We start from the raw sequence: 72,089 nt of genomic DNA on the forward strand, positions 1-72,089 counted from the left end.
TTGTTCCACAAGTCATTAAACAACATGACTTATTTGTTCATCTTCCCCCATTTGTGTAACACCGTAAAAATTCAAACAATTTTTCGCATTTTAAAAACCATATAATTTCATTCACACCCACATTTTAAAACATTGTATCATCATTATCTCAATACAAAACCCCAAGATCAAAACATATGAACTCCAATGTGCGTGTGTACGAGTAATGCCGGCACCTTCCCGCGATCATCACTGGTACCTGAAACACCACACATAACACTGTAAGCATAAATGCTTAGTGAGTTCCCCAAAATACCACATAAACACATATCAGCCACTCAAGGTTGTAACTCTGTTGACCCTCTGGTCGAATATCTCTGTGGGACCCTCTTGGTCCCATAACTCTGTGGACCCGCTGGTCCTAACTCTGTAACTCTGAATCATGCATGTCACATATCACAATAAATCACAACACATAATATCATGCAAATACACCGGCATATAACTCTAGAATACTCTGTCACATAACTCTGTTACCACACTAGGTAAAGTATAATGAGAAGACTCACCTCAGATGTCTCGGTATATCTCTGACTCGGTAGAAATATGGTCTAGCCCCCGCCTAATCACACAAAGCAAATATTCTCATAAATACAACTCTCGGGACTAGACTCAACCCTCTCTAGGTGAAAGACCAATTTACCCCTCAATTAGCTCAAAGGCCACATTGTTGACCAAACCCTAAAAGTCAATAAAAGTCAGCGGTCAAACTTTGACTCGACTCGTTGAGTGCACTTGGGAGACTCGGCGAGTCTACACGTGTCTACTAACTCTTTTAGTCCCGTTTAGCACATCGAGTTTCTCCCCTTACTCGACGAGTCACACCTGGCATGAATCACGGGGCCACCCCGACTCAACTCGTCGAGTCTCAAGAAAAACTCGGCGAGTTCCGCCTTGAACTCCATTCCCTTAACTCTCTTTGACTCACTGAGTTGTTTCCCAACTCGGCAAGTCTACTCACTGAGTGATTTACGGGAAACCCTCATCCTACTCGCCGAGTCTGATCTTTGGACTCGGCGAGTTCATGCCATGCACAAACTCCATAGACCTCATGAGGTCAGATCTTTTTCATCAATCCATAGATCTGACCTTCCCAAGCATGATAATCACGTAAAGTTCAGACCTTGACACTCATATAACATCTAAACGGTCTAACTTGGTGATTTAGCCCCAAAAATAACAATCTAAGCTCATGGCTCCCAAAATAACTCATAAAGCTCCAAGGGTTAAGGTCTCTGGACCTCTTTGGGTCCAGATCCAAAGCATAAACTCGAGAAGGGACCAATTGCTCCACATATACATCCTCTAAAGGGGTTAGAAAACCCTAACTCTAAAAATCAACACAAAATCTGAAGAAGGTCCGAATAAATACATCAATATGAAGTCTATGAACTTTGAAGTCACCAAAATCGCACCTCCTTCAGCCTCCTCTTGCCTTGGTCACCTCTTTCTTGCAAATACACCAACAAAAAGATCAAGAATTGCCTCTCCTTCCTCACAAACGCTCTAGGTCTCTTAGGGTTTCTCTCTTGGGTTTGGTAGCCGCAAATGACGGCCCTAAGGGCCTTTAAATAGGTCCCAAACTCAGGAAATTAGGGTTTCATTAAACGGCGTGGACTCGCCGAGTCCACTCATGAACTCGCCGAGTCCAGTTGTGAACCCGGATAAGAATCTGCGACCATACTCGGCGAGTCTAAGCACCAACTCGCCGAGTCCCCTCTCAACCTCCAAAAATAAAAGGAATAATTAATATACCTGGGAATCCGAGTGTTACAATTCTCCCCCACTAGAATTAGACTTCGCCTTCGAAGTCTAACTCTGCAAACAACTATGGATGCTGCTCCCGCATTTCACGCTTCGGCTCCCAAGTCAACTCCAACCCTTTCCGATGCTGCCACTGGACCTGCACCAGAGGCACCTCTTTGTTCCTCAAAACCTTGATCTTCCGATCCCTAATCGCCACCAGTCTCTCAATATAGTTCAGGATCGCATCCACCTGAATATCTTCTAATGGCACCACTGCCGACTCATCGGTTATACACTTTCTCAGCTGCGACACGTGTAAAGTGTCATGGATCTGACCCAACTCTACAGGTAACTCCAAACAGTAGGCTACCCTACCTACCCTCGCGATCACCCTGAAAGGACCGATATATCGGGGTCCCAACTTGCCTCTCTTCCTGAATCAAATCACTCCTTTCCAAGGAGAGACCTTCAGGAGCACAGAGTCGCCAACCTGAAACTCGAGCTCGGACCGGTGCCTGTTCGCACAACTCTTCTGACGACTCTAAGCGGTCAACAACCTCTGTCTAACCTGTTGAATCTGCTCTGTCGTCTGAAGCACGATCTCAGTACTACCCATCACACAGTGCCCTACCTCTCCCCAACAAATGGGGGTCCGACACCTCCTCCCATACAACAGCTCAAAGGGTGGCATACCAATGCTCGAATGATGGCTGTTGTTGTAGGAAAACTCTTCCAAGGGCAAGTACGTGTCCGAACTCCCGCCGAAATCCAACACACATGCTCGGAGCATGTCCTCGAGCGTCTGAATCGTCCGCTCACTCTGCCCATTAGTCTGTGGGTGGTATGCGATACTAAAATGCAGTCTCGTACCCAATTCCTTATGAAACTTCTCCTAGAATCTGGAATTGAAACGTACATCTCGATCTGAGACAATCGAGATCGGCACTCCATGTCGCGATACCACCTCTCTCACGTACATCTCTGCCAACCTCTCCCCGGAAGAGCTCTCAATAATAGCAAGGAAATGAGCGCTCTTCGTCAACCTATCCACGATCACCCAAATTGCATCGACACCTCTCGCAGTCCTTGGCAATTTGGTGATGAAATCCATGGTAATATGTTCCCATTTCCACTCGGGAATCTCTAACGGCTGCAGCTTACCATGTGGATGCTGGTGCTCGGCCTTAACTCTGCGACAGGTCAAGCATCTCTCAACAAACCATGCGACATCCCTCTTCATACTGGGCCACCAATACTCCCTCTTCAGGTCCAAATACATCTTAGTGGCCCCGGGATGGATCGAAAATTTCGATCGATGAGCCTCTTCCATCAAAATGGTACGCGTCCCGCCTACAAACGGTACCCATATCCGACCCTAAAATGTCATAAGCCCCCGGCTATCGATAACGAATTTCGATACCAGCCCGACAACTCGCTATCTCTTCTGGCTTTCTGGCCTCACGGCCTCAGCCTGGGCCCCACGAATAGCGTCCAACACCGGAGTCATCACTGTCAATCTCAAACAAACATCTCGCATCGAGGCGCCTTCTGCCCTACGACTTAGTGCATCGGCTACAACATTAGCCTTGCCCGGGTGGTACAGGATCTCACAATCGTAATCCTTCACCACATCCAACCATCTCCTATGGCGCATATTCAGGTTGGGCTGATCCATTAGATACTTCAGGCTCTTGTGGTCCGTGTATATGGTACACCGAACCCCATACAAATAGTGACGCCAGATCTTGAGGGCGAACACCACCGCCCCCAACTCCAGATTGTGGGTGGGATACCTTGTCTCATGAGGCTTCAGCTGCCTCGATGCGTATGCTATCACATGACCCCTCTGCATAAGCACCGCTCCCAACCTAGATATCGACGCATCACAATACACTACGAAATCCTCCATCCCCTCCGGAAGGGCTAACACCGGAGCTTCGCATAATCTCTGGCGAAGTGTCTCGAAGGAGGCCTGCTGCTCTGGACCCCATGAAAAAGAAACACCCTTCCGGGTCAACCTAGTAAGTGGCACGACGATCTTGGAGAAATCCCTGATAAATCTCCGATAATAACCAGCCAACCCTAGCAAACTCCTGATCTCGGTAGGTGACCTTGGCACCTCCCAACTCATCACTGCCTCAATCTTGGCCGGGTCGACCAATATCCCTTTCTGGTTCACGAGGTGCCCTAGGAACCGGACCTCTCGCAACCAAAAATCACACTTGGAGAATTTTGCATAAAGCCTCTCCGATCTCATGACCCCGAGGATCTCCCTCAAATGCTCCTAATGCTGCTCTCTGGATCTCGAATACACCAATATGTCGTCGATGAACACGATCACCGAGCGATCCAATATCGGCCTGCACACTCTGTTCATGAGATCCATGAACACCGCTGGTGCGTTGGTGAGTCTGAAAGGCATCACCACGAACTCGTAATGCCCATAACGAGTCCTGAATGCTATCTTCTGGACGTCCTCATCTCACACCCTCTCCTGATGATACCCAGACCTCAAATCGATCTTGGAGAACCAAGATGCTCCCTGTAACTGATCGAACAAATTGTCGATCCTCGGCAATGGGTAACGGTTCTTGACCATTAGCTTGTTCAACTCCCAGTAATCAATGCACATCCGGTGTGAACCATCCTTCTTCTTGACAAAAAGGATAGGCGCTCCCCATGGCGAACTGCTCGGCCGAATAAACCCCTTCCCCAGCAGCTCCTGGAGCTGCAAGGATAACTCCTGCGGCGCAAGGCGATAAGGCGCAGCCCCCGGAACCAAATTGATACTGAACTCTACCTGCCTCTCCGGAGGCACACCCGACAAATCCTCTGGAAATACATCCGGAAACTCACGCACGATCGGGACCTCATCAACTGTCCTCGGCCTCTCTGAAACAACCCTCGCATCCATCACATATGCTACAAATCCCCTACAGCCCTGCTGTAGACTCTGCCTCGCTCTAGCGGCCGAACAAAATGCTGACCCATAAGGTGTACCCTCGCCATATACCGTAAGAACTCCCCCACTAGGGTCTCTTATGGTCATCAGCTGTATATCGCAGTCGATAACCGCTCCCACTCTGCTCAACCAGTCCATGCCCATGATGACACAGACATCCCTCATCACAATAGGAACCAAATCAATTGGTAACTCGATGCCGAAAATCTCAAGTACACATCCTCAGATTATCTCAGCGGCATACACTGTCCTCTCGTCAGCTATGGAAACCCTCAGAGGTCGACTCAACGCCTCTCGACTAATACTGATGTGCTGACTAAAAGCCAAAGATACAAAAGACGGACTCGCACCCGAGTCAAATAACACCAAGGCAGGTACATAATTCACATGAAAAGTACCTATGCATAACATAAAATAAACACTATATCCCAACATCAAAATAAATACAAGAAAGGATACATACCAGCCACAACGTCGGGCGCAATGCGAACCTCCTCCACAGTCAGCTGAAAGGCTCTCCCTCGTGCCTTCGGTACCTCGGCCTTCACTGGCCAGCTCTCAGTAGCTCTGATAGCAGCAGGGGCAGATCCCTGAGGTGTCCCTCGCAACTGTGGACACTATGCCTTGCGGTGTCCGGTCTGGTTACAGTGGAAACACACTGCAAACCCCTTGGGGGCAATCCTTGGCCATATGCGCCTCCTTTCCACATTTGTAGCAAGATCCCGCTCTGCACACCCCATCGTGGCTATTGCTGCACTTACCACAAGTGCGGCCCTTCTGACCCCCAGATCTCGAATCAGCGGGCTTGGCCCGCTTAGCTGCCGGCTGAGACTGCGCCGGTCGCCGATCCCTCCCTTGAGACTCAGCCTCCTCCCTAGCCTGAGTCTCCAGCTCTATCTCCCTCTTCCGGGCATTTGCCTGAAGCTCAGCAAATGTCCGGTACGTCGAGTTCGCCACGAACTCCTGTATATACCTCCTCAAAATGCTCAGATATCGGCTCATACGTGCATGCTCGGAGGACACTTGCTCTGGGTAGAACATCTCCCGCTCGTGGAACATCCTCGTAATCACTGTGACATACTCAGTACCCTGCTTGAGGGTCAAAAACTCATGGGCCAAATGCTCCCTTTCCACCTGGGGAACGTACTCGTCTCGAAACATAGCAGTGAACCTCTCCCAGGTCACTGCAGCAAGCTCAGCAAACGTATAATGCGTCGTCACAAACTTCCACCAGTCCTTCGCTCCCAAGCGAAGCTGGTTCAGCGCGAACCGGAATCTCAAATGCTCAGGAGATGAGCAAGTAAAGAAACACCCCTCAATGTCTGAAATACACCTCATCGATGCAATCGGGTCCTGGGTCCCATCAAACTCCAGTGGTTTTGTGTTGCTGAACTCCCGGAACAGCAACGCATCACCACCCTGCGGTCTAGCCGCAACTACAACTGCAGTGGCCGCAACAACAACAGCATCAGAAAGAGCAGCGTATCTCTCGCCAAATGTCTCTATCAGGGTGGTCTTGATAGACCCGAACATCTCTAGAATCTCATTGCGGATGGCATCAGCCACCTCATCATGGATCATCTGGCGGAGCTCCTCGTCGCTCACACTCCCTCCACTAGTCCCTGGTCTGTGGCGCGTTCCCACCATGATACCTCTCTGAAATACAACACAAAATATCAAAGAATCACTCGAGCATGCACACACTCGATACCCCCAATCCTACTTGGTTCCTGGTACCCTAAGGATTCTTACTTGGGTTGCGCACTGGCTAGGTGCCTTTGGTAGTATGGGCCCAATACTACCGACCACACCGACTCAGCATTCATTCCAAGTCCTCCTCCCAGAGTCCCAAATTTCCAAGCACTCTACTCTCTTAATCATGTGCTACTCACAAGCAGATATCTCATAAGCACCTCGCTACTATCTAAACACTCTCAAACATTTCTAGCAGCATAATCCCCTAGACTAAGGCATCATATATCAGGCCACTCTAGTCCTAATAAGAATACCTATACTACACTAGCATGCATATCATAATTCTTCATAACATAACATAACATATCTGATAGCACTTATTGTAAGGGTATTTTGGGAAATCACCGTTTGGGCGCTGGCTGATCGTACAAACGACTCTGCTCTGTTTGTCTCAAAACTCTTTTTACTCTTTTCAAAAATTTTACTTTATTATCAAAATTCTTCTCAAATCCTCATTTTGAGTTCAGATACGCCCGAAGATGCATCCGAATCCCTCAAACCAAGGCTCTGATACCAACTTGTAACACCGTAAAAATTCAAACAATTTTTTGCATTTTAAAAATCATATAATTTCATTCACATCCACATTTTAAAACATTGTATCATCATTATCTCAATACAAAACCCCAAGATCAAAACATATGAACTCCAATGTGTGTGTGTACGAGTCATGCCGGCGCCTTCCCGCGATCATCACTGGTACCTGAAACACCACACATAACACTGTAAGCATAAATGCTTAGTGAGTTCCCCAAAATACCACATAAACACATATCAGCCACTCAAGGCTGTAACTCTGTTGACCCTCTGGTTGAATATCTCTGTGGGACCCTCTTGGTCCCATAACTCTGTGGACCCACTGGTCCTAACTCTGTAAACTCTGAATCATGCATATCACATATCACAATAAATCACAACAAACAATATCATGCAAATACACTGACATATAACTCTAGAATACTCTGTTACATAACTCTATTACCACACTAGGTAAAGTATAGTGAGAAGACTCACCTCAGATGTCTCGGTAGAAATATGGTTTAGCCTTCGCCTAATCACACAAAGCAAATATTCTCATAAATACAACTCTCGGGACTAGACTCAACCCTCTCTAGGTGAAAGACCAATTTACCCCTCAATCAGCTCAAAGGCCACATTGTTGACCAAACCCCAAAAGTCAACAAAAGTCAGCGGTCAAACTTTGACTCGACTCGTCGAGTGCACTTGGGAGACTCGGCGAGTCTACATGTGTCTACTAACTCTTTTAGTCCCGTTTGGCACGTCGAGTTTCTCCCCTTACTCGACGAGTCACACCTGGCATGAATCGCGGGGCCACCCCGACTCAACTCGCCGAGTCTCAAGAACAACTCGACGAGTTCCGCCTTGAACTCCATTCCCATAACTCTCTCTGACTCACTGAGTTGTTTCCCAACTCGACAAGTCTACTCACTGAGTGATTTACGGGAAACCCTCATCCTACTCGCCGAGTCTGATCTTTGGACTCGGCGAGTTCATGCCATGCACAAACTCCATAGACCTCCTAAGGTCAGATCTTTTTCATCAATCCATAGATCTGACCTTCCCAAGCATGATAATCACGTAAAGTTCAGACCTTGACACTCATATAACATCTAAAAGGTCTAACTTGGTGATTTAGCCCCAAAAATAACATTCTAAGCTCATGACTCCCAAAATAACTCATAAAGCTCCAAGGGTTAAGGTCTCTGGATCTCTTTGGGTCCAGATCCAAAGCATAAAATCGAGAAGGGACCAATTGCTCCACATATCCATCCTCTAAAGGGGTTAGAAAACCCTAACTCTAAGAATCAACACCAAATTTGAAGAAAGTCCAAATAAATACATCAATATGAAGTCTATGAACTCTGAAGTCACCAAAATCGCACCACCTTCAGCCTCCTCTTGCCTTGGTCACATCTTTCTTGTAAATACACCAACAAAAAGATCAAGAATGGCCTCTCCTTCCTCACAAACGCTCTAGGCTTCTTAGGGTTTCTCTCTGGGGTTTGGTAGCCGCAAATGACGGCCCTAAGGTCCTTTAAATAGGTCCCAAACTCATGAAATTAGGGTTTCATTAAACAACATGGACTCGCCGAGTCCACTCATGAACTCGCCGAGTCCAGCTGTGAACCCGGATAAGAATCCGCGACCATACTCGGCGAGTCTAAGCACCAACTCGCCGAGTCCCCTCTCAACCTCCAAAAATAAAAGGAATAATTAATATACCTGGGAATTCGGGTGTTACAATTTGGAGTACACTTGATGTTTTGAGCAGTATTCTCCACGGCTCATTCCTTTATGGAACCCGTGTAAAACGCGAATCTAAAAGCGGTCATGCTTTTGGTCTTTTCCAACCGTCACATCTTCTGAAATATCGATCCAAGATTGTGCCAATCCAAAGGTTCCCAACATCTAGCCTCCACCTTCTCTTTTCTTTTAGTTGCTGCTCGAGTGGGCTGAGTCTCTATAACGAATTTCGGTTCAGAATCAGAAACGACCGTTTCTGTTTGTGTTTGTGTTTGTTGAACAAACTCGAGTTGAGATAAAAAATCAAATGGATTAAAATCCGGGTCGGGTTGTGGTAGTGGTGGTGTTTGTGGTTGTGGTTCCGCTGTTCGTTGTGGAAAATACGGAAACATACCGTCGTAGTGGTAATACGGAGGTGAGAAAATCGGTTGATCAAATTAAGGTAGTGGAGTGTTGGTATTTTCTGACTGGTGTTTTTCTTTGCTGGGTCGTTTGGAAGATGACATTTTAAAAAAAATAGAGAAAAGGAGTAGAGATATGATAAAAAGTTGTGTAAAAATGTTGTGTAGAATGGTAATATATATATATATATATATATATATATATATATATATATATATATATATATATATATATATATATATATATATATATATATATATGTAGTAATGTTTAAAAAAAAGAAATTAACCACAAAGACCATTCAACGGTCAAAAAGCCAGTCAACACCCAAGGACCAATCAAAATTCGCGGTATTCCCTAGCCGAACTGCAGCCAAGACCACATCAGACCGCGGTTTGGAGGCGGTGTTCCATGTCTATGTGGCACAAAGTGCGGTCTGGGACCGCACCCACACCGTGTAGCCTTATATATATATATATATATATATATATATATATATATATATATATATATATATATATATAACCTATGATTATTGTGAGAATGTGAGACCAAATATGGTCCAATCATTTGAAAAGAGATTTATAGTAATTTTATTAATTAAATTAATTATTGTACAAAAATAAATACATTTAATTTTGGAAACTTGATTAATAACGTTGATTTAAAATCCATAACTTTATGAATTAATCTTTATCAACCCGCGTGCCATCACAATCATCGGCTATGGCTTTCATTTTCATCACCAGAAACGCAAAAAACATACTTGACGGGGGAAGAGTTTGTTCTCGTTTCTTCGTCTTCATCATATCGATGTTCTCGTTTCTTCATCTATGGGGTGGAATTAAAAATTAATGTCGTTATATTATAATAAAAAATCTAGTTTCTGGTATTTTATGTTTATATATTCAATTTACATTTTTGATAACAACTTCTTGATTTCATAAGTTTTTGATTTCATGTGTTAGTCTAAAATTATTGTTTTTTATTAATTTTTTGTCATGATAATAAAATCTTCAAATTTATTTTGTAGTTGTTTGAAGTGAACCGGAGTACCTATAATTCATTGATTAAAAGGAAGGGCTATTGTTATATTCTTTTAGAATACATACTTTGATATTCTTTAAGAATGGGTACTCTATTTTTGCGATAAATAATAAAATGATGTGGTTACTGATGAATAATGAAAAATTTTATTTCTGAACATTCTAGGAGAATTTTTTTAATTTTGTTTCAAAGTAGCCATGAATCTTAAAGAATATATAACATTGATAAGATTCTTAAGCAGTGCAATAATATGTGCATTGAACATAGATTTTCATATTCTTTATAAATGAATGACTAAAACCAATGTATTATGTATGAAAAGAGTATTATTTAATAATGAAAAACTAAAACCTCCGTATATTCTTAAGAATGAAAGGCTTCAATAAAAAAGGACCAATTTTTGTAATAATCAAAGTTTTATATGAAAAGAAACAATGGTTAAGCTAAAAGGAAAACCAAAAAGAAAAAATTAAAACAAAACTAGTGAAGTATCCCCGCGTTGCGGGGTTGGATCGACATTCCACTATTTTCAAGAATGTTGCAAGTATTAAAATAGAGACAGAGAAAAACCATTGAAGGAAAGGCATCGAAAACAAATATAAAGGCATGGAAAAACCATAAAAAACAAAGACAATTTCTTCACGAATGATAACAGATTCTTTAAGAATATATTAGATATTATAATTTTTTGTATGTTTTTCAAAAAAGATGACATATTCTTAAAGAATGTAGAGTTTTGTATATTCTTTTAAAATGTTGTATATATTATTCTTTTATGTTACAAAAATAGTTCTTATTTTTTAAATATATATTATTGATTGTATCTCAATATATATTTTTAAAGAATGATATTTTATTGTCTTATAAATAAGGTGTATTATTTAAGAATGTTACTTCTCAAAAAAAATTATTTTTTAAGGTGGAAAGAATAAAAACACCACTAAATAAAAACATATTCTTTAAGAATGAAAGAATCAAAAAAATGTGTTCATATGTTTTGAATAAACACGTATTCTCAAAAAATCTGATTTAGTTTAAATGTATTTAATAAAATATGACATTTGATTTGATTTTTATTAATTAATTTTAATTAGTTACCTAAAATATATATAATTCTTATTTCTCTCTATTTATAAAATGTCATATTTCATCTTATAATTAATAAGTGTAATTATATAATACATGCTACTCCATGTTAATAGCATGTATCCTAAGATTACTTCTCTTTATTATTTTGAATCTAATGGTCAGAATCACACAATACTTATGATTCACATTTGATCCTAACCCTATATATCTTTATAGTAATATATATATATATATATATATATATATATATATATATATATATATATATATATATATATATATATATATATTACTATAAAGATTCATTAACTGTTAAGTTAAAAGAATAGAAAATGTAACATTTTTTTATTCTATAATATTATTATAAAAAACCTTCACTTAACTTAAGAGATAAATTTATATAAAGAGTAAATATAATTGTATGAAAAAAAAATATTAAAATGTTATTTTTTTAAACTTGTCGCTAAACCTAAAATATATAATTAATATCAAAACAATGAAGCTACTAAACTCCAGCGTTATTAGGAAAAAGACAAAAAAAAATGTGTTATAACGTGTTATGGTGGTAACGGGGAGCAACACACAGACTAATAACGCCTGATAACGGGCAAAGAAAGGCGGTGTTCACATGTTATAACACCCAATAACGCCCCTTGGAGCGTTGCTCATACCCACCTCTCTAATAAATTTTATAATAATCAAAGTTTTATATGAAAAGAAAAATGGTTAAGCTAAAAGGAAAACCAAAAAGAAAAAATTAAAACAAAACTAGTGAAGTATCCCCGCGTTGCGGGGTTGGATCGGCATTCCACTATTTCCGAAACAAAGCAAAGTACAATGCTATAGCATATAATCCAAGCTATTTATTGGTTGTACATCATTGAAGGAAATGGCTAATCTAAAATGAACATGCAAAATGATATATACAGAAAGCTGGTAAAGAAGTAGAGAGCATCCACTGTCAGTCTAATTTATAGTGCAAGGAGGAGAAGAAAAAAAAACAATATGTATCTTGTCTTTTGACCTAACAGAGCAGCCAAAGCAACCAAAGTCTGATATCTTCAGTCTTCCCTAAAACTATCATATTGCTGAAGTAATCGAAGATGATACTAATTAACGACTTCAACTGTTATTACAACCCATCATTTGATTATAATCTGAGAGTAAAAAATAGGTGTAGATTACATGGAAGTTCAGCAAATGAGACTAAAAAAACATAAATTTATATGAGATAATAAAATTCAACTTAACTGACAACTATCACAAGCAATTTATGGAAGAAACCAAGAAATCACAGCCATGATCGAGCGGCACACCAGAAGCAGGTTTCAAATAACCTTCTGTAAGCACGAAGAACAATCAGAAGACATTACTGTATTTTTTTTCGACATATCAAAAGATTAAAAAAAAGATAAACAGGCGAGATACACTTTGCTGTGTCTATAGACAAATAACATAGAATCAGTGAAAACTATGCATACCAGTTGATCCTCGTGGCCTTTAAAGCCTTACAGTTTAAGTTTTTTATTTTGAAACCACAACTATCATTTGAAATATGATTCAGGTCAGTAAACCACCAGTTTTGGTTCAAAATAATAATGATCAGGCACAACCTATACACTTCTCGCAACCAGGTCATAAGGTGATGTGTGTGCAAAATGGTCATTTGCTCCCATCCAAACAGTTTTTTCAGTCAAAAAAATGCTCTTTGTGTATAATGCACTTACTTCAGACAGTGAAGTAGCCTAATAGATGAGTCATAAAAAGAAAAAAAGAAGAAACATACCCTTAATTTGAGTCCTCATTAAGTCCATTAAGTCAAAAAGAAAGCAGAAAACTGTAATTGAAAGTATAGCCTAAAAAAGGAAAAAAAATTACCAGATTTTGTACGAATGGGCATGCGTTGATGAAAATCTCTTGACAACTCTTCTTCAGACCATTTAACCCAAGTTGAAATATCTTCAACCTCACCATTTCCTTCAATTTCACCATTATTACCATCCAACTTCATCAAAGGCTGAGTATCATCTTTCTCTTTCTCTTCCACATCATCATCATCATCAACTTCTCTCTCCATTCCCACATCATCAACCCCTATATTTTCTTCATTTTCATGATTTTCTTTTACCTCATGCCACCCTGTCCAACCCCCTTAAGCAACAATATCAAAAGACTCCATCATTTTAGCAATTTAATCTGTTAAAGTTTCTAAAAGTAGAACTGTTACCTATATCTGCAGCATCACAACCACCAATTCTATCAGGCTTGAAAGGAACAGATGAAAAAAACATAGGTTACAAATCAGATCTGGAAAGTTAAAAACAATATAAGAAAACTGGAAAGTTACAAATCAGACTCTTAACTGTAAATGAATTTTTCAGACTAAGGCAAAAAGAGAAGGAATCACCTTGTACATTTTCATCTTATACCCGTTTGCAGAGACAGTTGAGAGAGAAATTATTCCCATCTGCAGTTAAAAAAATCAGAAAGTATGAAGATCATCTTAAAGCAAACGTCAAAATTCGGAGGTAAGAAAAAGACTGAATAGTTATTTCGACAACACAGTTGAAAAAGAACCAAGTAGAATCCATTAAGACTGTGACTTGCTTTAACAAGAATGGTCAATTTTGATACAATATGGAATTTGTGTAAGCGGATGCTTGATGTCTTTCTTTTTTATTATGCATGTATCAGTATAGATGCCTTTGGTGATTTCATCAGCAGATGCATACATGGATTGGGTTACAAAGATTCATAAAGCAAGACAAATTCTAGTAAGTATTACAACTCAATATATAGTAGATGGAATCCTAACGCCCATACAATAGATAAATAGGCCATGGAATATCGGGAATACTAACAAACACCTGGCGTGCATCGTATATGGCAAAACAGAGCAAAAATCAAAGCAGGTGGAAACACACATAGGGCAAACTTTATTGACCTTAAGTTTATTGTTGCCTGCATCACTTATTGTACAGTGGATTTAAACGGAGGATCCAAGAGAATTCCACACATCCGATAATTAGGTTAAATTAAAAGCATAAGATTGAAAATTACCTCAAGAGAAGATTTCGTAGCGTGTACTATAAACCTCCTGCAACCTCATCCGGAAGTTGATGTGCAAAAACGAAGCGAAATCAAGTAAAGATAAGAGAAATCGAATATGAAACATGGAAAATCCAGACCAGTGGTGCACACAAATCAAAACATAAATCATGGAAAAGAAGTGTGAATAAGTGAGATCAGAGAGGGAAGAAACACATGGAAGATGCAGTGTTTTGGAAAGGCTTATAACCACAGTCGATGGAGCAGAAAGCAGAATCCGATAAGGGGAAGGAGTCGATGGCCTTCAATTGTATGAGTGACGGTGAACGAAAGGGTTTTTTAGAGCTAGGTTTCTAGAGAACATCGCCATAGCGTATCCTGGTGTTCGCCTCTCTCGTAAGCGATCTGTCATCCATTGATAGAGGGAACACATGTAAGGATTAAAGTTGAGTGATCTGGGCAGATTTAATTTAGCAATTTTGGGTGTCTCTATCGGTAGGTGAAGTGAAGTGGATGTCAGTTTGGAAAGATCAATTCAAATAGTGGCGGTGGAGAAGATCGTTGCCTTGCTTGGTCGGAGTGGAGGCTATGTTTCTGCAATGGAAATAGAAATCGATGACAGTCGGTGAGGCAATGAACCATGGGACGAAGCGCTTACGCCTGGGTTGTGAAGATCGGTCAGATGCTTCTGTAACTGTTGGGTGTCAATTGTTAAGAACAAATGATGCATATGAGAGAACACGAAGACTGAAGGCAAAATATGGGAAGGTGTAGACATTTGAGGCGGTGAATTGTTACGTGGATTAATTACAATAATGAAAGTGGCGGTGGTAAAGGAGAAGTCGACTCGTGTAACAATATCTTTAACGGGTAAAAAAGATAGAAATGGTGTTGAAGAACAAAAACAAAACCAAAGGCAAGAAGACCATAATAGAAGGGGAAATTTTGACAAAAGAGAGCACAAAATACTGTAGCTAAGCACACACAATTTTAATATATATATATATATATATATATATATATATATATATATATATAATTATTTATGAAATTTGTCTTGTACTAGTATTCCAAACGGAAAACAAATACTACCTCCCTCCCAAATTGATAGTCCATTTTTGACTTTTGAAGTATTTTTTCTTCAACTTTGACCTTAAATATTTTTGTTTTTTATAGATAATACTTGATGCAAAATATATGAATGAATTGTATTTTAAATGTTTTTTCATTGTTATAAGTTTTATCAAATAATATATAACACAAAAAAAATATTTAAGGTCAAAGTTAAAGAAAAAAGACTTCAAATATCAAAAATGGACTATCAATTTGGGACGGAGGGAGTACGATATATTTTTATATAAATTAACAAAACTCAACAAATCACATTTAAAAAAAATATATATTACAATTTAATAAAATAAATAAATAGTTCCTTTATGCTGATTAAACAAAAAAAAATCAACCTGCAAAAAATCAATATTGAACCTAAATAAAACTAAACAGTAAAATACTTTTTAAAATCAGTTATAAAAAAAATACATTTTCTGTGACAAATAAGTTTTTGGAAAAAGATGAAAAAAAAATAACGAATAACTTTAATAAGATGAAAAATGTTCCACATGGAATATGTAAATGAGGACGTGAGAGGAAATGTAGCTTATTTATTGGATAGCTTTATAGTTTTCATAGTCTAAAAGTAGATTGGAGTGAGCATTTATTATAAATAGTGTGGAATGTAAAAATAAAAGGCCTTCATTTATACAAGCTAAAATTAAAAAATAAACAAAGTTGTAAGGGGAATTATCAGAAAAGTCCTAATATTTTTGAAAAAGTTAAATTTTACTCCCAAATTTTATTTTTTGAACATAAAAGTTCTGATTATTTGATTTTACACGATAATATGTCATTTCCTGTTAACAGAAAAAATGATTTTTTTTGTTAAATTGAGCCAAAATAAAAAAAAAATCAAGACATTTGTGTTCAAAAAATAAAATTTAGTGCTAAATTGTAGTTTCTAAGTTTATAAAAATTTCATAGATGGTCATTTGGTTTCCTGAAATCTGAGATATAGTTTCTAAGTTTATAAAACGTCATAAATGGTCCATAAAAAGACTTATTTATCATTTTTAATATATATTATTTTATTTTTATTTAAACTTAATTTAAAAAAAATAAATAAAAACTCCACCTTAGACCCACCTATCTCTCTCTCCCTCTCGCTCTTAGAGAGAGAACAATTCATTCCTATAGGAAAAAGAAACAGTAACGGTGATGGAAAAGATGAACGATTTATACCTTAGTGTTCCGAGTTTCTTCAAGTGCCCAATATCAATGACCTAATGAGATCCCTGTTGGATTAGTTTTCTAAGTTCATAACTATAATTGGTATGTACTTGAATTGATAGCAGCATAGTCCTTTTGGGTTGCCCTCAAACCTAGCAACCGGACAAGGAAATTATGAAAGGAGAGATATTGATTTATTATAAGACTAATAAATCAATATAAATGATTTATTAATATGTTAAAAGATTAATATATTGATTAGAAATCATAATGTATAATTAATAGTTAGCCAGAAATTAATTAGAATTAATTTTGGGGTTAACTGTATTAATTATAAAGTGCAGGGACTAGTTTGCAATTATCTAATAGTTGAGTGGATGGCTCCAGAACCTCCTTGGAAGGGGGTGGACGAAATCTATAGGGGAAACCCTAATGATTTCGTACAAGGGGGCTTGGATAAGGCCTTTGGATTAGCTTAGGCCCCAAGCAAAGGAGTATTAGGGTTTTCCCTAAACCCTAGATCCCTCAGCTATATAAGGAGCCTCCCAGCTTCTAAAATCGGCGACTCGTACCTTGGAAGAAACCCTAGGCTGACTTTTGCATACCCTACCGTCTCTCTCCTTCTAGTTTCCTTCTTGCTAGTTCTTGGGTGTGATTCCATTAGAGGCATTACATTTGTGATGCTAAGCTTCCAAGAAGATCAAGATCAAGATCAAGAGGATTATCAATTGTTAGCTATAACAATTGAAAGGTATGTAATTCTTAAACCCTAGTTTGTTAATTTCGAAATTAGCCTCTCTCTCCTCTAGGGTTCTTGTTTTGCAATTCAAAGTTGTATGTTCAATAGTTAAAACATAGATCTAAAGTAGGTTGCATGTGAACTTAGGAATTGTTTTCTAGTTTATTTGTTTTACCTAAAACCCATCAGTGGTATCAGAGCCATTGTTGTTTTTAATTGAATTGCTATAATAGTTGAATTGCAAATTAGGGTTTATAGCTAGTAAACCCTAAAAAGGCCGAAATTTCGATTTCTAGGGTTTTTGGATCAAAGGGTTTTTTGAAAAACCCTAGCCTCCATGAACCCTAATCGAAATTAGGGTTAGGGTTTTGGAAACCCTAGCCTCCTCCCTTGATTTTCGAAATATGCTAGAAGAATTAGGGTTTCTTTGTTTTGGATAATAGTTGCCTTATTGGATAATTGAGAATAATAAGGAAATTATCCTATCCCCATATTTTCGAAATCTAGAAGGGATATGGATTAGGATTAAATTAATTGTTTAACTTAATTAGATAATCCTTACAAGAGTTAATTAATTAATTAAAAGTTAATTAATAGATAAATATTAAATCTAGTTATTTGGTTTATTTTAAATTTGAAATTAATGACTTACTTTTCAAAATTTATATATAAACCCTAAAGTTTTAAAAGTTTAAAAAACACCTTATATATATATATATATATATTATAATTAATAAATATTATATATGTATAAGACTATGGTCAGTCAAATTGCTAGTATGCCTCATTCACGAAGCTAATCTATAAAGGGGGTATAAGGAAACTGCCTATAAAATGGTAGTTGAATGGGTGTCCACTCTCACGCACCGCTTCCTTGATTAGTGGAGGGTCGTTAGCAGAACGGGTTTGATAGGACAACTACATCTCATTAAAAGTATAATGTTATTAAAGAAAGTACTAGAACATTATTTTACAAAATCCCAACTCTAGTTACTTTAGGAAAAATGTGAAAAGTATGCTAATCCATGAAATTGCACATTATGCTTTATTAGTCGTTAGTGGAGCGTGTGTGGTTAACCAGCACACTAAAAAGGCACTAATAAAGAGTAGTAATGGGTATCTCATAATTTTCATTTTGATGGAGCGTGTGTGGTTTACCAGAACATCAATAGTGAATGATAAAGACAATGAGGTTACCAAGCACATTTGCATGGTTATTCACATCTTGTTTGTGATCCTCGGCATCCTAGTCACAAATAGAAGAGCATAATCCGAGATTAAAACATGCCATTGAATAGTTTCAATGTATCTCAAAAGATCTAGGAGTTTCCAATACATTTAAAACTTAACCTTCTTTTTCGTTTTTCATGGTAGAAATTGGTAAATCGTTATTTACCTACCTTCAAATACTCTACAAATTGGATTACAACATCCCTCTTCCAATTTGTGGAATGTTGTGTTGGATACTAGCCTTAATATCTCCATTGGGTGTTTTATTAAGGATTCAATCGACTAACTTGATTTATCCCGTTTTGTAGATGTCTGAATCTAACCATGGTCTACCCGAATCCAAAGAAAAAGGTATTACTGCTCAAAGTGAAAGTTTGTTCCACAATGAAGGTGAAAGATCAATCCCTGCCATGTGGACTAGCTTGATTTCACTTCCTCCACCTCCCCCCGTTGTTCTCCCAAACCCACAAGACCGAAGGATTGAAAAGTTCAATATCACTAATGCCCTATTGGCAATGAAACAAGAAGATGGTAAACCCGTGTGTGCTCACGTCTTAGGGATGAAGTCACACATCGATAGGTTGGTAATGTTGGGTGCGACCTTTCCCAAGAAGTTGGCTGTGGACTGGGTTCTTCAGTCACTCCCTGAATCATATAATAAGTTCAAAAGAGAGTATTATATGATGGATCTTGACGCAACCCTCATTGACCTAACTTACATGCTTATTGCTGCTGAATCAGAAATGATTTGCCAAAGCAATTGAACATATTTGTTTGGAGAATCAACCAACCATGCTTTCAAGGACATTCCAGGAGAACCCACCTGTTTCTGCTGCCAAGAGGAGGGGCTCTGGATACAAATCTGCCCTGAGAACCTGAAGAGTCCAAGAGATGGGAGAGTCAAGGAATATGGCTCTACTTCAGGTAAAATCCACTATCTAACTCCATTAAGTTCCTATTCATTGATTCTTGATACATAATGTGATAAGATTACATTTGAATGTTTTGCAGGATCAGAGAAAATATAGGAAGCTTGATGGAAAAGCAAGATGAGTCTGATCACAAAGAAATGGATCACGATCGCATGGATTCGAAGATCAGATTTTAAGCTTAGAAAGTTATGATAGATTTGTTAGAAATATTTGATTACATAGTTTTTCAATTGATTTTGCATTGTAAGGACATGTTTTCCGCTGCTTTTATGAATAAAATAAAATTTTTGGTTTGAATAATTTTATATATCCTTGCAATGAAATATTTTTGAAAAATTGATGTTTGTGTATTGTTATCAATAATGGATTTGATTCTTAATTATGTCATTTGTGGAAATATCGAGAGTTTGCCAAATTAAGGAAGATTCTCATCGCCCAGGTTTCAGTTGGACAGAAACTTGGAGTCATGCAACTTGGTTGCGTGATGAATGAGAAACTTCATATTTGGAAATTAGACTAATTCTTTGACAAAGTGTCAAGAGAAGGACTAGGAGATCGAATACACTAGGTTGTACATTGATCAAGTCCACCACAAGAGTGATAAAGATATTCGTCATGATTTACTAAAGTTTAGTGAATATGGTTATACTTATAAGATTAAATATAATTCTGAGTTGATTGAAAGAATTTCAATCAATAGCAGAACGAATAAGAAGAATCAAGAAGGCAGGAAGATAAAAGTTTCTCTATTCTAAGAAGAAGGGAGAGTACCTTTTATTGTATTTTATGATAAGTATTAATGATTAAAAACCACATCTCAATTGATCCTCTAAGTGAGTCTTAGTGCATTTGCATGTACAAGAAGAGGAATCGAGAATTGTAGAAATGGTTAAAATCAAGAAGTCAATCATACTTCGTTCCAATATCAAGTCTTAGAGTTATATTCCAAGATTGTGAATTGAGTGACAAGTCTTAAGTAGGTTTATAACACTCATCAAATGTGGAGTTTGGAAAAAGGCATTCTTATTCTTGCACATTTGAAATTGGTAAGTTGTGCTGTCTTGGATAAGACAAAGACCAACCAATTATGTGAAGTGTTTTGTCTTGATAAGAACTACACTAACTCTTGAATATTTGTTTTGTCTAGGAAAGGTTCCTGACGAGAGAATCATATATGTCAAGAGGTCAGTGGGAGTATCAATTGTCTTGAAAAGTTTCAAAAACAAATCAAGAATAAACCGATAGTTAATCACTAGCACACGACTTGAGGTTTCTAACCTATCATGTTCACATAGTATTGTTTCTATGCCATTCCAGGTTAGTCAACTATGCATGAGAGTTCTATGAGATCTCAATGGGTTGCATAGGGGCAAGGAACCTTGATCAATGGAAAGTTCATTGAAAGGTCGGGGTGAGTTGCTAAATAACTTGGAAGCAAAGGTGGGACCCTTGATAGCAAGAAATTAAAAATGGACATGTTCGATCCATAAGAGTTTGGATTTGTCACAATTGTTGTCTTATGATTATGGTTATGACAAATTCACGTGGATATGAACACATACACCACAAAATCTGAGTGTTATAAGGTTTCTCTCAATCATGAAAATGATTGTGAGGAAACGCTTTCACTAAGAAATATTTTGAAGATAGCATTATGTAATTTGTATTTCTCAAATTCGATTATGATTACGGCATCCCTCTTCATAGTTCGAATTGTGGGAAATGGCAAATGGGTCTGAACATTTTAGACTTGTTATAGAAATGTTTACACACATATGGGTTATCTAAGGAAAGGTCTATGATTTCGAGAAGCTTAAATAAAGGCTTATCAAAGCGTCTCGATTTCAGAAATTTGAACTTTGGAAAGGAAGTCAATAAGTAATTGGTTTCTAGAAGTCCAGCTAATATCTGAATACATGTCAAAGCTAGTGGGAGCATAAATGTTATGCTAGGATAGATATAATCATCATGTTAGGGGAGCATGATTATTATTTTTTTAAGTATTGCAAGTTGGCAATATTAATTATAGAAAAACAAAAGTTTCAATTTGCAAAGTTGCATGAGTTGATAAGTTATTTTTGCTATAATTAAGGGAGAGAATATTATACTTTGTTTCAATATCTAAAGCTTATATTGAGAAATTTTAATAAATTTAGTCAAAGGATACATAGTGTGTTCTTAAATTTCGATTATGATTACGGCATCCCTCTTCGTAGTTCGAATTGTGAGAACGTGACACAAAAGATATTATGGCAGAAGATTGATAAAGTATCATATCTTTATGTAAGAATATTATGCATCGTGTCCCATACGCTTCGGGTATATGATCGATTGCAAATGCTATAATATTTGACCATTCTTAAATTTTCCAAATGTCTAGCACATTAAGAGGGAAAAAGGACTAGAATCGGTTTTGACTAAAATAATTAAACAACTATCAAAGAATGATCCAAAGTTCGATGAGGATTGGTCGCTTGTGACTAGTTAGAATTATGGTATTGGATGGACCATATGAACATTATTGTGAATAGATAAGATTCTATTAAGAATGAGTTGTCATATAGCAAATATGGAAATGTTTCCATATTGGGAGTTGGATGTTGAGAATCTATGTCTAGATTAGAAACTTTTATGCAAGAAGGATGTTCAAAGGAATGTACTTTGAATATGAGACTTTGCGTCTGTGGAATTGTCTTGTGACATTTTTTATAAGAGTACTTTGTAATTTCATTGGCCAAGTCTTGGTGACTTTTGTGCTAAGACTTTGCAAAAGGATCGTTGCATAAAATGTTAGAATCTAGCATATTCTAGTAGTAGCAAGAACCTTGTGTTCTAACACTAATAATAAGGATTGGAGATTGTGGAATGAGCATCATTGGAAAAGTTTTTCAATTGATCTATTTCACAAAGTAAGGACCATGGGAAACAAAGTGTGCATGCTTGGAGCATGGGACAATTATTGTTATAATTCAGGTGATAGGTTGATTACTCGAAACATTATACAATGAATAATGTGTGATTAATATGGTGACTAAATAGAAGGAGTTTTATTTATACTCAAAAGTTTGGGGCCATATTGGATTCGATTATTATTGTGTTTCATATTTTGCATTTTTTACTTCCCGAATAATATGATTGTTCAAACTCCACAGTCGCTCATACTTTTGGAAGTAAGTAGTGAATTAAGACTGTCATGAATTGGATTGCAGATTGTCTAAGGATAGACATAGAAATAGAATTGCTACAATGTTCATGAGTACTCAGAGAGTGAGATTTGAGTATAGGTTAAACCCACGCTCAGAGTATTACTTCATGGAATTCATCACGAGTAATACTGAGACGATAATATCTATGATCTTGAAACAGAGATATATGAGTTGTAATTTGCAAGTCGGCTATACATTGGTGATACGAAAACGTATCAGTAACTTGGTGTTATAAAACGTATTGTCATGTATGGTTTGATGAGTAAAAGATACAAGCATATGAGTCAATGTTTATTCGTTCCTTTTGCCCTAACGGGAAAAGCGATATTTGTGGGCCCCTCGATGATTTGGTGTTGACTTATGTGCTCGGCCCAGCCAGGACTAAATTGATGTGTTCAATTAGAAGTCCTATATCATCACAAATCAGAAATCGGGAAACATAGATTCTGGACAAAGAGATTGATTGTATTCCATGTCTTATGTCTAGGGATATCTAGTAGAACGAAGGGTCATGTGATCACTTATCTTAGGACATGTAACTGACCGGGTCAGAGTTCGACAACAGATTTTGGAAGGTACAATTTGCTAGTCAAATTTAGAAGTCATACTAGAAATTATAGTTACAGACTTATCCAAGTGGGAGACTGTTGGATTAGGTATCTAAGCCCATAACTATAATTGGTATGTACTTGAATTGATAGCAGCACACTCCTTTTGGGTTGCCCTCAAACCTAGCAACCGGACAAGGAAATTATGAAAGGAGAGATATTGATTTATTATAAGATTAATAAATTAATATAAATGATTTATTAATATGTTAAAAGATTAATATATTGATTAGGAATCATAATGTATAATTAATAGTTAGCCAGAAATTAATTAGAATTAATTTTGGGGTTAACTGTATTAATTATAAAGTGCAGGGACTAGTTTGCAATTATCTAATAGTTGAGTGGATGGCTCCAGAACCTCCTTGGAAGGGGGTGGACGAAATCTATAGGGGGAAACCCTAATGATTTCGTACAAGGGGGCTTGGATAAGGCCTTTGGATTAGCTTAGGCCCCAAGCAAAGGAGTATTAGAGTTTTCCCTAAACCCTAGATCCCTCAGCTATATAAGGAGCCTCCCAGCTCCTAAAATCGGCGACCCTACCTTGGAAGAAGCCCTAGGCCGAATTTTGCATACCCTACCCTCGCTCTCCTTTTAGTTTTCTTCTTGCTAGTTCTTGGGTGTGATTCCATTAGAGGCATTACATTTTTGATGCTAAGCTTCCAAGAAGATCAAGATCAAGATCAAGAGGATTATCAATTGTTGGCTATAACAATTGAAAGGTATGTAATTCTTAAACCCTAGTTTCTCTCTCCTCTAGGGTTCTTGTTTTGCAATTCAAATTTGTATGTTCAATAGTTAAAACATAGATCCAAAGTAGGTTGCATGTGAACTTAGGAATTGTTTTCTAGTTTATTTGTTTTACCCAAAACCCATCAATCCCCTGTTAGCCTCTACTCCGGCATCGCCTACGATCGGACTAACATTAACAAATGGCTTGAATCTGGCCACAATACCTGCCCGACCACCATGCAAGCCCTCAATTCCATGGATGTCATCCCAACAACAATGAATTTGAAATCGTTAAATTACCACTTTGGATATGATTCTATTTACAAGGAAGTCAAAGAACGATTAAAGGAAACCAACTCGGATGATGCTTTATTTTCACCGTTCAATTTTGTTCTTTAGAAAGGCAACTTAAATCCATAAATTAGCGCTGCTAGGGTTTTGGAATCACTCGCCCTATTCGATTACGATTCTATAAGAGAAATCACCGAACAAAAAGGCTTATTAAACGAGCTTTGTCGTCTTACCAACACGTTAACAAATCAGACTACAATTGAAGCCAAATTAACCGTTATCATCGTGATTTCCACATCCAATGTGACATCCCCTAATTTCTCGGCCAGAAAAGACTGATTTAATTTATGATTTTTAAAATAAAATCAGAGAAATCCTTTTAAAAGATGTTGCGGAATTGGTCCCCGAAACAAAACATGATAAAGGTTTAGCAAAACCTTTCTTTAAGAAATGTATAGTTTCATTTCATATCAAAACCTCAGGATGTCATGTTCCGATACAAATCAAAAGCATAAACAAGACATTATAAGCCTTTGAACAGTTATTTACAACTACTGGCCTATAATCCAAAAATCTCTCGTCGTCCTCCGACTATGCTCGGGGTCCACTACCTATAACATAAAAAGCTGAGTGGGTCAGGCTTGGGAGCCTGGTGAGCATATAGGGTTTTCAACCCACAGTAATAATAAACTTATTAAGTTCATCAATCAGCAATAACCCTAATTACCCGTTCCCGTTATCCTCACTTTACGTCCCTAAATACTTATCACAAGGGACCTAGTCTAAAGAATATCATCAGGATGGACACTACTACTAAGGGTTTTTTTTTCAGCCATATATGTCCTAAAAGTAACCATGAGGGGGATGGAGTACAACGAATGAACACTCTAGTTCATTACACCTACAGGTTGCGGGCCTGCCAGTGTTCCACTGGACTGTCTAGAAAGTCCGTGGTCGTCATCTAAACTCTGCTAGATGACTGGATCTCAAATCACATCGAGGCCTCTCATCACTTTTATTTTACCACACACCACTATCTACCCATGTTTTACCCAACATATTTGTAGCTAAAAATACATATACAATTTAAAACTTGTATAAAACATCAATTCAACAGTCACCTTAGTTAAACAATTAATATAATTACACGTAGCACGTATTTCATATAAAATACTTCATATCTAGGTGTAAGATGAAGGTGACTATACACTCACTTGATTTGATGAAAATCGGGCAGCAATTCGTTTCCTAAAACGTTCGTTTCTAATAAAACCGGGAGTTTTATTCAGAAACCGGGCTCTGCGAGGGTCGGGCTTTGAAACCAAAAAGATAATTTTTTCGGGATTCTATGGCACTTTGTGGCGTATTCCGGGTGTTTTATATAATACCGGGGCTTTGATAGAAGTTGGAATGAAAGAAATATTGAAAAAGGGGGCTAAAAATGACAAGTTTGCAAAATATACCCGGGAGGTCTCGCACCCATCTATTTTTAGGGGAGAGGCTTCTGATCCAAGGGCTGAGAAGTCTCCATGCGTTAGCAGATCCGAGAAGAGGTCACGTGGGTCGCGCATGCGAGGACCTCGCTGTCAGCCTCTGGTTGGATCGAGGTCTAGTCCGAGGCTTCGGACGTGGCACCATATGCGAGGGTCGGACACGTGAGAAGAGGGTACGAGGCAGCTCCTGATTGGCCGAGCCATCGGTCCGAGGAGAATGTGATACGTGTCCATAGGTGGCCTCGGATGACTCAGCAGTAGTTTGGACATGGCGCGTTTTGAGCGAGGGTGACGTGGCAAAAACATGACTATGCGAATTTTCTCGGTTTTTGTGCAAAAACTTCTAAAATCCATAACTTTCGCATACGAGCTCAGTTTTTGACGTTCTTTATATGCACGCGTAGGTAAAATTACGCTCTACAGCTTTTGTTTAGACTTCATCGGCTAATTTTGAATTTAATTTTTATATTATTATTTTTAAGAGACCGGGACAGGAAATCCGTTAAAAATTCATAACTTCTTCATCCGACGTCCGTTTTCGTTTGTCTTTTTACCGTTGTGCTACTATTGATGAGACCTTCGATTATCGTTTAGGCCGTGTCGTCTAAAAATCACTCGATCTAAAATTCGAGTTTTTAGCTGTCTACTGCTAAGCTGAAACTTCGAAAAATCATAACTTCCTCATACGAAGTCAGATTTGGGCGTTCTTTTTATACATACTCTCGGTTTAACGAGCACAACGACTTTCGTTTAGATCACTAAGGCTAAAAAGTAGTTTATCGAAAAACTCACTTTTTACGACATTCGGCCCCGTGCCGGTTTTGTCGCAAAACTTCGGCAGGTCATAACTTCTTCTTTATAACTCGAATTTCGGCATTCTTTATATATCCGTAATCCTTGTCATGCCCACTACAATTTTCTTAATAGATATAGACTTTTTTTAAAATTTTGTTTTTGATGCTCATTTTTATTCTTAATTAATTAAACCCAAATAATTAAGCATAAAACACATAATTCACATAATATTCACATAATTCCTTTTCATTTCTTCAAAATGAGTTACAATTGTTAACCTAGACTATAACGTCAATATTAATGCCTAGCCTAGAAACACGGGCATTACAATTCTCTCCCTTTAGGATGATTCCATCCCCGAAATCAAACATCAACAAACAAATGCGGGTAGCGACTCATCATGTCACTCTCCGTTTCCCAAGTGAGATTTGGCCCATTCGTATGTTTCCAACGCACAAGCACTAAATCGACCATCTTGCGTCGCAACTTCTTAGTCTTACGGTCAACGATTGCCTCAGGTTCTTCAATCAACCTCTTGTTTTCATCCAACCTTAATTCAGAAATGGGAATTATGTCGGGCTCATCTCCCGTAAACTTTCTCAAATAACACACATGAAAGGTGTTATGAATACCCTCCGGTTCTTCCGGTAATTCTAGCTTGTAAGCTTGATTCCCAATCTTCTGAAGAACTTTGAACGGTCCAATAAACCTTGGACTCAACTTTCCTCGTTTCCTGAATCTTATAAGTCCCTTCCACGGTGAGACTTTAAGCAAAACCGAATCCCCAACTTCGAAGGATATCAGTTGTCTTTTCTTGTCAGCATAGCTCTTTTGACGATCTTAAGCAGCTAACATCCTTTCCCTTATCACTTTCAACTTTTCAGCAATCTGATGGACTATTTCAGGTCCCATAAACTGCTTTTCCCCAGTTTCCAGCCAACATGACGGCATTCGACACTTTTCTCCATACAAAGCGTGATAAAGTGCCATCTTGATGCTCGAGTGGAAACTATTATTATAGGAAAATTCTACTAGAGGTAAGTGTTCATCCCAGTTACCTTGGAATTCTAGGGTACATGCTCTCAGCATATCCTCCAATGTTTGAATTGTTCGTTCGCTTTGACCATCAGTTTGCGGATGGTAAGTTGTACTCAAACACAACTTGGTACCCAATTCCTCTTGTAGACTCCTCCAAAACCTTGAGGTAAAACGGCTGTCACGATCAGATACAATCGTTAACAAAACACCGTGAAGCCTCACAATTTCCTTCACGTAAGAATTCACAAGTTTATCCATAGAACATTACTTGTTGGCATCTATGAAATGCGCACTCTTAGTGAAGCGATCAATAACCACCCAAATCATGTCATGACCGTTCCTTGTTCTGGGCAGTTTAGTCACGAAATCCATGGTGATGTCCTCCTATTTACCCATGGGTACGGGTAAGGGTTCTAAACTCCCATACGGTTTCTGATGTTGTGCCTTAACCCTAGCACAAGTTACACACTCGGCCACATACTTAGAAACATCGAGCTTCATCGTCGGCCACCAATAATAGGGTTTTAGATCGCTATACATTTTTGTACTGCCGGGATGAATCGAGTACATGGTCTTGTGAGCTTCTTCCATCAGAAGATCTCTTACTCCTCCCATCTTAGGTACCCAAATCCTATCTTGGAATACTGTCAACCCTTGGTTGTTTGTACCGAATACTAACGTTTTGCCCAAACGTTCTTCCTTTCGGTCATTTTTCTCTAAAGCTTCCTCTTGAGCTTTCTTTATACTTTCCACAATTGTCGAGACAACTTCAATTCTCAATGCTCTTGGCCTTTTCTTTTCAAGGTTTACCTTCCGACTGAGAGCACCAACAACAACATTTTCTTTACCAGGGTGGTAAAGTATCTCACAGTCGTAGTCCTTGAGTAACTCTAGCCAGCGTCGTTGCCTCGTGTTCAATTCCTTATGATTAAAGAGATATTTAAGACTCTTATGATCAGTGAAAATTTTGCATTTAGTACCATAAAGATAGTGCCCCCATATCTTTAAGGCGAATACTACCGCTGCCAAATCCAAATCGTGAGTGGGGTATTTCTTTTCATGCTCCTTCAATTGCCTCGATGCATACGCGATCACTTTATCCCTTTGGGTCATAACACAACCTAACCCAACTCCAGATGCATCGCTATAAACTGCGAAGTCATCAACTCCTTCAGGCAACGAAAAAATCGGTGCTTCACACAATCTCTTCTTCAACTTCTCAAAGGCTTCCTTATGCTTCTCATTCCAAGCATAAGTAGCTCCTTTGTGGGTCAAAGCTGTTAATGGAGTAGTGATCGAAGAAAAGCCTTGGATAAACCTTCGGTAATATCCAACTAATCCTAAAAAGCTTCGAATCTTCGTAAGACTTTTTGGTTGTTCCCACTTCATCACAACTTCAATCTTTGATGGTTCAACCATTATTCCTTCTTGGTTAACCATGTGACTTAAAAATTGGACTTCTTGAATCCAAAATTCACATTTGGAGAACTTTGCATACAACTTTTCCTTTTTCAAAACATCTAGCACTTCACGCAGATGCTTTTCATGCTCCTGCTTGCTTTTCGAATAAATCAAGATATCGTCTATGAATACTATCATGGATTTATCTAGGAATGGTTTACAAACCCTATTCATCAAATCCATGAAAGCTGCTGGGGCATTGGTTAGTCCGAACGACATAGCCAAAAATTCATAGTGTCCATATCTTGTTCTAAACGCAGTCTTTTCGATATCCTGCTCTCTCACCTTTAGTTGATGGTATCCCGACCTAAGATCGATCTTCGAGAAATAGCTCGAACCCTGTAACTAGTCGAACAGGTCATCGATCCTCGGCAACAGGTACTTGTTCTTTATCGTCGCTTTGTTCAGCTCTCTGTAATTGATGCACATTCTCATGCTCCCGCCTTTCTTCTTTACAAATAACACAGGGGCTCCCCAGGGCGATGAACTAGGTCGAATGGAACCTTTGTCCAATAACTCCTGAAGTTGTGTCATAAGTTCTTTCATCTCTGTTGGTGCTAATCGATATGGTGCTTTTGCTATCGGCGTCGTTCCTGGTAACAAGTCGATACAAAATTCTACTTGTTGATCAGGGGGCAATCCGGGAAGATCTTCGGGAAAGACTTCCGGATAATCACACACCACTGGAATATTATACACCTCGTTCTTTTCCTTCTTAGCATCGATCACAAACACTAGATATGATGTACATCCCTTGGCCAAACACTTTCTGGCTTTCATTAGGGAAATGATTCCAGAGTTTACTCTGCGTTTGTCTCCATGCACCATACACGACTCTTTCCTTGGCAGGTTTACTTTTTACTATCTTCTTCCTACACAATATTCTGGCATCATTGGCACTAAGCCAATCCATTCCTAAAACTATGTCGAATCCATTTAACTCGATAGGAAATAATTCCTCGTGGAACTTATTCCCATCCAAGTCAATGAGGATGTTTTTCATACGATGGCTAACAGGTACAAACTTGCCACTAGCAATATCAACTAATAAAGCATTAACTAGTCTATCTACAGGCAAAACTAGTTTTCTACCAAATTCATGCGATATAAAGGAGTAATTGGCTCCAGAATCAAACTAAACTTGGGCAGTCAATTCGTTTACGAGAAAGGTACCTGAAGCGACATCGACTTCTTCTTTTGCAGCTTCAAGTGTCATCTGAAAGGCTCTCGCCTTCGGCTTTGGTGGAAGATTGGGCTTTGTTGCATCCTTCCTCTTTGGACAGTCTTTAAAAATATGCCCTTCTTCATGACACTCAAAACATACCCTCTTGTTGGACGGACACACGTTGGCATAATGCCCAGTCTTTCCATATTTGTAGCAAGTCACCCCTCACTACATTTCCCAGAGTGCTTTTTCTTGCCTTTCTCACACCATTTCACTGCGGCTCCTCCTCCGAATTTTCTCGAACCAATCTTCGAGAACTTGTTCTTTTTATTGGAACCTGAAGTTCCTTCAAACTTTCTTTTTTCACCAACTTCTGCCTTCTCCAGACCCATTTCTCTGATCTAAATCTCAACATTCTTAGCAGTCCAGATGGTGGCTTTCAAAGTGGGTGCTTGTTTAACCATTGGACCAAAGTCCACTGGTAATCCGAGGGAAAACTTGTTGACCTGATAGAGTTCGGTTGGAACTAGATGAGGAACAAGCTTCATCTTTTCCATAAAACTAGCAGCATATTCAGTAACGCTCATCTTTCCCTTCTTCAAATTCTGGAACTCATTATTAATTTCCAGAAGATCCTGCTCTGAGTAGTATTGCAATTTCAGCTGTACCACAAAGTCTTCCCAAGACATCTTGCTAGCTTCTCCCTTGGGCATCGAATCAACTAGTAACTTCCACCAGCTCAGCACACCAGACTTTAACAGAGGAATTGCAAGCGCGGTCTTCTGTTTGTTGTTGCACTCACAACTTTCAAACATCGTCTCCATTTCGGAGATCCAATTCATGACTTCCACCGGTGTTGGACTTCCAGATAGACACAGTGGTTTAGATGCCATGAAATCTTTGTATTTGCATCCGCGTCCATCAACTCCTCCATCCTGGTTGTTTTGTCTAACTATCGGTATAGGGGCGAGGCTTCTGATCCAAGGGATGATAAGTCTCCACGCATTAGTAGATCCGAGAAGATGTCACGTGGCTTGCGCATGCGAGGGCCTCGCTGTCAGCTACTGATTGGACCGAGGTCTCGTCCGAGGCTTCGGACGTGGCACCATATGCAAGGGTCGGCCACGTGAGAAGAGGGTACGAGGCAGCTCCTGATTGGTCGAGCCTTCGGTCCGAGGAGAATGTGACACGCATCGACAGGTGGCCTCGGATGACTCAGCAGCTCGGATGACTCAGCAGTATTTTGGACATGGCGCGTTTTGAGCGAGGGTGACGTGGCAAAAACATGACTATGCGAATTTTCTCGGTTTTTGTGCAAAAACTTCTAAAATCCATAACTTTCGCATGCGAGCTCAGTTTTTGACGTTCTTTATATGCACGCGTAGGTAAAATTACGCTCAACAACTTTCGTTTATACTTCGTCGGCCAATTTTTAATTTAATTTTTATATTATTATTTTTAACAGACCGGGACAGGAAATCCGTTAAAAATTCATAACTTCTTCATCTGACGTCCGTTTTCGTCTGTCTTTTACCGTTGTGCTACTATTGACGAGACCTTCGATTATCGTTTAGGTCATGTCGGCTAAAAATCACTCAATCTAAAATTCGAGTTTTTAGCTGTCTACTGCTAAGTTGAAACTTCGAAAAATCATAACTTTCTCATACAAAGTTAGATTTGGACGTTCTTTTTATACATACTCTCGGTTTAACGAGCATTATGACTTTCGTTTAGATCACTAAGGCTAAAAAGTAGTTTATCGAAAACTCACTTTTTACGACATTCGGTCCCGTGCCGGTTTTGTTGCGAAACTTCGACAGGTCATAACTTCTTCGTTATAACTCGGATTTTGGCATTCTTTATATATCTCTAACCCTTGTCACGCCCACTATAAGTTTCTTAATAGATATCGGCTTTTTCTAAAATTTAATTTTTGACGCTCATTTTTATTCTTAATTAACTAAACCCTAATGATTAAGCATAAAGCGCATAATTCACATAATATTCACATAATTCCTTTTCATTTCTTCAAAATGAGTTACAAAGGTTAACCTAGACTATAATGTCGATATTAATGTCTAGCCTAGAAACACGGGCATTACATCCAAGCCGGCCAAAAGGGATCTCCTTCGGCAGGGGATTGTGAGAACCAGACGGATCGAGACAAATCCTGATTGGTTCTGAAAATACAGTTACAATGATAGAAAATCTGGATGTCGTCGTCGATCACAATTTTCCAACGTCAATTGAATCAAATTGTTATTATTATTATTAATTTTTTTGAGCGAGAGAGAGAGATGCCTATGGTGGAGTTTTTATTAATTTTTTTTAAATAGCTTTGTATAAAGAAAATTAAAAATATAATATAATCGGTAGATAATTCTTTTTATGTGGATGAGAAACTATTTGTTTATTTGTTAAAAGTGTTTGAAATGAGATAGACCATTTATGGTTTTTTAAACTTCAGGATTATATTCTAGATTTTGGAAAAACCACATGGATTATTTGAGGTTTTGTTAAAAACATATGTCGGTACGGACGGATATATTAACCACAAATCTTATAGGGTGTCTTTTTAGCCAACCCCATTTAATATAGTATTAATTTTCGAAGGTCTAAGGAATAGTTAAGTTCTACCAATTCAATTGTAATATCCCAAGTTCAGAAGTGCAAGTTCAGGGTTCAAAGTGTAAATAAGGATGGTCAACTCGGCGAGTCCATGGGTAGACTCGGCGAGTTGAGTCACGATTCTGGTCGCGTGTTAAGTGGCCAACTTGGCGAGTCGGTGGCTGGACTCGGCGAGTTAGTGCTGAAAAGAGAAAAACCCTAATATTCGGGATTACACCCTATTTAAAGGACTTAATGTCCTCCGTTCAGTCCCCTTAGCCCCCTTTGAAGTCCAGAAAATCCTAGATCCGTTGGTGAGAGAATTGGAGAGCATATTGGAGCTTCGAGAAGTGATAAGTGAAGAGATTTTGAAGATTTAGAGGATTGGAGCAAGGGGCTTTGCAGAGATTGGGATTATTCTTCAGTTGGAGCTTTCTTTTGAGGTAATAATTCGTTGCTTGAGCTTTTGTGCATCTAGATCTATCATTTGTGGAAGTTTTGGGAGCATATCTAGTGTTATGTTGGGTTTGGAGGATGGATATGAGGTTGCTACCTCAGATCTAGGATTGAGATGATTTAGAAGTACATAAAGTCCCTGTCCTTGAGTTGTTGGTGAAGCCTTCTTGTCCCAAACCCTAGCCTAGAGTGTTTATGGCTTAGATATCTTTGGATTCTGTGACATCCCCATTTTCATGGTCAGAAAAGACCGATTTTGTTTATGCTTTGTAAAAATCAGAGTACTTCTTTTCATAAAATGTTGCGGAATTTGTTCCCAGAAAAACATGATAAATACGTTATTAAAACATTTTCGAAGAACGTATTTTATTCAATTCAAAACATTTGGGATGTCATCGTCAATACAGAAACATAAGCATAAACATAACTTACTTTTATTTACACTAGTGATCTACATCTCTTTAATCTCTTAGTGTAATGTCACTTCATATCGACACCTGTGATATAAATAAACTGAGTGGGTCAGGTTGGGAAACCTGGTGAGTACATAGGGTTTTCAACCCACAATAATATAATTATTATGTTTAAACAATCAAGCAACTAAACCCCATTACCCATCCCCATTATATTCTCTATTCTTAAGGATCTACCCTAAGAATTAGCTTATTCCTCGTTCATTCGTTCCTAAGGATGATCCAAAGGAATTGGCACGAAGTCCATCATTGCCATGGTTTGCACAACGGGCACTAAGTCTGCATAGTTGCCAGGGTTTAGGCACTAAGTCTGCATACTCGCCAGGGTTTAGGCATCAAGTCTACATGATCACCAAGGTTTAGGCACCAAGTATGAATGGTCACCAAGGTTTAGAGTACATCGGGTGAACACATCGTTCACAACACCTACAGGTTGCGAGCCTGCTAGTGTTCCAGTGGACTGTTTAGAATAGTATGTGGTTGTCATCTATACTCTGCTGAATGACGGGGACATCGTTTGGGAAAAAGGCTTCTCACATCGTACACCCCTCACCCATACCTCATGGTCTATATCACCTCTCAACTCATCGTCCAACTCACATATCATCTATTATATCTACCCATGTTTTACCCCAACATTTTTGTAGATATAAAATACATATATAGTTTAAATCATTAAAACATGTATAAAATCTTTCATCGAGCATAGACAACAAGTAAACGGATAATATGCACACATATCATGTAGTAAATACTTCATATCTATGTGTAAGTTGAAGGGGACCATGCACTCACCTGAAAGGTGGCGACTCAGCACTCAGACAGCGCTTCGATACTCTCAAAACAATTTCCCTTCGATAAAACCTAATACCAATACCACTAGGGTTTAGTCTAACGATAACCGTGACAAATTAATAGTCTAGCTATTATTATTATTATTATAAGTGTTAAATAACACTCAATATAACTTATAATAATAGCCCAAATACTCATTATAAGTTCCTAATAATGTTACTATATTAAAACATAAGCTATACTAAAGATAGGGTAGGCATAGCTCACTTACAGCGGGTTTTCTCGAAAATCGGGCTTCAATGGAGCAGCGTTCCCGAGCCGAAAGGCTATTTTCTCGGGACTCCGGGAGCCTCGGGGCTTCCTTCGGGTGCTAGGGGGTTTACCTAGGCTTTTAGGGGGGGGGGGGGGTTAGGGGGCTAGAGAGAGAGAGTCTAGAGAGAGAAAGAATGGTTTGGAAAGGTGTGAGAATGAATGGAACCCGACACCTCTATTTATAGTGTGAAATCCTGATGGACTCACCGAGTCGGTTCACTGACTCGCCGAGTTAGTGCCACGTGTCATCATCTAATGGCTTTCCTTGGGGAGAAACCCTTGGCCCATATTCAACCATGTCACCCCTTTTGCAGCAGCACCCTGCCGACTTCTAAACCCCTGTAACTTTCACATACAAGCTCCGTTTTCGACGTTCTTTTTTTCCACGCGTAGGTAAAAACAAGATCTACAACTTTCATTTAGACTCCGTTGGCTAATTCTCGACCGATCTCAAATTTTACAGTAGGAGGCGTTTAGACTGTTAAATGACCGCGAAGAATTCGTAACTCCTTCATACGAACTCCGTTTTCGTCCATCTTTTTACCATTGAGTTCCTATTAATGAGATGTTCAACTCTCATTTAGGTTGCGTAAGCCAAAAACCGCTCGAACTAAAATTCGAGTTTCGGGTCGTGCACTGCTAAGCCGAATCTTAGAAAAATCATAACTTCTTCATACGAAGTCAGATTTGGGCGTTCTTTTTATGGATTTTCTCGGTTTAACATATTCTAAGAATTTTGTTTAGGTGGCTAAGGCTAAATCTCGCTCTATTGTAAATTCACTATTTACGCTTCCCGGTGTCGTGCCGGTTTGTCGTAAAAGCCATAACTCCTTCGTTATAACTCGGATTTCGGCGTTCTTTATATGTACGGAAACCTTGAGACATATTCTACAACTTGGTTAAGAGTATTTATTATAAATAATCTTTTGCCGAAAATTCATTTTCGACACTTATTGCCTCTAAATTGACTAGCCCAGATCTACGGGCGTTACAATTATCTCCCCCTTAGGATGATTACGTCCCGGAATCATCAACGAAACAGGATAGTATAATGACTCCGTACGTTATCTCTTCATCCTAGGTAATAATCGTAACTTCCTCATTTCTTCGAATGAGTATCTATCTCTTGGACTCCTTGACTGTAGGCGGTGCTCGATCTTGCACTTGCTTGTTAGACTTTCAATCATGACCTTCGTGTCACAACCTCATTCTTTATCATAGACTCCTTCTTCTTATTAACAAACTTAGGATAACTTAATTTGATTACTACAATTGACCGATGTGTCATATTCTAATGACCTATCATCGTATGTAGCAACGCTTAGACTCAGGTCTCTCAGAGTCAAATTCTGGAATGCAACATGCCTTCCTTCATGGTCTAATGTGATATATTAACATGTAGCATTTCTAGCTACCAACTTCTTTAACAACGAGCGCGATACTTCTATTGATCGCTTTGATTTCAATCGTTTGGTTTAAGTCAGACGCTACATCAAACTTGGTTCTCTGAACCACGTAACCTACTCATCATAGTCGGAATCAATGTGATATGACCACTAGGGTCGGGATAACAACAATCTTCTTAGTCATTACCGAAATAATGGTAACGACATAATTGAATAAAACGAAATCAATTACTAGCTTCTTGGTAACCTTGTGACTTTCCCTAATCCAAGTGTGAGTCCTGTGCTTCCGGTATTATAGGCCTCTACTACCATTCACACCTACTCATACTTGTCCCAAGTATTGTCTCGCAGTCCCCAAGTCCTAAAATCACAAAACAATTTAACACATACGAGTGTGTCCAAATAATCATAAAATTTTCCATAAACTCTACTAGGACTTCTTCCATGCGTATCTTCAATCATCAATTCTGCTTCAACTCGGTTAGTGATGGAAATTCCAGATGATAGGAAAACTTTAGGAATTACACCAATCGTTCTATCCTCCCACCAATCAAATGTGTACATTCAGATGTACCGTACTTCTCTAGACGTATTGATTTTATCAGACGTATTCTAAAGGCAAGATACCTCTCTTATGATATCTTCCGATAGGTATCATTCACTATCATAAGCCTTTTCATTTCCACTATTTACATAATTTGCTACCAGCCTTTACCATGACGTTACGTTCACGGAAGCATGCGTTCAGTGCATAAAGACGAGAATATATATAAAGAAGATTTAGACGTGTAATCCTCCTTATTACTCCGAAAAGTTACATGCCAGTTCTAATATCGTAATTAAACGTTTAGAAATCTGAACACATAAAATTTCTAGATCCGGTCAGCAACAGACCATAGATCCGAACAAATAATAACATATAAGGAATCTTTATAGCTATAATATAAAACATTTAGCACACAAAACATTTTAGGCATCTTTCCTAAAGTAAACTAGTGTTTGTGTCTAAAATATAGCAGGCACTCATCTCACAATCATCGCTTAGCATTCTAAGTTTAAGTCTAGAAATTTCCTATAAATTCCTAGTTCGCTTAAACTAATGCTCTGATACCAACTGTGACATCCCCATTTTCACGATTAGAAAAGACCGATTTTGTTTATGCTTTGTAAAAATCAGAGTACTTCTTTTCATAAAATGTTGCGGAATTTGTTCCCAGAAAAACATGATAAATACGTTATTAAAACATTTTCGAAGGAACGTATTTTATTCATTTCAAAACATTTGGGATGTCATCGTCAATACAGAAACATAAGCATAAACAGAACTTACTTTTATTTACACTAGTGATCTACATCTCTTTAATCTCTTAGTGTAATGTCACTTCATATCGACACCTGTGATATAAATAAACTGAGTGGGTTAGGTTGGGAAACCTGGTGAGTACATAGGGTTTTCAACCCACAATAATATAATTATTATGTTTAAACAATCAAGCAATTAAACCCCATTATATTCTCTATTCTTAAGGATCTACCCTAAGAATTAGCTTATTCCTCGTTCATTCGTTCCTAAGGATGATCCAAAGGAATTGGCACGAAGTCCATCATTGCCATGGTTTGCACAACGGGCACTAAGTCTGCATAGTTGCCAGGGTTTAGGCACTAAGTCTGCATACTCGCTAGGGTTTAGGCATCAAGTCTACATGATCACCAAGGTTTAGGCACCAAGTATGAATGGTCACCAAGGTTTAGAGTACATCGGGTGAACACATCGTTCACAACACCTACAGGTTGCGAGCCTGCTAGTGTTCCAGTGGACTGTTTAGAATAGTATGTGGTTGTCATCTATACTCTGCTGAATGACGGGGACATCGTTTGGGAAAAAGGCTTCTCACATCGTACACCCCTCACCCATACCTCATGGTCTATATCACCTCTCAACTCATCGTCCAACTCACATATCATCTATTATATCTACCCATGTTTTACCCCAACATTTTTGTAGATATAAAATACATATATAGTTTAAATCATTAAAACATGTATAAAATCTTTCATCGAGCATAGACAGCAAGTAAACGGACAATATGCACACATAGCACGTAGTAAATACTTCATATCTATGTGTAAGTTGAAGGGGAACATGCACTCACCTGAAAGGTGGCGACTCAACACTCAGACAGCGCTTCGATACTCTCAAAACAATTTCCCTTCGATAAAACCTAATACCAATACCACTAGGGTTTAGTCTAACGATAACCGTGACAAATTAATAGTCTAGCTATTATTATTATTATTATTATTATTATTATTATTATAAGCGTTAAATAACACTCAATATAAATTATAATAATAGCCCAAATACTCATTATAAGTTCCTAATAATGTTACTATATTAAAACATAAGCTATACTAAAGATAGGGTAGGCATAGCTCACTTACAGCGGGTTTTCTCGAAAACCAAACTTCGATGGAGCAGCGTTCCCGAGCCGAAAGGCTATTTTATCGGGACTCCGGGAGCCTCGGGGCTTCCTTCGGGTGCTAGGGGGTTTACCTAGGCTTTTTTTTGGGGGGGGGGGGGGGTTAGGGGGCTAGAGAGAGAGAGTCTAGAGAGAGAAAGAATGGTTTGGAAAGGTGTGAGAATGAATGGAACCCGACACCTCTATTTATAGTGGGAAATCCTGATGGACTCACCGAGTCGGTTCACTGACTCGCCGAGTCAGTGCCATGTGTCATCATCTGATGGCTTTCCTTGGGGAGAAAGCCTTGGCCCATATTCAGCCACGTCACCCCTTTTGCAGCAGCACCCTGCCGACTTCTAAACCCCGTAACTTTCGCATACGATCTCCGTTTTCGACATTATTTTTTTCCACGCGTAGGTAAAAACAAGATCTACAACTTTCATTTAGACTCCGTCGGCTAATTCTCGACCGATCTCAAATTTAACAGTAGGAGGCGTTTAGACTGTTAAATGACCGCGAAGAATTCGTAACTCCTTCATACGAACTCCATTTTCGTCCATCTTTTTACCGTTGAGTTCCTATTAATGAGATATTCAACTCTCATTTAGGTCGCGTAAGCCAAAAACCGCTCGAACTAAAATTCGAGTTTCGGGTCGTGCACTGTTAAGCCGAATCTTAGAAAAATAATAACTTCTTCATACAAAGTCAGATTTGGGCGTTCTTTTTATGGATTTTCTCGGTTTAACATATTCTACAAGTTTGTTTTAGGTCGCTAAGGCTAAATCTCGCTCTATCGTAAATTCACTATTTACGCTTCCTGGTGTCGTGTTGGTTTGCCGTAAAACTTCGACGGGCCATAACTCCTTCGTTATAACTCGGATTTTGGCGTTCTTTATATGTACGGAAACCTTGAGACATATTCTACAACTTGGTTAAGACTATTTATTATAAATAATCTTTTGCCGAAAAGTCGTTTTCGACACTTATTGCCTCTAAATTGACTAGCCCGGATCTACGGGCGTTACAGATTCACGTAAAGTTTGCCACTTTACGTGATTGATGGCTTGTAGAAGAGTAGATCTATGGATTGGATCCCTTGCATGACTTGGAAGGCCACTGTATGGGTCAAGAACTAAAGGTACTCGGCAAGTCACATGGGTGTACTCGGCGAGTTGTATGAACATGAGCATGGACTCGACGAGTTTTAAGAAAACCTCGGCGAGTCTGTTGAAGATTGCCTTGGACTCGGCGAGTCTGTTCTTGGACTCGGCGAGTCTGGCCATGGGACCCTAACTTTTCTGGTTAAGTCGTGAATCAGTGAGTCGAGGGACAACTCGGTGTGTTGAACAGGATGGGAGTTGAGGATTCTTAGACTCGGCGAGTCTCAGGGTGACTCGGCGAGTAGAGTCGAGGCATGGGATTTTTCAGAGCATAGGAACTCGACGAGTCATTGGGTTGACTCGGCGAGTAGAGTCGAGGCATGGGAATTTTCAGAGCATAGGAACTCGACGAGTCATCGGGTTGACTCGGCGAGTTGAGTCGTGGTATGGGGTTTCTCAGAGTATAGGGACTCAACGAGTCAGCGGGTTGACTCGACGAGTAGAGTCAGTCAGGAAGGTTGACTTTGGTTGAGGACTTTGACTTTGACCAAGGCTTGACCAGCTTGACTTCCAGGGGTATTTTGGTAATTTTTGGTATTTATTGGTTTGGTTGTTTGGTAATGATTAGTGGCGGAGTTCGTGCTGGGGGTCGGAACAGCGTAGTATTAATCCTTCAAGTCGGTAGTTGCAGGTGAGTTATCCTCACTATATCGATGAGGTCTAAGGCACCAAGGCCGGCCCCCTTTACCGGATGGAAAGCCGGATAGTTGTTGATTACTATATTGTAGAGTTATGTTACGATATGAGCATGAGATATACGTGTGACCGAAAGGTCTTATGTGCTATGGATAAGTAATTATATGATATGTGATTCGTATGAGTAGCGATGCGATATGAGTATGAGTTATATGTGCGACCGGAAGGTCTTAGTTACCATGAGAAGTATTTGCTAAGTTGATAGATGTTATGTGATTTGTATGAGTAGGATTGTGATATGAGTATGAGATATATGTATGACAGGGAGGTCTTATGAGTTACGAAGAGTATGCGATATAGGTTGTATTATGATATGTGATTTGTATATGTCATGTATGAACTATATGTATGTATGAACTGTATGTTATGGACCGGAAGGTTAATGGAGCATGGACCGGAAGGTCAATAGAGTATGGATCGGAAGGTCATTATGGGTAAGACCGGAAGGCCTACCAGGTTTGGGACGGAAGTCCCCTGAGACATTCGGATCGGAAGATCCCATAGAGTTATGGCCTAGAAAGGCGTATGTGTTGCATGTGGTATTTTGGGGGTAATTCACTAAGCTTTCGAGCTTACAGTTTCAGTGTAATGTTTCAGGTAACTCAGGAGATCATGGCAAGGAAAAGGCGTGATTGTACCGCTCCTCAAATTTTATGTTGATGTTCTGGGATGCTCTAATAATAAATGAAATGAAAACCTTTTTGTAATGATTTTATGAATATGGGTTGATTTTGAAAAGTTTAAATTTACTGTAAATTTTTACGGTGTTACAAGTTGGTATCAGAGCCTTGGTTTGAGTGAATTGGAGGAAAATTCGTGTGAATCCAGTCTCAAATCAAGGAAAGTTTTCAAAAAGAGATTTAAAATGGTTTTCAAAATAAGTAAAGGAGGATGCGGAGGTACGATCAGCGAGAGCCAGTAAGTAGACCCCAAAATACCATGCAAGTTATTTGATTATGTGATATGTTAAAACAGCATGCTAGTACTAGGCTAGGGATCTTCAGGAATTGCATGATAGAGTTTCCCGATTTATGATGCCTGCTAGCCTAGGATTCCTTCCGTATGAGAATTTCAGTGTTCCTCTAGGGGTGAGGGTTGATTGCTTGTTATGTATGTTCAGCACTAGGGTGTTATGTTGATACTTGATATAACTATGGGTAGGTGTGGAAGGTAGTATGGGCCCGTACTACTGAAAGCACAGGACCCATACGCGTACCAAGGAAGTCACAACCCATAGGGTTTGGTCAGGAGTTGGTTCCCGGGTTAGTGGGAAGTACCTGAGGTTTTTCGGTGTTTTCAGTATGGCGGTTACGCGGCATGCCGGGAGTGGATTCGGGTCAGGATCGGGAGCAGGAAAGGGCGGTCAGGGTGGGTCGGTGCCACCCATGGTCATCGGTCAGATGAGTACGGATGAGTTGGATGCTAGGATTCGCGAGATCCTGCATGATGAGGTTGCTGCTATGTTCTGGGCCGAGTTGCCGGAACTGTTTGGGTCGATCAAGACCGCCATGGTCGAGTATTTTGATGAGTGTTATGCGGCTCGAGCAGAGACAGCGGCCGCGGCAGCCGCATCGGCTGTATCAGCAGCATGGGGAGGAGCCAGTCGGGGCTTCCAGTATCAGGACTTTGATAACACAAAGCCCCCTACTTTTGATGGAGTTCAGGATCCGATCAGTGCTATGAGATGGTTGTCGGATGTGGAGGATTGTTTCTTCACATGTTCATGCCCTGCAGATTAGAGGGTGCAGTGTGCTCTGAACCTATTAAGACTCGGGGCGAAGGATTGGTGGAGGTTGACCACGGGAGCTTATTCAGAGGCACAGCGGGCTGCAGTTTCTTGGGAGCAGTTTCGGGAGATGTTCTATGCCCGTTATGTTCCACGAGTGGAGAGGGAGAGGTTGGCTCGGGAGTTCTTGGAACTGGAGTAGAATTCGGAGTTGGTGACGGAGATCACTAGAATGTTCACTGAAAGGGCGATGTTTTGCCCTGAATTTGCATCGGAGCGGGCTCAGATGCTTCAATACGTGAGTATGCTCAAGGAGGATATCAGACAGCTTGTGGCTACGCAGAGGTGTGAGACCTTGCTAGAGTTGCAGGAGGCCGATCGGCGGCGTGAGTTGGAGGTTGAGTTGCAGTTGCGAGAGCAGAGGCAGAGCCCGGTGCAGTCGCAGCCGGTGCCGAAACGGTCCAAGACCGTTGATTCCAGGTTGGGAGGTCAGAGTAGCCGCACTTATGAGAAGTGTGGGAAGGTTCATACCGGAGGTTGTAGGTCCGGTGGTGCGTGCCGCAAGTGTGGAAAAGAGGGGCATTATGTGACAACCCGGAATTTCCATTCTGTACAAACTATATCACTTCAATAGAAGTTATAGTAGTACAGTTAATTTTCAGACTTTTTCGTGTAAGTTTGAGTAATACAGGGTTTACACTTCAGGAAATATCAGGAGAGTGGGTGCACTAGGGTTTTGTGCAACACTGTTATTCCAACACTCTATTATGTTAGAGATCATTTCAGGAATAAAAATATTTTCTGCCAAAAATATCTCAGGACTATAAATAGAATTCTGAACCAAATTCATTCATTATTCGCATTTCCAACTAGAGAAAAGCCATTTTCTCTCTCACGGATCTTCGGGTTTTTATCCCAAATCGTGAGTACCTCTTTCTAGTAGTGTTAGAAAGGTTAATATGTGTTTATAACATGATTTAGAAGGCTAAATCACTAGATTTAGGAGTTTACTCCCCAAGGTGTTCTTGGGCGGTAAACTCCCGAAACAAAGCCTAGACCAACCCTTGTGTTATGCTACTGCCTTGGACTTGTATAGGAGTGTATTAGGGACATGAAATCAAGCAAGAATCACCCAAGTTTGGGAGTTTACGGCCCAAGAGTATCTTAGGTCGTGAACTCCAAATTCAAGCTCAAAATGGTGCTTTTAAGGCACCTAAAGCCTTGGACTTTTACCTAGACTTGTTCCCAATAAATCAATGGCCTTAAACACATAAGAATCTCCTTGAAAAGTGAGTTTATGGCCATGACATTGTTCATGGGCCGTAAACTCATTAAAGGGGCACCAAAGTGTGTCAGGAGTCTTCATATGCTTGGAATAAAAGCCTAGAACCTATACCACTTGTGCTTGAGGCTTGAAAACAACAAAAACCACATTTCAAGGGAGTTTACAACCGTAAACTCCAAAAGGAAATGGCCTTAGGGCCGTAAACTCCTAAATGGAGTGTTTCTATGCCTTAAACCCTTCCAAGAATATAACCACCAAGTTGGAATAATTCTAGGAATCATTTGGAACTTCAAAACACACAATACACCCATGGTTGGGAGTTTACGGCCGTAAACTCAAAAGTTTACAACCGTAAACTCCATGTGTGATGGTATGTGGGGAGTAAACTCATATATGGGGTCCTTTGGAACCCTAAACACAAGTGCCTTGTCCCACAATAGCTTAGATGCAATCCTTAGGGCTTAAAAACACTTATATAAAGTGTTTATTATGTCTAGGATGTCTTAACATTATCAATTAGTAATTTGAGACTAATTGAGTGCATATATGTGTGATTATATGTTCATTAGGATCGTAGTGTGTGTACAAGTCCTCACTTGACACCTAGCAATCCTATACCGTTCAGTTCATCCCAATCACCATCTATAGGTGAGTTCATACCCCTAATCAATGTTTTAAATGATTTTAATGCTTTAAAAGGGGGAATACAAGTAGAAACAAACACGTTATTAAATCATTGATATGTATTTTATCACTGTGTTTGTCATTTAACAGATTTCACATACTACAAAATGTGATGCATGAAATGGTTTTAAATGTTAAAAATACATTGTTATCAAATGTTTTACTTTTGAAATGTTTAATAAAATGACATCAAGTCATTGTTAATTATTGTTCAAAACCCATAAGATGTCTTACAAAACCATTTTACATTCTTGAACTAAACTATGCATATACACTTATATTCTTATATATATATGTATTGATGTTATAGTTTACACCGTTCATTCAGTTTCCCACACCCTTGAGTAGTAAGAGTGTATAAACCTACTTGATCAATCAATTACATTTCGGTAAATTATCATAGGGATAATTTGAAGATATCAAACATTATTCCTATTACAAGGAAACACACCAGAGTCAGTTCATGCATGAGTCTATACTAGTACATTACCTGATACATGATTACACATACATATGCTTACCTGATACATGAATATGTTTACATATACTTACCTGTTTCATGAACACACTTACATGAATACCATACAGGAACACTTTTACATAGGTGCACTATCTTGTATTCACTTACCTGGATACTTGTACTTAGAACTATGAGGATGATTTATTAGTACTTTCTGTGTAAATTATCTTTCTTATCCCGGTTCAATGGGATATCTCGGCGGGACTTACCATTCCGAACCCCACTGATTAGCACCAGTGGTCGATGACCATCTACGGAGGTCTAAGGTTACTACTTATACTAGGTAGATCGATAACCGGGGCTAACCCCTCCACCCACCTGCTGCTGCTACAGAGGACAAGTGGACAATCTACGATTATTCATAAGGTTATACCTTTCGCTTATTGCGATGTTGTGTTACTCCTAGTACCCAGCGATGACACTTACATTAATACCTTTTCTGGACAATCTTCGGATGTTCATTAGGTTACATATTTCGCTTAATGCGATGCTGTGTTAGTCCTAGTACCCAGTGACAACACTTATAGTAGTACATTTTCCTGTTTACTTTATTTTGTGATACTTTCACATAAACGATGAGTTAGACTAAGTACTTTAGTACTAAACAATTAAAGGAAAAACTATCACTTTACTTACAAAACATTCGGGTTTTGGTAGAAGACCACATTGTCATAAACAAAACATTCAGGTCTTGGTAGAAGACTACATTGTCATAACAAAACATTCGGGTCTTGGTAGAAGACTACATCTCAAACTGATAGAAAATAAGGGATTTTCTAGGGCTTTTCATACTTATATCATCATTTTCATTTAAAGGTTTGCATGACTTTTAAAACAGCTTTTCAAAGCAAGAAAATGACACTTAAATACTTATGAATTCACCAGCTTTAAAGCTGATACTGTCTTTCAAAATAACTTGTATTCTCAGGTCATCAGTAGACAGGTACGGTGACCAGGTTTTGAGAAGACGGAGCAGACAAGTCTCGTCTTTTATTTTGGATTGTATATTTTTGGTGTCTTATTACAATGAAAGAACACACATGTATTAAAACTTTACTTATAATGCAATGGATGATGTTGTTGCTTGTTTACTATTTTACACTGTTGTGATACTGTACATGACGTCCTCCACCCCTGAACGTTTCCGCCGTTCGTGGTTTTGGGGTGTGACACATTACGCGAGGGATTGTAGGTAGTTAGCCCCGGTTCAGGATATGAGGATTTGTTATCATTGCCATCAGGATGGTCACTTGAGGGCCAGTTGTCCTCATCTTGTTGCCAGACCGGTGAGGGTTCCAGCACCGGCCACCTTGAGGATTATTGGCGGGGGTCAGCGTGCACCGGCCACCATTGGTCCTTTTGTATTTGCTTTTTTTTTTCTAAAATCAGAAGGCTATGATTGGTCATCTTTATTTGCATTTTTGTTTTAATTTTTTTCTCAAAATCCAAGTGTATATATTTTTTTATGACAAAAGATTAGGTGGAAGAAAAAACATGATATGACATCTCTTAGCATCTCTTTAGCATGCGTCACCACTCCCCATAGCCTAATAGATTAACTAATGGACTTTGAAAATCAGATTTTGTATATGTAAAATTGGGTATTTTAGAAAACAGGTTAATATTTGATGCAAACCATATCTCTTTTCCCTAAAAATATTGTTGGATTTGCATTTACCAGACCGATCAATCATCAACAAAAAAAATCTTAGACGTGCAACGCACGAGTCTCTTTACCAGTTTAATTAAAAGCAAAGTATTAATCATTTTCTCTTTTTTTTTAAATTAATTTTTTTAATATTGGTCTATTTTGATCAAATCGACCGGATCTTTGATGGTATAATTTACGGTATAATTTATATGATAGTTTTATATGTAATTTCTTATAAAGTTGAGTACAAATGCTTAAATGATTAGGTATAATTTAAATACCTTTGTCTCTGCTTGTGGTTTCAACTTTCAAGACCTTTTCTCCCCATTTTCTCCCCTTAAGGATATATAGAGTGGTATAGCTTGTTATGGGCAACGTGACTTGGCAAGGCCAAGTCATGCGTGAGTTGCATATGTACACCAACCCTAAGCTTCGTAAGTGTGAGGTCTCGTGCGTGTAGGTACAAAAGGTTACAAGGGAAAGAGAAGTTCCAATGGTTAAATGACCATTTTTTCTAGCCATTTGGAACAAAAAATACACTTTTTTAAACCATCTAAATTCAACCTATAAATACCAGTAAATCTCTACACTACAATACACAATTCTTTCAATTCTTTCTCTCTCTATACTACAACCATAAAATGAATCAAACACCTCTAAAAATCCAAACACCCTACACATACCGCCACTTCATCCACCGACACATTCACACTCAACATAACACCTTGTCAATACCTAAATTTCGAATCACCACCAGGAGGGTTTATGAATATGCTCGTTACAACAAAGGGTTAATATCATTATAACTCATCAAACTATGTGCATTTATTACAATAGGTCCTTAATCACTTTTTATGTATTTAAGTTCCCTAAACTTGTCGTAACATGTTACTTGGACCATTTTACTTGGTTTTGAAGGTTAACAATAAAACTTGTCATCTTATAGGCAGATTTTTCGTTAAATTAATGCCACATGGTGTTGATATAATGCCCACGTGGATATCATATTTTATTAAACTTGTAAGTTAGGTTTTATATATTTAATATATCGCCAAACTCTCTTAGTTAATCCAATACACAACCACTCGTAGTTGTCGATACCAACAAATAAATACCCTAAATATTGCACACTAAAATAACATATAATGATAAATGGATTGAATCCATGAGGATTAGTTCAATTTGTAACCTAGTGAAAATCTCTTCGTTCAAATGATTGTGAATTGATAATAAAAGTAAAAATTGGGTTTTTAGTCGTTTGGTTACTTTAAAGAAATTAAAGCTATACTAAGACCTGGAATTTGCAAGTAAACAAGTAAAGAGTTTGATTCAAATCAATGAGAGAAAGATGGTTGACAGTGAAATTTCATCACTTGAACATTTGGTTAAATAAATCATTAGAATCTCAAGGTTTAGTACTTGTGTTCAAAATTTAATTTGTGACTGAAGTTTCTTATGTATACCTACTTCATCTATATCAAAAATGCATTGCTTCACCACCCAAAATGCAAGATGCTCTAACTTAACAGGGAAATGACACAACTTTTTGAATACTAATCAAAATAGAGACATGCCTATCGGGGACTTGTAAGTGGTTCGGTAAGTCCACAATGCATCATAAAACCTCAAACTCCAATTCTTTCTTATTAGGTTAACTGTTTTCTCTAGAATGGACTTGGCTTCCAAATTCGAAATTTCTACTTGATCGTTCGTTTGAGTTGGTAGGCGGTACAGACACGGTGGGTCACAATATACTTATTCTAAAAAGCCTTCATCATTTTGTTACAAAAATGCATTCCTCGTCACTAGTAAGAGCCTTAGGCACACCATATCTCACAAAAAAACGTTAGATTTCAAAAAGTCGATAACCGTTTTGGCGTCATCCGATCTTGTGGCATTGGTTTTAACCCACTTAGAAACATAGTCAACGACGAGTAAGATGTAGACGTTGCCAAATGAGATAGGAAATGGTCCTATAAAATCAATCCCCCATATGTAAAAAAACATCACAAACGAGGACCGGATTTTATGGCATTTGGTTTTTTTGAGAAATATTCTCCATCCTTTGCCAGTTTTCACAACTTTTACAAAACAAATAACAATCGCGGGACATGATTGGCCAAAATAAGCCACATTCAAGAACTTCTCTCAAAGTTCAGTTATGACTGAGTGTCCCGTACAAGCAAGTTCATGAACAAATTATAAAATGGATTGATGCTCTTGTTGGGGTATACATTTCCTAATGATTTGATAAGGATAATGTTTCCTCAAATAAGGCTCATCCCACACATAGTAGTTTGAATAACTTTTTAATTTGTCTTTCCGAGCACGTGTGAATGTGTCGGGACACCTTATGACCAGAAATTTAACGATGTCGACATACAAAGGAATAGATTGAGTTAGGGAAAAGAGATACTCATCTGGAAACTTGTTCTGCAATTGTAGAGTTTCATTTGATATGATCCAGTTGGAAAATTAATTTTATTAATTTCCAAAAATGGATTTTCTCCATTTTTAGCACAACTTTTGGACTTTAAATATAATCAAAACGAGTTATTGATTATATATTCGTGTTTTCCTCCATGATATCTTCGTTTTGATATATCACACGTCCAAAACGGATTAAAAATGAATGAGAAATTACTTGTCAAAGTAGGGCAATTGGAAGAGAAAATAAAGGAGTTAAGTCGGTTTTAAAACCCATCCCACATTGGTGGGAGAATGAAAAGGAAATTGGTTTATAACTACAAAGACTAGCTACATTTGTAAGACTTATTAGAACCAATGCTCTCTCTTGCGTGCGCATGCAGGGGGTGCAAGTGCGAGCCAAATTGGCTTCGAGCCACTAATGTTGTGTGTGAGCTCGTGTCATGCGGGCACGAATGCACCACCGGTCGACCAGAAAAGTTCAAGAACATTTTTTTTTCCTTTTTGTTAATAGTTACAAAAAAGAATTAAGAGCAATTAATCATAGATTTCGGTTTTGATTTCTTGATTAATTTTCTTATTTAAATGTGACAGTTACGTTTTCATTTTAATTACATCGGTTGCATTAGGTAGTATATATACAATGCCTATGTGACTAATTCAATACACCAGATGAAACGAAATCACTCTCTTCATCTCGTACGCTTCTGCTTCATCTTTTCTCTCTTGCTGCAACCAAGGTATAATTTTGGCCAAGTGAGGGTTCGGGAAATCTAGAAGAATTTCTTTCTACTGTTGTATCTTGGGAAACAAACACCCATATATGGCGAATTTTTTTTTAAGGAAACTGTGTTAAACACATGTCTCAGCCAAGAATTTTAGGTTTTGTTCTTTCGTACAGTTTTTGGGTTATATTTTCCTAACATTCTTAAAACAAATTGTTGGTGCGAAATGAACTTGGAAAAAAATTGTTTCTGTTTCATCTTATAGTGCTTATAAAAAGGATTTTTTTTCTCCCTCACACTTGCAGAATCTGTTTTCAGAAATCGTTTTCTAAGACATTTTCTGTTTTTTCTGCTTTTCTGTTTACATGTATGTAACTATTTAAGTTTATTGCATCCATAATCTATTATTGTTTTCAGAAACTGTTTTCTAAAACAGTTTTAAGATTCTTTCTTTTATTTCATAGCTTTTCAGAACCTATTTTCTGGAAATAGACAATACTTAACAGTTTAGTTGTTATTGAATTTTAATCTTGAACAGTTTTACATTTGCTTCCTTTTGTTGCATGACTACTAGTGAAGGTTCCCAACCACCAAAGCCTAATGGTACTCCTAATGCTCAAGGAGCTCCAATGATGAGCATGCCAGTCAATCACGCTAAGAAACCTAAGAAGTTCTTTGGACTGAACTTTATAAGGTGGTAGCAAAGGATGTTTTTCTATCTTACCACATTGAATCTTGCTAGATTCTTAACTGAAGAGGCTCCTCGAATGCCTGAAGGAGAAGGAAATGTGCAAGCTTTAACTACTATTGATGCTTGGAAACATTCTGATTTCTTGTGTAGGGATTATGTTCTTAATGGCCTTTTTGATTCACTTTATAATGTTTATTGTGTAACAAAGACAACCAAAGAACTTTGGGAATCATTGGACAAAAAGTATAAAACTGAAGACGTCGGGACAAAGAAATTTGTGGTTGCCCGATTTCTTGACTATAAAATGGTGGATGACAAAACTGTTATGTCCCAAGTCCAAGAACTACAAGTCCTCCTACATGACATGCATATCGAGGTATGGGGTTTAATGAGCCTTTTTCTATTGCTTCCATGATTGAGAAGCTACCCCGTAGTTGGGTTGATTTCAAGAACTACTTGATTCATAAGAGAAAGGAGATGTCCATTGAGGACCTTTTTGTTCGCCTTTGAATTGAAGAGGAGCATAAGATAGCTCAAAAGAGTAGTTATACCCCTATTTCTGAGAAAGCTAGTGTGGTGGAGCATGGTAAAACTTATGGGAAGAACAAATATGGAAAGGGAAAACTCCAAAAGAAAGGCAAGCGTTCAAACTTAGGAGCAAAAGGTGGAACTTTTAAGAAAAAGTTTCAAGGAAACTGCCATAACTGTGACCAAAGGGCTCATCGGGCTGCAAATTGCAAGCTTCCAAAGAAGGCTAAGGAGGCAAATGTTCTGGAGAAGATAACCAAAGATGTGTCTAACATCAATCTTGCAGCGGTCATTTATGAAGTTAATCTTGTGGAGTCCAATCCAAGGGAGTGGTGTATTGATACGGGAGCTACCTGTCATGTTTGCTAGAATAGAGAATGGTTCAGAAACTTCAAGGTTGTGGATAACGCTGACAAGCTGTTCATGGGAAACTCGGCCACTTCTGATATCCAAAGTGTTGGAAAGATTGTGTTGAAGATGACTTTGGTAAGAGAGCTAACTTTGAATGATGTGTTGTATGTACCCGAAATTCGTAAGAATCTTGTGTCGGGTTAGTTGTTAAACAAGCATGGTTTTCACTTGGTGTTTGAGTCAGATAATTTTGTGTTAACCAAAAATGGTGTGTATGTGGGTAAGGGTTATGCTGATAGGGGTATGTTTAAACTTTATGTAATGGCTCTTAAGCCAAGTGACAATGATAATGAAATGAATAACTCTTCTACTTACTTGCTTGAGTCTTCAAATATATGGCATGCTAGATTAGGACATGCTAATTTTGATACTGTTCGTCTTTTAATTAAAATCAATCGCATACCACACTTTCACATTGACTCAAAATACAAATGCAACACTTATGTTGAATCAAAATTAACACGACAATCTTTCAAGTTCATTCAAAGGACAACCGAACCACTTGGATTAATTCACACCGATGTGTGTGACATGAAATCAATTCCATCTAAAGGTGGAAATAAGTACTTTATCACTTTTATTGATGATCACACTAAATTATGCTATGTCTATTTATTTAAAAGTAAAAATGAGGCTATAGAGAAGTTTGAAGTGTATAAAAGTGAAGTGTAGAATCAACTTAATAAGAAAATTAAAGTACTAAGAAGTGACCGTGGAGGTGAATATGTATCACCGTTTGAGGAATTTTTTGCAACTCATGGTATCATACATGAGCTTATTGCACCTTATTCACCACAACAAAATGGCATGGCAGAAAGGAAAAATTAGACCTTAAAGGAAATGATGAATGCCATGTTGTTAAGTTCTGGGTTGCCACCCTCAATGTGGAGGGAAGCTATACTTTTAGCTAACTACCTTTTAAATAAGGTCCCACGAAAGAAATCAGATAAAACACCATACGAGTTATGGTCAGGTATAAAACCATCCTACAAATACCTTCGAGTGTAGGGGTGCCTTGCAAAGTTCGTGGTACATGCACCTAAGGTGGTTAATATAGGACCCAAGACTGTTGAGTGCATATTTGTTGGATACACACAAAACAATAGTGTGTATCCATTTCTTGTGCATGACTAAAAAATTCTAGAAATCCACAGAGGCACAATAATGGAGTCAAGAAATGCATCGTTCTTTGAGAATGTGTTTCCATGTCTTCATAAGTTTGAGACAAATGCTTCAAAGTTAATTGAGCACAATGATTCCTCTTATGAAGAAGAAATAGAGGAAGAAACAGAGCCTCATAGAAGTAAAAGGGCACGAGTGGAGAAGTCATTTGGAGATGATTTCTACACTTACATGGTTGAAAAAGAGCCTCAAACTTTCAAAGAGGCAGTCACCTCTTCTGAAGGACCTCAATGGAAAGACCCAATGTAAAGCCCGAAAACGGATCTACCAATGATCAAAGACGAATAACATAAGCAAAAGATGAAACAATACGCAAATAACAAACGAACCAAGCTTGCATACGCCTTAAAGCAATAAAACGTCAGATACAACTTGGAGAAAACACGAAGGCATCAACAACATTTAAAGTCTGACACAACGCCCTATTTATAGACGTGACTTACAACCGCATGGAGTTTACGGCCGTAAACACATAACAACCGTAAACTTAGACAAAATCGGTTCTTCCTACACAATCACTACCACTGACTAGTATGCCTAGACCAAACCATTATACAAGGTCTTTGAATCTCCCCCTTGGTTTGGACTAGCTCGAACCCATTCCTTTGTTGACAATCATCACGTCCATCTGGCCCATCGCTCCATTCCACATTCTCTTTCTTAAAATCTCCGCGTTGAGAGTTGTGAATCGCTGCAGTTGAGCCTCGAGAGTCTCTCCAGGCCCATAGATAAACATGTTGAAACGTTGCCTCAACATATCTTGGCGACTCTCTCGCATGTCTTCATTTCCCTCATATACTTCAATAAGGGCTTCCCATAGTGCTTTAGCAAAAGTATACTCTCTGAATCCTTGAGCAATGTCTGGAGATAAGCCCATAGTCAAAATGGCCAATGCCTTTTCTTGTTCTTCTACACTCTCAAAATCTTCATTAGTGTAGTTTTCAATTTTCTTGTCAACCACCTGCCCCCCAACTGTAGTGGTGATTCTGACTGGATCCTTTATAACACATTTCCAAATCTTGAAGTACTTCATCTTTATATATTTCTCAATTCTATATTTCCACTCGGGGAAACCATCAACGGACATGAGTCTTGGAATGCGAGTGGTTGTTCCCATCACAGCATCGAGTTCTTGATATTGATTAGGATTTTGTGATTCCATTTTTAAATTAAAGTTAATTAATTATTAAGTAAACTTAATTTTCAATTAAAAAAAAATTAATTAATTTACTGCTTACTGTGAATTCCGAAAATTACTTAACTAAGATTCAAGACAAGTTTACTGCCGAGAAATGTTTACGGCCGTAAACTCCTAGTTTACGGCCCGTGAACCTTTTGAATTATGAAATAGAAAAATTTAAGATGCAATTTATCTAAAATCGATTATCAGGTAATCGATTTACGACCAATGATTTTCTATTAAAAACTCTAGTTTACGGCCAAAGATTTTCTGTTAAAAACTCGAGTTTACGGCCAATGATTTTCTGTTAAAAAGTTTAAGTTTATTTTTTTTTGAGAATTTAAATGCAATGAAATATGATTATTAAAGCTTTAAATCAGGAACTCGATTTTCTGGAGAAGAAAATTGTTTGCGGTGTTTGAGCCTTGAATAGCTTGCGGCCGTGAACTTGGTGTTTACGGCTGTAAGCTCGGACCGTGAACTTCTGAACACACAAAATTCGACTGAATAAACCCTTCTTTCGCTGTGAATATCGTTTTGAGCAAAATCGTAACTGTAGGATGTCTTTGACACTGGTCTTACTCTGATACCAATTGTAAAGCCTGAAAACAGATCTACCAATGATCAAAGATGAATAACAGAAGCAAAAGATGAAACAATAAGCAAATAACAAACGAACCAAGCTTGCATACGCCTTAAAGCAATAAAACGTCAGATACAACTTGGAGAAAACACGAAGGCATCAACAAACTTTAAAGTCTGACACAACGCCCTATTTATAGACCTGACTTACAACCGCATGGAGTTTACGGCCGTAAGGAGTTTACAGACGTAAACACATAACAACTGTAAACTTAGACAAAATCGGTTCTTCCTACACAATCACTACCACTGACTAGTATGCCTAGACCAAACCATTATACAGGGTCTTTCACCCAATTAAAAGCAAACTGGATTCCATCTTTCAATACCATACACTGAAGCTAGTGTATTTACCTCAAGGTTGCAAACCACTAGGCTATAAATGGATTTTCAAGAAGAAAATGAAAGCGGATGGAACCATTAACAAGTACAAGGAAAGACTAGTAATAAAAGTCTATAGATAGAAAAGTGGCCTTGATTACTTTGATATGTACTCTCCTGTCACACGTATTACATCCATTAGATTGGTACTTGCAATCTCTTCTATAAGAAATCTTGAAGTACATCAAATGGATGTTAAAACAGCTTTTCTAAACGAGGATTTAGAAGAAGAAATCTACATGGAACAACCAAAAGGGTATGTTACCTCAGGACAAGAATCAAAGGTTTGTAAACTAGTGAAGTCCTTATATGGGTTGAAACAAGCCCCAAAATAATGGCATCGAAAGTTTGACCATGTGATGTTGGAAAATGGATACAAGATTAATGAATGTGACAAGTGTGTTTATGCTAAAAACACAAGTAAGGGTTATGTTATCTTGTGCCTTTATGGTGATGATGTGCTTATTGTTGGTAGCAACGATAAAATGGTTCAGTCAACAAAGGACATGCTAAAGGCAAGATTCGACATGAAAGATATGGGTTTGGAAAATGCCATTCTTAGTGTGAATATCACAAGGACATCAAATGGACTTACTTTAAATCAAACCCATTATGTGGATAAAATTCTTGGGATTTTCAACTCTGGTGATACTACTGTAGCTAGGACACTAATTGATACAAGTCATCGTCTAAGTAACAATAGAGGTGAAGGAGTTGCATAATTCGAATATGTAAGAATTATTGGTATTCTGATGTACCTTATGAGTTGCACCAGACCTAACTTAGCCTTTGCACTAAGCAGACTAAGTAGATATACCAGTAATCCGAGTGATGAACATTGGAAGAGTATTAAAAGATTATTACAATACTTAAGGTGCACTCATAATTATGGGTTGCACTATACAAGATATCCCGAGGTGATAGAAGGGTATAGTGATGCAAATTGGATATCTGACATTAAAGACTCCAATTCAACCAACGGGTTTTTGTTCACACTTGGAGGTGGAGCTATATCATGTAAATCTTCAAAACAAACAATTATAGCTAGATCCACCATGGAATCTGAATTTATAGCACTTGATAAAAATGGAGAAGAAGCTGAATGGCTACGACAATTTTTAAAAGATATACCAGGATGGACTAAACCAGTTTCTGCAATCTCAATCCATTGCGATAGTCAATCGGCAATTAGATGGGCACAAAGTGCTATGTATAATGGTAAGTCTTGACACATCCGTCGAAGACATAACACCATTCGACAACTACTCTCAACTGCAGTTATCTCAATTGAATAAATAAGGTCCAAGGATAACATTGCAGATCCGCTAACCAGAGGGTTAAACAGGGAGTTAGTTGCAAAATTGTCAAAAGGAATGGGATTAAAACCCATGAACGGATAAGTTATTGCGAAGGAAAACCCAACCTAGTTGACTGGAGATCCAAGCTCTAGGTTCAATGGGACAACCTACTTGCATATAACATATGTGGATCACTGTAGGGGTCAACCCCAACCCATTCCTATAAATAAAAGTGATGTAGGTTAAGCTTATAGTAGTTGGTGATAATATGGAAATCATTAAGCTTTAGCTTTTAATGATTATGATATAATCACCTATGTGAGACAGAAGTGGGGTCGCTTCAAAGGGAATTGAATGGGCAAGTTCCTAATAGATCTTACATAACCCGACAAGTATCCATGACCAAAACAGACACATCAATGAGAACCTAACTAGGTCAGGGAGAATCATGTGAGACATGTGTTGATTACTTACACAAATGGCAGAACAGTTCAAGGACATCGAGTCTACTGGTCTTCATTTAAAATATATATGTATCTTAAGGGAAGGTTCAAAGGGTCAAACCTACCTATCATGTGCATGTTTCAACTGTTGGATTTTACCAAAAGCAGCTTGGAATTACGGATGCTGGAGCAATTTTCATTCTTGTGGGGGATTGTTGGAAAATTAATTTTATTAATTTCCAAAAATGGATTTTCTCCATTTTTTATCACAAATTTTGGACTCTAAATATAATCAAAACGAGTTATTGATTATATATTCATGTTCTCCTCCGTGATATCTTCGTTTTGAGATATCACACGTCCAAAGCGGATTAAAAATAAATGAGAAATTAATTTTCAAAGTAGGACAATTGGAAGAGAAAATAAAGGAGTTAAGTGGGTTTTAAAAATCATCCCACATATTAGAACCAATGCTCTCTCTTGCACACGCATGCAGGGGGTCCAAGTGCGAGCCAAATTGGCTTCGACCAACTAAACTTGTGTGAGAACACGCGTCCCGCGGGCACGAATGCACCACCGGTCGACCAAAAAATTTCAAGGACCTTTTTTGCCTTCTGGTTAGTAGTTACAAAAACGAATTAAGAGCAATTAATCATATATTTTGGTTTTGATTTCTTGATTAATTTTCTTATTTAATTGTGACAGTTACATTTTCATTTTAATTACATCAGTTACATTAGGTAGTATATATACAATGTCTATGTGACTGATTCAATACGCCGGATGAAACGAAATCACTCTCTTCCTCTCTTACGCTTCTGCTTCATCTTTTCTCTCTTGCTGCAACCAAGATATAATCCAGACCAAGTAAGGGTTCAATAAATCTAGAAGAATTGCTTTCTACTGTTGTATCCTGGGAAAAAAACACCCATATAGGGCGAATTTGTTTTAAGGAAACTGTGTTAAACACAGGCCTCAGTTAAGAATTTTAGGGTTTTGTTCTTTCGTACACTTTTTGGGTTATATTTTCCTAACAGGTCGGACTTAGATGGTATGTAACAAGATTTTCACATCCACTCTTATCCCGAATCTCCAAATCAAATTCTTGTAGTAAGAGGATCCACCAGACGAGTCTTGGTTTCACATCTTTCTTCGCCATCAAGTACTTGAGAGCCATATGATCCGAATACACAATGACTTGAGTACCAAGGAGGTATTGTCTAAAATTATTGTTATAACATTGTCATGGGCGTCTTAAATAACTAAAATATCACTACTCAAATGCACCAAAAGAATATCACATGGAAGTAGGGTCGAATCCACAGGGACACAACCTAAAAGGCAGTGCCTCTTTATGTAAAGGGGTATTTTTGTTTATTAATTAAAACTATAATAGCAGTGAAATAAATTAAAAAAAAAATTCAGTAATAAAAAGCGAATTTTCCTAATCATGCAATCAATGATAACCTGGTTATTTAAGATGCGTTCTTTCTTAGCTGGTAATGAAAACTACTAAAAAGCTCTATTAAGTTCTCTTTTACGTATATAATTAACCAAAACAAGCTCTTCAGTAAATCCTAAATTTTTACTAATTTAATTAAACAAACTCTTAATCAAATCAGAAAAGCAACATTATGATTCGGGTAAATTCCTAGCAATATTCAATATTTCTCACAAGCTCGGAAACAGAAAAATATGAAATTTCAGTTTATATCATAATTAAATCCCAACACGGAACCAATCTTATACTTGTTACTTATTTCTAGTTTATCAAAACAATTACGTATTTCAACAACTAATAAACTTGAATGATTTAATCCTAAAGCAGGTGATCAGGCTAAAAAGAACTAAAATTAAACATTCATTAAGATCAAAACTGAAATTACTAGATAGAATCACAAATCAAAAACCAGATCTAATGATTGATTACATGAAAAGTACTAATCTCTGTAGAACGGAAAATCTATGGTTTAGCCAGACATGGCTAAAATCCGATCAAAACTAATGAAAAGAAAGATTAAACTACTAAATCTTTCTAAACTAAATTATTGAGATGATCCACAACCTTCAGATCTTCAGAAAGCAATGAAAGAGTGTAGAAAATCGCCTTCAAAATCCGTTTTCGTCGTCTGTAAACGTCTAGGGTTTTAACTGATTAGATAGGGAACCTTTATATACGAGCCAACAACAAAATACATGATTTTTCAAAAAATGTGATCGTGCTTTTGAAAAAATGTGATGGCATTTTTCCTTCGAAGTCCCGAAAATTTCGGTTTTTCACGTTTAATGAAGTACAATGCTACTTTGGACACTTTTCTCAAAAACACGATCATGGTTTGCAAAAACACAATCTTATTTTGTCTTCAAGGTCCCACAACTCGATTTTTTGGCCTGGAAAATTTGCGAAGGTAAAGCACGATCATATAAGGAAAAAGCACGATCGCATTTTTCCTAAGACACACGTTTCGACATGAATTCTTCCATTTTAGTAAATCCAATCCAGGTTCTAGCTTCCTCAGGTGTTTTGGCTCCATTAAGCTCCAAATATCCATCCAAGCTGCTTCCAAGGTACCGCTCCACTTGAAATATCTTAAAATGACACAAAACATAAGCATTATAGGAATTTTGACGAAATACATGAGTTGGACATTATTTAAACTAATACACACACAAATGCATAAAATATGATGCAAAATGCTACCATAAAATATGCATAAAATGGCAACTATCAAATCTCCTCAAGCTTAAACCTTACTTGCCCTCAAGTAATAAAAAGATTAAACATTATAAACAAAATGGAAAAAACATAGATGACCTAAAAAGAACTTAGAATAAAAACTAAAATAAAATAAAATTAAAGAAAATAAAAATTTAAACTTCAAAAACTAAAATTAATTCACACTTTTTGTCATATGATCAGACTTCACATCGACAAAGCTCCAATAGAATCACTTACTAGACGACAATAACAATACCTTCCATCTTTCACAAACTACAAGAAAAGACCCTTTTACGATGCGCAAACCACGACACTCATTGATTTATGTTACACAAAAGAGAGTGACATTAAAAAAGTGTCGTCTCTTCAAAAAATTTAAGAATTTATGTCATGCATTATTGCATGCCCTTAGATTAGTGTCTCATGTAAAAAAAAACACGGAGGGCACTTTATCTAAAATGTGCAACCTCTGTGAATGCCGCTTTATGTTTTACTCAAAATGCGCGTTCTTGAAATGGGGAAATGAAATCCATTTTAAATTCTTAAATTTTTTAATACCCCACTTCAAGATCCCTTTCATTATCTTCTTCTTTCTCTCTGCAAACCCTAATCATGATACCATCTCTGCTATACACCTCCAACTACTCATAACCGTATTCAACATATGCAACCTATGCCTAATCAAGAATGAAGATCTCACCTCGCCCCCCCTTACCGATAACATCAGGTCCGATGACCTTAGAACTTTCTAGAGATCCTCTCAACCATATGCCACTTGTCGTTCTTCTGCTCATGTTCTCTGATCCTCTCTTTGCTTATCTGCAATAACCTTTCTTCTTCAACCTCAACTTTCACCTCCTTTTTCTTCAACCCAAGCAAGTCCGCCTTGAAAACCTATGCCTTTGACGTCTCATTCTAGTCGATTCTGGCGTTGGCGATTGCTGCTGTTTCACGTGATGGTTCGGGAAGGTTGTTGAGAGTACTGGAAAGGCCCTGGAAAGGGTCCCAGATGTCGAGGGAGAAGGGATCGAATACATTGCTCCTCCTCTTGCTAAATCTTTTTTTCTTCCAGGCTTAATTTTTCTCCATTTGATTTATGATCGAAGGAACAAACTTCCGATTCTTGTTAAATCCATTTTCTTCATTTCTTAAATAAAATTTGTTTGGTTCAGGAGATTGGCTATTCAGTTGCTTCATGGCACCCTCACATCTTGCTTTGGATGGATTGTATCTTTATCAGTTGGAGTCTCAGACATCCACCAACTATTAGCGGTGCACCAGGTGCACATAGTTCTCCACCTTCATTTATTTCAGTATTGTTGCTGCTCTTTTTAGTTTTTTCAATCAAATAAGGATGTAAATTATGTTTGTTTGGTTGGAATGATGCAGCATGGCTGGTAAGCAAGTCTATGAAGTGCCTCCCGACAGTCTAGGCGGTTCTTTTTTTTGTATAGTTGTATATAATAGAGGCATGGACATCTAAAAGGTAAATGATGTGTGCTTAGAACTTTTATTGGTATAATAATTACTTGTATCTTTCATAATATATGATTGTGACCTTTTAGAGATTTTGTTTTCATCTTTCAGGTTCCTTGCACATGCAAAAGTTAAATCTGTGAAATTAAAGGAAGAAGCCGAGTAGAGGATGAAAAAAAAAGGATAGTTGGTTTTCATTTGGATGGTCTGTTACTGACTTGTCTCCTTTTCTTCTGGTTTATGTAACCATTTTTATATTTAGTTTTTTCATATGATCATTTATTATTATCCATTGACATCCTATTTTCCTTTAATTCTGGAATGGCTCTAAACAAGATGCTCTTGAGGGATCTCAAACTAAGAATGGATTGAGCAAAGATGAATGGCAGACGATTAATAATTTATTGAGTTTTCAACTTGATGAAGAGGTGGAAAAATAGGGAGGAAAAGATATTCAAAATATGACACAATGTATGATACTTGTATCCATTGGTCAGGCTGCTGCAAGGATTATTAATATAAATGAAACTGAAATTGTGAGTAGAAGATTTGAACAACTTTAAGTCTCTGCCAAGTTTAAACATAAAAGTATATATTGTAATCTCACTTTGAAGTACTATGGAGTTTCTGCCCCTGAAGGTTCACTTACTCAGGTCTGTTAACGTTTCCTTTGGGTCCATTTACATTTTTATTTATATCTGAGTCACCATTTAGATTTCTGCTTTGAATGTTCTTCTATTTGTAGAGTGTCAATCTGCAATAAGAAGGCAAATGCATTGGGTGCTAGTTTTGTGTATTTACCTGCTGGAGAGAACCTAGAGTCGAGGGCTTCAGCAACAATATCTCCTTGCCATGTCACGACATTTTATTCCTTTATATTTCAAATAACTAGAATCCTTTTAATGGTACAATTTATTCAGTTTTCTTACAGTAATTGTAATTTGGTGATGGCTTGTTATTGTCTTGAACATTATTTTTATATTTACTATGTCTTTTATTTGACTCGTTTTATGGCTGATTTATAGGTCTTGATGGATAACTGTAATCGCTTTCTGGAATTTATGAAGAGGAGCAGTTCTGCTAGCCCTACAATTTCTTTTGAAACAACAACTGCTTTGCAGGTTCAGTTTGACGAGATTTAATAATTTCATCTATATAAACTAATATCTCTCTCTTTTATAAAACAATTACAGAATAAGATAGAAAGGGCGACTCGTCGAGCTCAAGAGCAATTTCAAACAATTTTAGAGGAGCAAAGCAGGTTCACTTACATAATAAGATAGAAATATTTTTGAACACATTTATTGTTCATTTGGATTTGCTAATTTCTTGTATTTCTTTCTTTCATTGCAGATTTGCTCTTGATATTGACCTTGATGCTCCAAAAATCAGAGTTCCTATAAGATTAAGTTCCTCGTCAGAGTATAACAGTCATTTTCTTTTGGATTTTTGTCATTTTACATTGCAAACAGAGGTATGTTTTAATTACTCTTTGGGATATTTGTTGTTCACTCAATGTGATTTGAAGATAAAAACACCTTTTGTTGCAGGAGGACCAGCCTGATGATAAAGGACAAGCCTTGTATACCCGTTTTAATATTTTTGGAAGGGATATAGCTGCCTTCTTTACCGATGGTAGCTCTGAGATTATCGAATCTATGAATAATAGTAGTCAGCTTTCTGCATATCCTGGCATGGACATCCAAAAGGTAAATGATGTGTGCTTAGAACTTTTCTTTCTTGCCTACAGAGTATAGAGTTAAATAGCAATATCACCTTCTCAATGCCTTATGGTTAGTTATGGTGCTAATTTATATCTTTTTGGTGATATTGTGCCACTTTTTTAAGGCTTTAGAGTCTTCCAGTACGTTGGTTGTAAAGTTCCAGAACGAGAAGTAGAAAGCAAGTTGGCTTAGAGGACTTGTACAAGCAGCCTACTGAGCTTCTGTATGATGCTAAGTTTTTCATATTTGATCCATTTTAATTTCATCTTGTTTAGCTACAAGTTATTATGCTTAATGTACATGGTGTAGGATACTCCATCAGTTGATATGCTTGCAAAACAAGGCGAGGGTGTTGGTGATATTGTTGCAGAGACTTCTAAACCTGGTTCTACTGAAACGAATGCAACTGATCTTGCTCTTCATGGAGCTTTGTTGGAAATAAAGACCACAATATATGGGAAGGTTAGCTGTAGTTATTATCTTAGCGTACATTGTTCAACCTGTATAACAAATATATGAAAACATTTTTCAACCTTGCAGATGGAGACTGAGGAGCATGAAGTTGTAGAAGAAAGGTTTGTAAATTAAAAAGATGATCACTTTTTCTGCATGTAGCTTGTGATTGTTGTACTTATAACTATATCTTGTAGTTGCATGTTGAATCTTGTGAAGGGGATCTAACAGTGAAAATGAATTTACACTTGTTGAAAGTCAAAGATGAACTTCAAGATTCTTCATCAGGTCTATATTATCTGGCTTTATCCGTAAGTTATTGTCCTTGAAACAAGTTTTTCTCCAAAAAAGTATAACATATGTATGTATAAACTTCTTATATTATATGCTTTTGAATGGAAGAAACAACAACATACTTTGATTTACTTATGTGATATATCATCCTACTTCCATTTTGCTCTATTACATCATTGTACATATAGTATGTATCATACAAAAAATGGTTCTGATTTGGGTGGTATGAGTATGACTAAACTTTTATTTGATCGTGTGCTGTGTGATGTTCCATGCAGTGGAGATGGTACTCACTCTAAGTCCCCTGATATTTGGAGAAAATGGTAAATGCCTTTTCTACCCCTCATCCATTAACTCTTGTATTGGCTGAATGGGTAATTATGTCTGTTTGGATAAAATGACCATTTTACCCTTACTTTCCATTCCAATAAAACCTTTTTAAAAACTATTCATCAATTTTAAGAAGGCAAAACTGGTAAAAGGTTGGTCTCTATGAAAGGAATTCTCTGGGACATTAAGACTGGAGAATGGAAGCAACAGTTTGAGTTTCATGCAGGTATTGTTTCTTTCTATTTGTTTTATAATTTTTACTTTTTGTTTTAACTTTTTTTAAAAGTGTTTAATTTTTTTAGTGCATCTCCTACTCTTGGTGCATAGTGATTGTTAATTATATATTCCTTAAATTGTTAATCAAATTTTATACAAGTATGGGCTGTATTGAAGCTTGGATTCTTGGAAAAATGTATGTTACTACATGTGTATTAAACTTTAATATTTTATAACATAGATTGATGATGCTTGAAGCCTTTCTAAATACTAATGTGTTGATGATGAAAATAGGTATCATGTGGAAACAGAAGCATAACAATAAGAAGTAGAAACAAGAAGGTGTTCCTTAATAGCAATGTAGTATTAGGTTATATAGTTAGGGAAAACCTCTTAATAACAATGTACAATCGGGTTCCCTTAATACCAATGTATTACAATTTTTGACATGATGTTATGGATGAAATTGATTGTTTTGGTACATATATATATATATATATATATATATATTTGTTTCCATATTCTTGTATTATGCGTAAATGAGTACCGTGAAGACGCGTCGTAAATGTATATCGTAAATGGTTGTTGAAGTTTATGACACGCAAATGCGTGTCATCTTCATTTATGACAGGGGCTTTAATGATATGCAATGCGTGTCCTAAACGTGCGTCGTAAGGTTACGACAGGCAAATGTGTGTCGTCTTCCTTTATGACAGGGGCTTCCTTGATACGCATTGCGCGTCGTAAATGTGCGTCGCCTATAGACGACGCGCAAAAGCGTGTCGTCTCTCATTATGACAGGACCTTCCTTGACACGCATTTGTGCGTCGTTTGAGCGTTTTACGACGCGCATTGCGCGTCGTAAAAGGCTGTTTTTCTAGTAGTGACAGACTCCCAAATTCAGGAAAAAACATGACGGTGTGAACCAATAAACAAACTATAACTTTTATTTAAAGTTTATACCTTAATTAATTTTGCTTACAAAAATAACATATTTTAGAGTTTCATTTCCTTTCTACTTGTAGCTCAAAAACCAAAATTAACCCTCCTTAAGGACCCTGTCACGGCTAAATCAAATTTCGTCGAAACAGGCAACCCTCCCGTAGGGCCAGAGCTCTTTGCTTTCATTTTTTTTCTGAGAGTGCCATATACCATACCACACAGTTCGTCAGTTGTGCCATATTTGCCTTTGAGGCGGCTCTTAATTTGATTGAACTTGCATCTTTTTGTATCTTTTGCCTTCGGTTTTACTCTTCAATCATCTTTGTTGTTTTTTTTTTTAATTTTCAGTTGGGTACCGGATTTGACAGTTCTTACCCTTTCGAGCTCGGACATGACAGTTTTGCAAATTTCTTCATTTTTTTGTTGGCTATGTGAATACGATATATAGATCTTTACCACGAAGGGTAACACATGTCAACAAATAAGGCCATGTTTTGTGGGTTCCAGACTAGTCCAACAATGTTCTTTCTTAGAATTATCAGGATTAGTTCTAAAATTGTTTTATTTTTACCTACACAATGTTTCGATATACAATTCATTTTATTTTTTACAGTTGGCGTCTTAGTGTTGTTTCGCAACCCCTAATTATGAGAACTATTATTGAACTTATCACTGTTGATCCTGTCACTTCAGACTTTCATTTTCCATCTTTACAGAGATATCGAATGCAGAAAAATAGAAAATAAAAATCTATTTGGTTTTTTATAAATGCAGAAAAATAGAAAATAAAAATATTTTTGGACTTTTCTCACAATTTTTTATGCAAATGCAATGTAGAAAAGAAAAACGAAAATTTTAACTGAAAAACTGAAAATTTTAAAATTTCTAACAAAAATGCAAAAATTTACTACTAAACCCCTCCCTAAGTTTAAAATGAAGCATTGTCCTCAGTGCTTAGAGAGGAATGAAAACTCAATAAAACATATAAAAACAAAAGGTTGCATCGAGGAAACAATGTACCTGATATGTTATCACACATGACTTGACCGTCGAGGTTGTAGCTAACAACTGTAGGTAGTGGTGACAACACGTATAGATCTATACATAACTCTCCCCCTCACTTAAGATTTAACAATTATAAGCTAGGGGTCTGCTTAGTATTTCACTTAGTGTGATGAAAATGTCTCGTGTAAACCATTGAGCGAGTAGTCATGAACGATTGTAGCCTTAACTTTAAAGGTCAAGTTACCAGACCAAAGTTTAACACTGTATAATTATTATATATATTTTATAATCAACGGACATAACTACTGCATAAGTTATGTGGGTAGAGTAATGACAATGAATAACTTTTATCCCTAGTTATGAGATCATAGTAACAACAATGCATAACCAATATCCAAGTTATGTGAGCAGAGTAACGATAGAGTAATTTCTCAATTTATATAAAAGAGATAGTTTAATGACACTTACATAACAATATAAATTTATATAAACGATAAATAATATTTTAAGTATGTATTCTCCCCTGAAAACTTTAAAATGTTTTAAAATGGGGCAGTGAACTTACTCTTCGTGCTTTAAAAATCGTGTAACGCCTAGATCTTGAGGTACTTTATATTCTTAATTTTTTTTTGGCATTTTAGGGTTTCCATAGCATGGTGGAGACACCACCACGATGTGCGATGCAAGTTGGAACGCGTGTTTCAATTATGCCGCCACAACACGGTAGTATATGGCCACGATCGCCAGATGGTTGATGGAAAACCGTATTTTTTTTAAATGGCCACGACCAACCATCAACTTTTATGGAAAATATAGGATTTTCCCGGGATAACTCGGCTATTCATAACAAGGATTGTTTTTTTACATGTGACAAACGGATATTCATATTCATTCCACGTCTCCTTGGATTGTACGTGCCTTGTATGAATCTGGAAGTCATGGAAGGAATGGTTTTTCAAACACGCTTTTCATAAGAAAATATAGGATTTTCTTGAGGAACACTTTTCAAAAGGATTCAAGAAAACATTTTCCATCAAAACTAAATGCTTATGAACTCACCAGCTTTATGCTGATATTCTTTCAAAACTGCTTGTATTCTCAAGGAATTAGTAAACAGGTACTTCCAGGACTTTTGGCGAAGTCGGCGCGTTAGAGTCACGTCTTTCTATTCTACTTTCGATAAGAGCAAAACATTTGTATTAAGATAGTGTAAACCTTTTTCATAAATGAATTCAATGTTTGGTTGTGTTTACTATGCTTGCTATGATACAACTGTTGTGATACTACGCATGATGTCATCCACCCCCGAACGTTTCCGTTGTTCCGGTATGGGGGTGTGACACCGATTACCCGTTCCTGTTATCCTTACTTTCTGTCCCTAAAGCATCTAAATTAAGGGACCTAGCCTATAGATTTTCATCGGGATGGACAACACTACTTAGGGGATTCCTTAGCAATATATGTCAAAAAGGAAACCATGAGGGGATGGAGTACAATTGGTGAATACATAGTTCAAAAACACCTATAGGTTGCGAGCCTGCCAACGTTCTACTGGACTATCTAGAATAGCCCTTGGTCGTCATCTATACTCTGCTAGATGATTGAATCAGCTTAAACATCGAGGCCTCTCATCATTTGTTTCATCATCTATATCATCTACCCATCATAATTATAGGTATAAAATACATATACATTTTAAATCGAATAAAACATGTATATTTTATTCATCCAACATAGATATCAAGAACACAGATAATATGCACACATAGCACATAATTTATATTAAATACTTCATATCTATGTGTAAGATGAAAGTAATAATGCACTCACTTGTTAAAGTGATGACTCCAAACTCGGGCAGTGTTATGCTTCTAACAATTATATTTTCCTTCGACGAAACCTACTATCATTATCACTAGGTTTTAGGCTAATATGTATTGTGACTAATTATTATTCAAAATTTATAGTTAACTCAAGGTCTACGTCATTATCTATCAAGTAAGGCTCAGCTAGGCAGGACAGTTAGGAGGCAGGACCATTTCGGCATATAGCTTTTATTAAATCCAACAACCAAGCGCAACGTGACCATTCTAGACAACTCTCTTGTAAGTAGATAAATCAGTATAATGAATTTGAATCATTGATAAATCTTGTTTTAGGTTTATAATAATGATAATGAACTTAAACATAAGTTATACTTAAAGTGGGGTAAACATAACTCACTTACAAGGAGGTTTTAGCTAGGAGTCGGGCTCTGCAGGGGCATAACTTCTGAATTGAGAGCTCTTCTTCTCGAAGCCTTCTGGCGCTCCGGGTTTCGCCTCTAACACTTAGGAAGTGCTAGGGAATGGGAGGGGCTAAGGAGGGTATTTAAGAGAGAAAGAATGGTTTTGGTGTGAAGAAAATGGATGATTTGTGCCTTTATTTATAGGCTGGGAAAATGGATTACGATGGGCATAATATCGATGGATGATGGGCGTACTCGATACGTGGGGCATACCAAGCATGGTACGTTGGGTGTACGGGACACTTGTCATGATGCGGTGACAATGCTTGGGGAGGAAGCAACGGTCCTGATTCAGCCATGTGTCACCTCCGAAGTTAATTAAGAAAATTAATAATTTCCAAAATCCGTAACTTTCACATACGAGCTCCACTTTTGACATTATTTATATCCACGCATAGGTAGCGGCATGATCTACAACTTTCGTTTAGAATCCGTCGGCTAATTTTGAGTTTATTTTTTTAAGTTATATTTTAATAGGCTTAGATAGATAAAGTCCGTTAAAAATTCATACATTTGTCATCCAACGTCCGTTTTCGTCTGTCATTATATCGTCGAGCTCCTATTAACGAGATCTTCGATTCCCATTTAGATTGTTTCGGCTAAAAATCGATCGATCTAAAATTTGATTTCCGGGCTGCATACTGTTATGCCAGTTCTTAGAAAAATCATAACTTCATCTAACGAAGTCAGATTTAGACATTCTCTATACGCACGCTCTTGGTTTAATGTATACTACGACTTTCGTTTAGATCGCTAAGGCTAAAAAGTATTTTATCGCAAACTCACTTTTTATGACACACAGCGTCGTGTCGGTTTTGTCACAAAACTTCGTCGGGTCATAACTCCTTCGTTAAAAATCAGATTTCAGTGTTCCTTATATCCCCAAAATCCTTGTTACGACTACTTCAACTTTCTGTAAGGATATTGGGTGAAATCTTCATTCTATTTTTGATGCGTATTTTATTATTATTTTTTTATATCGTTATAAGCATGTATATTGCTCATAAATCACATAATGCTCAAATAATTCTTCTTCATTACTTCAAAACAGGTTACAGTTGTTGACCCTAACTATTACACCATTATAATAATGTTTAGCCTTGAAAAACGACCATTACAATTCTCTCCTCCTAAGGATGATTCCGTCCCTGAATCATGCATCAGCAAAAAGATATGGATAGCGACTCATCATGGCACTCTCTATTTCCCAGGTGAGGTTCAGCCCATTCTAATGTTTCCATCACACAAGCACTAGTTCGACCATCTTACGTCGCAACTTCTTTGTCTTATGGTCAACAATTGCTTCAGGATCTTCGATTAACCTCTTATTTTCATCTATCCTTAACTTAGAAAGTAGAATTATATCGGTAACTTCTCCCGTAAACTTCCTCAAATAACACACATGGAAAGTGTTTTGAATACCATCTAGTTCTTCTGGCAATTCCAGCTTGTAAGCTTAGTTCCCAATCGTCTAAAGAACCTTGAATGGTCCAATAAACCCTGGAATCAACTTTCTTCTCTTTCCAAATCTTAGAAGTCACTTTAAGCAATACCGAATCTCCAACTTCAAATGTCATTGGTCGTTGCTTCTTGTTAGCATAGCTCTTTTGGCGATCCTAAGCTGCCAGCATCCTTTCTCTAATCACTTTTATTTTTTTAGCAGTCTGATGGTCTACTTCAGGGCCCATAACTGCTTTTCTCCAGCCTCAATCCAACAAAATGGCGCACGACATTTTTGTCCGTACAAGGCTTGATAAGGTGCCATCTTAATGCTTGAATGGTAACTGTTGTTGTAGGAAAAATCTACCAGGGTAAATGCTAATCCCAGTTACCTTGAAATTCTTGGGTACATGCTCTCAACATATCCTCCATTATTTGAATTTTTCTTTCGCTCTGTCCATCAGTCTGTGGATGGTAGGATGTACTTAAACACAACTTTGTAACCTTTTCCTCTTGTAGACTCTTCCAAAATCTTGATGTGAAACGACTGTCATGATTTGATACGATTGTTAAGGAAACACCGTGAAGTCATGCTATCTCCTTCACATAAGCATTTTCAAGCTTATCCATAAAGCATCTCTCACTGGATGCTATGAAGTATGCGCTTTTCATGAAACGATCAACAACTACCCAAATCATGTCATGACCGTTCTTCGTTCTGGGTAGTTTAGTCACAAAATCCATGGTGATGTCTTCCCATTTACCCATGTAAAGGTTCTAAACTCTCATACGGTTTCTGATGTTGTGATTTAACTCTCACACATTCTACACAATCTACCACATACTTTGCAACATTGAGCTTCATTTTCAACCATTAGTTGTAGGGTTTCGGATCCCTATACATTTTAGTGATACCGGGATGAATCAGATACATGGTCTTGTGAGCTTCTTCCAATATAAGATCTCATATTCCTCCCATCTTAGGCACCCAAATCCTATCTTGGAATACCTTCAATTCTTGACTATTTGTACCGAATACCAACGTTTTGCCTAAACGTTCTTCTTTTTGGTCATTTTTCTCCAAAGCTTTTTCTTGAGCTTTCTTAATGCTTTCCACAATTGTTGAGAAAACTTCTATTCTTAACGCTCTTGGCCTCTTTCTTTCAAGGTTTACCTTTCGACTTAGAGCATCAGGTACAACATTTTCTTTACCAAGTTGGTAAAGTATCTCGCAGTCATAATCCTTGAGTAACTATAGCTAGCGTCATTGCCTCATATTCAATTCCTTTTGATCAAAGAGATATTGGAGACTTTTATGATTAGTGAAGAGTTTTCACTTTGTGCCATACAAATAATGCCTCCATATCTTTAATGCTAATACTACCGCTGCCAACTCCATATCATGAGTGGGGTAGTTCTTCTCATGCTCTTTCAATTGTCAAGATGCATATGCTATCACTTTATCTCTCTGTATCAGAACACACATTAAACCAACTCCAGATGCATCGCTATAGACTGCGAAGTATTTAACTCCGTCAGGTAAAGAAAGAATCGGTGCTTCTCACAACTTCTTATTTAATTTCTTGAATGCTTCTTCATGTTTCTCGCTCTATGTATATGTAGCTCCTTTATGGGTCAAAGCTGTTAATGGAGCAACTATCAAAGAAAATCCTTGGATAGACCTTGAGTAATGTCCAGTTAATCCCTAAAAGTTGCGGATCTTAGTGGGACTTTTTGGTCGTTCCTATTTCGTCACAGGTTCAATCTTTGTTGGGTGAACCGTTATTACCTCTTGGTTAACCACATGACCCAGGAAGTGGACTTCTCGAATTCAAAAATCACATTTTGAGAACTTTGCATACAAATTCTCCTTCTTCAACACTTCCAATACTTCTCTCAAGTGTTTTCCATGCTCTTACTGGCTCTTTGAGTAAATCAGAATGTCGTCTATGAGCACTATTACGGATTTATCGAGGAATTGTTTACAAACCCTGTTCATCAAATCCATAAATGTTGCTGGAGCATTGGTTAGTCCAAATGATATAACCAAAAGCTCATAGTGTCTGTATCTTATTCTGAACGCGGTCTTCCCAATATCTTGCTCTCTCACCTTCAACTGATGATATCCTGAACTAAGATCGATCTTTGAGAAATAGCTCGAACCTAGCAGCTGATCGAACAGGTTGTCAATCCTTGGTAATTGATACTTGTTTTTCATGTTTGCCTTGTTCATCTCTATATAGTCTATGCACATCCTCATGCTTCCATCTTTCTTCGTTACGAATAACACCAAATCTCCCCAGAGTGATGAACTAAGTCTAATGAAACCGTTGTCCAACAACTCCTGAAGTTGCATCATAAGCTCCTTCATCTCTGTCGGTGTTAAACGGTATGGTGTTTTCACTATTGGTGTCGATCCTGGAAGCAGGTCTATTCAAAACTCTACTTGTCTATCAGGGGGCAATCCAAGAAGATCTTCAGGAAATACTTCCGGATAGTCACACACCACTGGTATTCTTTGTCTCTCTTTCTTCTCCTTCTTTGCATCGATCACAAATGCCAAGTATGATGTGCATCCTTTAGAAAAAAACATTTTCTGGCTTTCATCCGGTAAATGATTCCAGAATTCACTCTACGTTTGTCCCCATACACCATAAACGACTCTTTTCCAGGTGGGTTTACTCTCACCATTTTCTTCCTGCATAGTATCTCAACATCGTTCGCACTAATCCAATC

At 37.8% G+C, this 72,089-nt stretch overlaps 1 protein-coding gene and 1 long non-coding RNA gene across 2 annotated transcripts; both read left to right on the top strand.

Moving 5' to 3' along the window:
- Nucleotides 1-15,168: 15,168 nt before the first annotated feature.
- Nucleotides 15,169-51,485, top strand: LOC111877958 (uncharacterized). The gene is made up of 5 exons (XM_023874458.2): nucleotides 15,169-15,269; nucleotides 50,250-50,381; nucleotides 50,454-50,785; nucleotides 50,920-51,218; nucleotides 51,300-51,485. The coding sequence occupies exons 1-5, from the start codon at nucleotides 15,169-15,171 to the stop codon at nucleotides 51,483-51,485; spliced, it is 1,050 nt and encodes a 349-aa protein (XP_023730226.2).
- A 10,364-nt stretch (nucleotides 51,486-61,849) lies between these two features.
- Nucleotides 61,850-62,235, top strand: LOC111877956 (uncharacterized). Its single transcript, XR_002845598.3, has 3 exons — nucleotides 61,850-61,923; nucleotides 62,016-62,136; nucleotides 62,213-62,235. It is a non-coding gene; the product is annotated as an uncharacterized LOC111877956 (long non-coding RNA).
- Nucleotides 62,236-72,089: the final 9,854 nt, after the last annotated feature.

Source organism: Lactuca sativa, chromosome 5 (genome assembly GCF_002870075.4).
Source record: "Lactuca sativa cultivar Salinas chromosome 5, Lsat_Salinas_v11, whole genome shotgun sequence".
NCBI classification, from domain to species: Eukaryota; Viridiplantae; Streptophyta; class Magnoliopsida; order Asterales; family Asteraceae; genus Lactuca; species Lactuca sativa.

Coding starts and splice junctions, on each gene's coding strand:
- LOC111877958 (XM_023874458.2), top strand. CDS start 15,169: ATGAAAGTGGCGGTGGTAAAGGAGAAGTCGACTCGTGTAACAATATCT. Junction 15,270..50,249: donor GAACAAAAACAAAACCAAAG/GCAAGAAGACCA, acceptor AATCTTGAACAG/TTTTACATTTGCTTCCTTTT. Junction 50,382..50,453: donor CACGCTAAGAAACCTAAGAA/GTTCTTTGGACT, acceptor GAATCTTGCTAG/ATTCTTAACTGAAGAGGCTC.